We start from the raw sequence: 72,089 nt of genomic DNA, 5'->3' as shown, positions 1-72,089 counted from the left end.
TAGGAAAGTGACCTGAAGGAAGGTCAAACTATCGATTTCTTCTTCCAGAACCCAGGATAACAGATTACAGGAGTTTGACAGAAATTTGAAATGCCTGATATGACAATACAGAGCCTGTGTGGAAACATACAGGCTGCCTCTTGGACTATAATATAGTATGGGGGACCTAGGCATTCTAATATATCCAAACGTCCTCCTGCAAGGCTGCTGACCTTTGTGCCTGGGACCAGAGAAGCTTCAGCTAATGGTCAGTTTTGGAAACCAAGCTCTGATAATCCAAGCGATTTCTGTTCTGAAGTCCTCATCCATCTCAACCTTTCTAGTTGTATTGACATTTCTGATAAATGCTCCTTTCTTGAGACTGTGGTTTCTATGACATTGCACTATTCTGGCTCAATTTGTGCTGCCTCTGATGGTTGACCCCTGCCCCCCACGACTTGTTCACCCACTTTGAACAAGTTCTCTTCTCTTCTTTCTCTAAATTCTATGTTAACCCCACTTGGGGGTCATAAGTTGGGGTCCGTGGGTCTCTTACAGCCTTGCTGCTGTCATGGGCGTGGCCCAAGATTTTTGTGGACTCAGCAGAGCCTTGAGGGATCCCATCCGACATTCTGGTACTACCTGTGAGCTGTGGTGTGCCACCAGAGTGGACCACATAAAAGAAGAAAGAATTCCATCAAGTTCAAGGTCTTCTTTGTGGTTAAACAGAAAAGATATTTAAGTATCCTGAGAACTAAAAAACTGAAGTTCAGGAAATCAAATCTGATTTTTAAAAAAATGTAATCTTAAAATGTAGCAATGTGGGTGGAGACAGATTCCTGGGATTACTCCTTCTAGATTGTTGGAGCCCGTAAGATAATGACTATGAAAAAAAGCTCAGGACTGGAGTGACATGGATTTTTTTCCCTTGATGGGTAAACAAAATTAACCCTGGGGGAGGTTCAGAATTAAGAAGAGCTGCAGAGTAAATCAAACCTAGAATAGCAACATTTTTGTGATAAATTTAGAAATAATCTGTACCTATCTGTTCTTTTAATATCTTGAAGTGTTACATACAATTTAGCATATTAGTATTTTCAATAGGTTAACCCAGAGATTTTAATTTAAAATAGGTAATTGCATAATTGATTTAGACTTGTGAATTTAAATTGAATTTTTAAAAAAATAATTTTTTAAAATAATATTTATTTATTTATTTAGGTTGCACCTGGTCTCAGTTGCAGCACGTGGGCTCCTTAGTTGTGGCATTCGAACTCTTAGTTGTGGCAGGCATGTGGGATCTAGTTCCCTGAACAGGGATCAAACCCGGGCCCCTTGCATTGGGAGTGCAGAGTTTATCCACTGTGCCACCAGGGAATCCCTAAAATTGAAATTTTATTCAGTGAGTAAATGATATTGGAACACTTAAGAGTACTTAAAATCTATCATTTTAAGGTTTAATTTGTTACATTTATAAAAATGAAGTAAATATCTTGGAAGGTTTGTTATATTTGACAATTGCAATAACTTAAAGAAACCAAACATATTGAAAGTATAAATGAAGCTTAAACTGTAAATAAAGTGATTTTAAAATTAGTTGTTTAAACTTTGGTAGATTTATAAATAGTAAAAAGATATTTATAAACTGAATTTAAGATGAGCAAAAAGAAGAGTTTTCAAAATTTGAAACTTGAACAAATTTAAAATGAGATTTAAAAAACTAAAATCGGGCTTCCCTGGTGATGCAGTAGTTGAGAATCTGCCTGCCAATGCAGGGGACACAGGTTCGATCCTCGGTCCTGGAAGATATCACATGCCACGGAGCAACTAAGCCCGTGCACCACAACTATTGAGCCTGAACTCTAGAGCCTGCGAGCCACAACTACTGAGCCCGTGTGCCACAACTACTGAAGCCCACATGCCCTAGAGCCTGTGCTCCGCAACAAGAGAAGCCACCATAGTGAGAAGCCCGTGCACCACAACGAAGAGTAGCCCCCGCTCGCCGCAACTAGAGAAAGCCCACGTGCAGCAACGAAGACTCAATGCAGCCAAAAATAAATAAATAAAATAAAAATAAAGACTGAAATCTTTTCAGAATAATCCTTTCCATACACAAAAGCCAATCTCTAGTGCACACAAAAGATAAACAAACAAAAAACACTCATTTGACAACTGAGTTGAACTTGAATGCAAGTTTTTCCCGAGTATGTGGATCTGTGCATTTTTCTAGGGACTGGGTCCGATCTTTTCTCATATCCACAGGGTCTTTGACCCCATAAGTTTAAGACTCTCTCCCTGTGGAAGGAGTGACTTGTACATCTCTTTTCCCAGCCCCATGGGTCCTAAGGCTGACCTGGAGCATCACCTGGACACCCCACCAGCACCCCATATGCAACAGTCTGCAAAACCGTTTTATCAGAGACCCTCCCAAACCAGTCCCTCCCTCAGAGATCCCTCTCTGCCCTGCAACTCAGATGCTGTCACCTTTCATGGGTCCTCTTCTTTACCAAAAAATCCAACCATTTACCTAATTCTATTGATCTCTCTATTAGCTTTCCCTAGCCTATTGATTTCTGCAGCTGCGTGTTCTATTGATCAATTCCAATTGATTCTGTTGCGAATCAATAGAATTATGTAATTAGTTGGCTATTTATTTCCCCTTTGCCACAAAGATCCAAACTGCCCCCAAAACCCTAGCAATTCTTCCCTCTGAGTGTTCCCTGCGTTTTCCTTTCTCCCAGTCCTCACAGGAGCATCAGTATTGCATCAGACTGATGCTTCTCCCTGCCATCCTGAGTGACTTTCCCCCAAATAGCTCTCAGGTATATTGCTCTAGAGCTTTCTGTGGCTCCCTGCTACTCCAGTAGAGATTTAATCACCCAGGCATTTGGTGACTTTATGCAAACTCTGAAAGTCAAGCCAAGGGCAGACTCCTGTGTGCAGCTGTTCCCGCCTCCATCTTCCACATGTGGAGAATGCCCTTGGAGTGGCCTTAACTTTGCCTTAGGAAATCCCATTTTCCTTCAGGACTCAGCCTACTTGGGGACCCTCTTTCCTTTGAACGACTCAGATAATACTTAATCACATGTCCTCCTTCTGCTACTGTGTCCTCCAGCCCTTAAATACTCAAAGCTCCTGGAGGATGGAAACCATTCCCTCTGCAGACTTGAAACCTGTGAAGGGAGGCCCTGCTTCCACTCATTTATTAAACACCAACTGTGTGCCAGGCACTGTTCTACATGTTGGGGAGAATGAGGGAAAGAAAGTTCCTGCTATCAAGGAGTTTACATCTTGGGGGGAGCAGAGAGGAGGTGAAAGGCAATAAATAAACAAAAACACATACAATTGCTTTAGGAGTGACACATACATAAGGAGAATATAACAGAGTTATGGGATAAAGCGTGACAATTTTGGGGGGAGGCCACTATAGATCTGGGTGGTGGGAGAGTCCTTTCTGGGATGGTGACATTTGCACCAAGACCTGAATGATAAGAAGCAGGTCTCATGTGGAGATCTGGGGGCAGCATCCTGGGAAGAGGGGACAGTGAGGGCAGATGTGCGTGGGGTGACGGGACTTGTCATAATGAGGTGGTGGTCCCAGTTTGGTGACTGAGGAAGTGCTGTACCAGAGAGGCGACAGTGAGGCCACAGCCCATCATACAAGGCCTTGAGAGGATGTGCTGAGGGCTGCCTGTGGGTTCAAGTGCATTGGAGGGTGTCAAGCAGAAGGTGCTATCCCGGGTCAGTTGTCTAAAAGCTTACTCTGCCGCTGTATGGAGCACGACTGTGGGTCCAGAGCAAAGCAGGGAGGCCAGCTAGGAGAGTATGCAGTAGTGCAAACTGGACTTGAGTGGCCATACCAGATTAGGGTGACTGACTGCTCCAGTTGGCCGGGGACTAAGGGGTTTCCCGGAACATGGGACCTTTAGTGCTAAAATGGAAAAATCCCTGGCCTGGGTGGTTGGTCATCCTAGGCCACCATGTTTGGAGGCAAGACCCCCTGACTCGCTGATGGATGGGATGGAAGGAAAAGAAAGAAATCTACAGAGACTGCCAGGAATTAGCTTGAACAGCTGGGTAGATGGTGGTGCTGTTTACTGGGATAGGGTGGATGAGAGAGGAACAAGTTCAGGGATAAAATCAAGAGACTGACTTTCTGAGCACCCCAAAATGAGCTCCATAAATCTCTACCAAGTGGCAAAACCACTATAACTTGGGAGAGAACTACTGATATCCCATATCTACAGAGAACTAAAGTGGATACAAAAATAGGCATCCAGTCAATAGCAAAATCACTCTGGAATTGCTTAATTGCTGGCTAACTGTCACAGATGAGCCAACCTTCCGAGAAAGAGAGAATGCATCCATTTCCTGCAGATGCGATGTTAACGAAATCTAGAAGTGTACTGGGGGCTGCACATACCCTAGCTTCTGCAGTCTTGTGACAGACCTCACCCCCAACAATTTGTGATGGCTGCCAATATAATTCAAGATGAAGATGGGAGGTCATAGGGAGGGGTCACATCAAGTTACCACAGTAGTATCCTTCTCTGTCTCCCCTCTCCCCTCCAGGATCCTCCAGCCCAGCTCCAATTCAGCGCTCTTTCCTCTGTTAGAAAACAGCTTTCCCTTTTCTCTGACCTGCCTCGAGCAGTTCATGCTTTTCCCTCAGCAGGGGAGTAGTGACCCTCACTGACACTGATTCTTTCTTTCTTTCTTTCTTTCTTCTTTCTTTCTTTCTTTCTTTCTTTCTTTCTTTCTTTCTTTCTTTCTTTCTTTCTTTCTTTCTTTCTTTCTTTCTTTCTTTCTTTCTTCCTTCCTTCCTTCCTTCCTTCCTTCCTTCCTTCCTTCCTTCCTTCCTTCCTTCCTTTTTTTCTTTCTATTTTTTTTTGCGGTACGTGGGCCTCTCACTCTTGTGGCCTCTCCCGTTGCGGAACACAGGCTCTGGACGCGCAGGCTCAGCAGCCATGGCTCACGGGCCTAGCTGCTCCGCGGCACGTGGATTCTTCCCAGACCAGGGCACGAACCCGTGTCCCCTGCATCGGCAGGCGGACTCTCAACCACTGTGCCACCAGGGAAGCCCCCTTTCTTTATTTAAATTGTGTTATTTTGTTCATCTTGAATTTTTTACATTAATTTTGATTCTTTTTAAAATGCTGCATTAAAATATTATTTCTCTTGATTACCGAGTGTACGGCCCCCACCTTAAATTTTGTGCCTAAGGTGAGTATCTCACTCATTTCACCCCGGCTTGGACCTTCTGCTTTTTTGGGAGGTGGATCTTTCCATTTTAAAACCAGGATGGTCCTGGGAAAATCGGAAAGAGTTAGTCAGCCCTGGACTGCCAGAAATCAAATCCTGGTGTGGCTGCTCTGTAGTTAGAGACAAACTCTCTGAGTCTCCAGGTCCTCATCTACACAGCAGGAATGGAGCAGCAACTACCTCAGACAGTGGCAATTGTGAGCTCATCTGTAGTGAGCTTGTTCCAGAGCCTGGCACATAGCAAGTGCTTCAAAATATTAGTGGTGATGGTGATTTATTGAGTGTCTGCCACAGGCCAACCTCTGTGCCGGGGACAGGGCATCCAGTGGTGCTGGTGACAGACACAGCCTTGCCCTGCAGGGGCCCGGGTTCTAGTGGGGAAGTCAGACCATGAACAGGTAATATCAAGAATTATTTGTGGGGGCTTCCCTGGTGGCGCAGTGGTTGAGAGTCCGCCTGCCGATGCAGGGGACATGGGTTCGTGCCCTGGTCTGGGAAGATCCCACATGCTGCGGAGTGGCTGGGTCCGTGAGCCATGGCCGCTGAGCCTGCGCGTCCGGAGCCTGTGCTCCGCAACGGGAGAGGCCACAACGGTGAGAGGCCCGCGTACCGCAAAAAAAAAAAAAAAAAAAAAAAAAAAGAATTATTTGTGGGGACTTGCCTGGTGGTGCAGTGGTTAAGAATCCGCCTGCCAATACGGGGAACTGGGTTCAATCCCTGGTCCGGGAAGATCCCACACGCTGCGGAGCAACTAAGCCTGTGCGCCACGACTACTGAGCCTGCGCTCTACAGCCTGAGAGCCACAACTACTGAGCCTGCATGCCACAACTACTGAAGCTCACACGCCTAGAGCCCGTGCTCAGCAACAAGAGAAGCCACGGCAATAAGACCGCACACCGCAACGAAGAGTAGCCCCTGCTCGCTGTGACTAGAGAAAGCCCACACACAGCAACAAAGACTCAACGCAGCCAAACTTAAATAAATAAATAAAATGGTTGACTTAAAAAAAAGAATAAAGTTTAAACTCAAGTTAAAAAAAAAAAAAGAATTATTTGTGTAACACACATGTCTGAGAATGTCCCGTAGACATATGTGACGTCCGGTCACCCTCTCAACCTCCCAGTCCACTTGTAAAGGAGGTTCTTTCATTGCTCCCAGATCTTTTAGACGGGGTCAGTCAGTGCAAGACCAGGACTTGGATGAGATCCCACAAGGAGCGAGAGACAGATTAGGGATTCCACACCTGCCCTAGGAGCTGATCTTTGTCCCACTGCCCCTTGGCAGCTCTGGGAGGTGCCCAGAGCAGCTAGGATTCAGGAGGAATGAACCCCAGCTCATACTGTCTTACAGAAAATTCCTGACACCAAGAACAACTAGTGTTCATCAGGCAGGTTCTCCCCTAGAGGATGCAAATTACCCATTACTGCTGGCTGCTTTTCCGCGATGGAGCTGGCTGCCTGGGGAAAAGGGAAACATTGTACTGCTTACCCTCTTGCACTTCTGAACTTTGAGCCATCTGAATATCATTACTACCTATTCCAAAATAAATGCTAATATTAAAGTTCAAAAAGCAAAGAGAGACTTACGAATTATCTTCAGGAGAATCCCGGAGTGGATTAGCCCCTAAACAAGTTCGGTTTCAGTAGAATCTCTAGTGGGTCCCTCAGAATAGTCTTCCCTGGCTGGCAAGGGGAACCATCCTCTCTCGGGTTAATTCACCCTTTGGGCCGCATTCCAGATTCCCCGGATATATGAGTTTCTGTTAATCTCAGACAGACAGACCTGGAGCGACACGGGGCCTAGAAGGTTTTCCTCGGGGCCCCAAATGATCCAGACTCAAGAACAAGCTTCACAGGACAGCTCCCGAAGAATGCAGACGAGCTGTAACTGGCCTGACCACTCTCTCGGTTCATTGGAGGGGAAAAAGGAACACCGCAGCCAATAGCTCACATTTGGGATTAACTATAGAATCCAAGGTGACACCAGACCCACAGCCCTTCTGAGGGAAGATCACATCCTTCCTTTTGGTTGGGTGAGAAACTCAGAATAAAGGATTTTTCTAAACTAAAACACAGGAGATGGTGTTATGAGCTGAGGAGTGTCCCAGGCAAAGAATCCAGAGACCTAAGGGAAGGTCTGGGCTCTGTTACCAACCCATGGCACAGGGTAAGGCTTCATATTCCTGAACCTCTGAGTCTGTGGTAGGGGAGTTGGGCTGATGTCCCTCAGTCCCCTCCTGGGTTCTCACACCTCATTCTTGGCTTGTCCTCTGACTGTCTCCTCCCTCCCTGGATTCACCGTCTCGGACCCCAAGAGCTGGAGTCCTAGCTACCTGGCTGTGTTCCGGGGCACGGCTCCCCAACGCGGGGAACGGGGCCTTCATTCCTTTTGTACGTCTTCCCACAGAACACACAGTCCCAAATTCTGCACATGCTCCGGCCCCCTCCCCCCACCCTCCTCCAACATCTCCGGGGCTGCCTCAACCAATGAGGCAATCACTTCTGCCTCTGGCCTCACAGGACAAGTGTCTTGCCATCTCTGTCCTGCTGAGCTGCGAGGGTGTCTGAAGACTGTCGGTACTGCGGATGACCCCAGGCTAGGCCAGCCCCCCAAGGTGGGCCTGGAGACGTCAAAGTATTGCACTACTATTGAAGGCAGTTTAATACAGGCAGGAACTTACAAATTCCACAGACTGGGACCCATATCCTAGGGAAAGTCCCCAAGCCTGTCCTGCAAAGTGCTCCCCTCCCCAAATCCACATTGGGAGTGTTCAGACTGTCTCCGCCCCTCTGGCCTCAACTGATTGGAGCAAAGTAGACAACTGACTTGAGCTGGACCAATCAGTTCCTTGCCTGGAAAATTGAAATTGTGCTAAGAGATTCAGTCCAGCTGTGGCTGGACCAGTCAAGAAATCCTGAGGCTGTGGACAGCCATTTTCTACCTAGGATGCAGAGAAAGTCAGTTTACAGGGAAAGCGAGAAATGAATGAAGCAGAAATATAAAGAGGGCTCAAAATGGGAGTTGGAGACAGTCCCGTGGGCAATCCTGTCTCTGGTCAGTTCATGCTCAAGAGCTGGCAAAGAGCAGGTTTTTGTGTTTTCAGTATCCAGCGCCCATCGCTTTCCAAATTACGCCCCTGTTTCCTTTGGAGGAGTGGTCTCTCTCCACTGTGTCACTTTGCAGGGACAGGTCATTCCAGGCACTGCCTCACTGTGTTGGTTGAGGAGCCAGATCCTTCTTCCCACCCCAGGGACCGCCATGTACGGTCGTATGTCCTGAGCTGAACAAACACAGTGGCAAGTGGCTGACAGGGACCGTTCACCCTAGTGGACTGGATGGTGGCTGCCTGTCCAGGCTATCCCTGCTGGGCCTCCTGCTTTTGTCTTTCCAGGCAGCCTTGGGCTTTGCCCCCAACTGCAGTCAGCCATAAGCTCTGTGTGCCCCCATCACTCTTCCTTTAAATTTCCTTTCATTTTTGCAAAACCAGAGGTGCATTCTCTTGTTTACAAGTAAGAAGTCCTGATTGATATTTGCAGTTAAAACATGTGCTTGGGTTCCGTGAGACATCGGGTATACACCCCACTTCAGTGAGCTGGCATGGATTTCCATTTCCTATGACCAAGAGTCCTTATAGGTTAGGGTAGCTCCTGGACAAGTTGTTTTACCTCTCTGAGCCTCTGTTTCCTCATCCTGAAAATGATGTTACTGATTCCTACTGTGCAGAGAAATTGGAAGAATAAAATAGCAACAATAATAAAGTACTAAAAGAATAACTTTTAGATAAGTGCTTAGGATGTTCCATTAACTGTCCAAAGAGACTACATATAGAACTCATTCACAACAACCCTAGGAAGTAAATGCTTTTAGCCTCATTTTAAAGGTTAGGAAACTGAGAATCAGAGAGGCTAAGTGATTTCCCTGAAGCCACACAGCTAACAAAAGCCAGCGTGCCTCATACATGTTTTGTTGTCTGGTAACTGGTAGCTATTGTGTGTGTTAGTCAAAGGATTTAACAAGTCTGAAAAGTCAGTTTATGATTTAGGTAGCATCCCACGTATGAGGGTGGGGCTGTGCAGGCCTCCATCAGAACAATAACTAACTGACTGTGGCCAAGGCTGTTGCAAAATGTGAAATAACTCAGTCTGTCCCCCTCTCCTTTACACAATCCTTCCAGTGACCTCACCACTCCCATGGCTTCAACTGTCCCCTCTATGTCCCCTGGCTCAGGCCTCTCCTGAGCGCCCAGCACAGCCACCAGCTGCCTGTTGGGCATTTCCGCTTCGATGGCCCAAAGGCCGCCCAAATTCATCACAGCTCATGGCTGACGAGAAACATTGCATCTTTACCCCGAGCCTGCTCTGCTTCCAGAGCTTCCTGCTTCACTGAATGTTGTCGCCAACCGTAAGCTTCCTAAACCATCTGCCCAGGGCTCGCCTCGCTTTCTCTCTCACCCCAAATCCATTCAATCCACCTCTAGACTCAATGCATTCTGCCTGGATAATCCTCAGCTCTCCACTCCCTAAAGCAGACGGCCATCACTCCTGACCCATCACACAACTGCTGCTCGCCAACCTCCTGCCCGCCTCTGATCCCATCTTACATTGCAGCCGAAGTGATGCTTTTAAAACACAAATCAAGCCTTTTGTTGCTCTGCCTAATTTTTAGTGGCTTCCCCTTGACCCCAAGATAAAGTCCAAACCTCTTCTTATGGTTTATGGGACTTCCTGATCGAGCCCTTGCCTACCCCTCCAGCTGTAAACCTTGAGATTTTTCACTCCAACACTTCCTGCTTCAGACATGCTAAACTTTCCCCTGGGTTTTTCACCATTCATTCACTTACTTATTAATTCAACAAAGATTTACTGGGCCCTTGCCATGAGCCAGGCACTGGGAGTTCAATAAGATAAACATGATATTTGCTCTTATGAGGCTTGCATTTGTCTGGTTGATTCATTTTCATTTTTGAGATCTCAGCTTAAATATTAGTTCCTCAAGGAAATGTTCCCTCTCCCCTAAACCAGGGTAAGTCCCTTGCTGTGTGTTCGTAGGATACCTTGTTCTCTGTATAACATACACCACACCTTATTATTGTTTAACTCCTCTCTTACCTGCCAGACTGTCAACCCCATGGGGATGGGCACTGGCTGTCTTGCTCACCTTTGTATCCCCAAGCCTGGTACATAATAGACACTCAAAAATAGTTGATGAATGAATGAATGCATGAATGAATAGCACTATTATATTCAGCAAATACTCATACTTCTGGTTTTCCTACAAGGCTGTAAGCTTAAAAAAAAAAAAAGCAGGAAAGACCATGTCATGTTTGTGTTTTTCTCCCAATAGCTTCTACATTAGTGCTCAATGAGTCTTGGTTGAATGGATAGACAAGTGTGTCTTCATGTAGGAAAATAACAGTTAATAAGTATGGTCAAAGTAGGAAGGCAACATCTTTAGGAAACTGAAGAGTGTAGGGACCTCTGGAATTCACAATCACATGATCTGATTGTTCTACGAAGGGGCATGGAGCCCCTTGCTTCTTAGTCCTTGCTGTACAGTGGATTGATGTGGGAAGGTTGACAAAAAATACTGATGCTTAGGCCCTTCCTGCAGAGACTCCAATTCAATCTGTCTGGGCTGAAGCTGGGCAATGGAAAAAATTTTTTTACGTTTTCCTGGTGATTCTAATGTGCAGCCAGGGGTGGACAGGTGTGGAGCCCCCTGGAATTTGAAAGGCTTTGGCCAGATCTAGGTCAGCAGATGAGTAGATATCTGTCGGGGATTCCTGGGTATTGGATGTGGATCAAGACTTATGACATAATCAGAGGTGAAACCAAGGGAATGAAGACAGAGAAAGAATTCAGGACCAATTAGTCATTGCTTCTAGATACACACGTATTGAATGAATGAATGAATGAGGGAATAAATGAAATGAGTGGGCAAGAGCAGGTCCTCTGTACCGCTGTGGACTCACTGGGAATAGCTTTCTTTATGGGCATCAAGCTAGTAACTACTCACAGGCAATCAGGAAAAAAAATCCTGAAAAGATTAAACAATATTAATCCGGTAGAATCTTCTGATACCATAGACTCCCAGGAGCTACAGGGTCATCCACCCAATCCCCATTCAACAAACATTTACTGAGCATCTACTATGTGCCAAGCACATTCTAGATGCTAGGAAGGATACATCTTGTTTGGGGCTGAATTGTTTCCTCCCAAAATTCACATACTGAGGTCCTAACCCCCAGCAGCTTACAAAGTGACTGTATTTGGAGATAGGATTTTTTAAGAGGTAATTGAGTAAAAATGAGGTCATTAGGGTTGATCTTAATCCAATATAACTGAAGTGCTTATATGAAGAGGAAATTTGGACACAGACAGACACAGAGGGGAGACCATGTAAAGACAGACACAGGTAGAAAATGGCCATCTATAAGCCAAGGAGAGAGGCCTCAGAAGAAACCAACCTGCTGACATCTTGATCTCAGACCTTCAGCCCCTAGAATTGTGAGAAAATAAAGGTCCATTATTTAAGCCACCCAATCTGTGGTGCTGTTTGGCAGCCCTAGAAAACTTAATAGCTGCAAATGAGGCCAAGTCCCTGTTTTCTAGTGCATATATCCACCAAGCCTTTATTTTCTAAGGGCTATGTGCGTACTTTCAATGTAACTTTCTACTGCTATTTTTCAAAGCTTTGTGGTCATAGGTTGCATTTAATAAAATCCACATTCATTGAAAGAGCTCCTTGATTCTAAGTGGCATTTTGTCATTGTATATATTTTGCACTAGATAAAGTCTCAGCTGGGTACTAGCATGTCTTTAACACCTGTCTAACACTTGCTAATCTCTCTTATATAAAAAAGGCCTCAGGTTCAGAACCATCGCCAAGGAGAAATATCTGGCTAGAATTGAATAACATCACTGTTTTATTTTTTCTGTTATATGTATTTGAAGAGTTACTTGTATTTAATAGCAAGTTACAATAACTTTCCATTTGTAGTAGTTATAGGGTGTTTTCATTTCAAATAAATTTTTTAAGGCAAAAGCTAAGTGATTAGACTTTAAGAATGAATATTCAACAAATAATAGTAATGTAGTTTGTATATAAGGTAAAAGTCATGATGATGGTATGTAATGACAAAAGATCGGAAAACACTGAATGAGGTGATTTCATAGAAATGGCTAGTTTTATTATTATCATTCATTCATTCTCTCTCTTTTCCATTCCACCAACACTGATTGAGCATATATTAGCTTCCAGGCATTGTGCTAAGTATTTTCTCATAAAATATCTTATTTAATTGCAGAAATATCCTAGAAGACAGGAACCACATCTGTCCTATTCATTACTGTATCTCCAGCACCTTGTACAGTGAAAAAGCACTGAAAACTTTTCCTTTGAGTGATGCATGTGTATTTTTGAGTCAAGATTCAACATATTAAAGGATGAATATTCAAACCCAAAGTGCCTGCCACTAAGAATTAGTTGGAATGAAGGACCAGTTATTGATTTTCTCTACTTCCCTGGTCTATATTCTCTTTTTAAAAAATATTGTTATGGGGAGGGCATTTGTTATTCAGTGAGACCATGGTGTTTTCTTGAGACATTAGGTGAGCTGTCCTATAACCTGAAATGGGCCCCTCGTCCCAACTATCTATCATTTATCATCCTTTTGTCCGTCCATCCATCCATCCATCCATCCATCCAAAGAAGAACCTCTGAAAAAAAACAAGAAATCTATATCCTTCTCTGAAGAGAACTTGATTAGCATTTGCAAAGCAATTCATAGAATTCCATCAAGTGCTGGGCCCTGTGAAGGAGTAAAACTGGCTACCCCTTCCCCCTTTTGCCACTTCCAGGGGGCAGTCCAGTTACCCCCTATAACCCTCAAGGCACTCTGGGGCCTCAGCCCCAGTAATTAAAAGTTTGGAATTTGTGACAGGATTTGGCGTTGGATTCCCAACGTCTGCTAATGACTAGCTGCAGCCTCCCTGTGCAAAACAGGAAATATAATAATATAAAAGAAGATTAAATAAACATGCTTCAGCTATTAGAAGAGTAGCTGGCACATAACCAGTATTCAACAAAGTTCAGCCATTACAATTGTTATTATGGGGAGTGACTGGCCTGCATTCAAGGACAAAAACTCCTGCTCCTCAAGGTCAAGTTCACTTTGTCTGGGATTTAGAATTTAGGCACATTCTAAATTGGGGAAGAGGTTTCAAAACAAGATTATGGCATTCTGGGGAAGAGATAACAGCAGACCTGCCTGTGGCCACTTTCTATTTGGGAGATAATGAAGGCAAGTCACACCTTCAAGGCCAGGGTGAGAAATTCACTATCAATGGAAGAGACTGTAGGTATTGATTAAACACTGTTGATCGGTTTCTGCTCTGTCCTACTAGGTCAATTGCTCAGCTGTGGATGTCACCCCAAGTTTTAGCATAGCATGTGTGGCCCCATCTAATTCAACCTGACCTCCCTTTCCAGCTTGCCTCCCACTGCTCCCTTTCTGGAAATTTCCACACCAGAGAGACTGGTTTACTTACTTACCCCTAAATGTTGCACAGGGTCTGTTCCCATTCTTTTGCTTGTGCTGTTCCCTGAGCCTTGATCACCCTCCCTCACACACACTCCTCTCTACTTAGATAAATTATAACCCCCCTTGGGCTCCAAATCCCATCATACCTCTTCTTTAAAGCTTAATGTGATCTCCTTAGTGTACAGGGATCCCTCCTTCCTCAGAATTCCTGGCTTGTTTGGAGTCTATATAATTAATTTGGAGACTCAAAAGAAAGGACATTATGATGCCTCTTCTATTATTGCCTGTGATAGTTAATTTTATGTGTCAGCTTAACTGGACTAAGGGATGCTCAGATAACTGGTGAAACATTATTTCTGGGTATGTACATGAGGATGTCTCTAGGAGATAATTAGCCTTTGAACAAGTAGACTGAGTACAGAGGATCACCTTCACCAATGTGAGTGGGCATCATCCAGTCCAATGAGGGCTTGAATAGAACAAAAAGGAGGAGGTACCGAGCCCACGTGCCACAACTACTGAAGCCCTGCGCCTAGAGCCCGTGCTCCGCAGCAGGAGAAGCCACTGCAATGAGAAGCCTGCGCACCGCAACGAAGAGTAACCCCCGCTCACCGCCACTAGGGAAAGCCTGAGCTCAGCAACGAAGAACCAACGCAGCCAAAAATAAAAAATAAAAAAACCGAATTTTTAATATGTATCTATTTTTTAAAAAAAGAACAAAAAGGTGGAGGAAGGGTGAATTTGCTCTCATGTTTGAACTGAGACATCCATCTTCTGCCCTCAGACATTGGCACTTCTGTTTCTCAGGCCTTTAAACTTGGACTGAATTACCCCAACAGCTTTCCTGCTGTTTTCCAGCTTACAGATGGCAGATCCTGGGTCCTCTCCACCTTTGTAGTCACAATTCCTATTATAAATCTCCTCTCATGTTGTTAGATGATAGATGGATGGATGGATAGATAGATAGATAGGTACATAGATAGATACATAGATAGAGGATAGGTAGCTGGCTAGTTTATTGGTTCTGTTTCTCTGGAGAACCCTGGCTAATACATTGCCTCAAACTAGTTTTGTATGATTTCCTCATGTAGACTGTAAGCTCTTTGGTGACATAGAATCCTTTTCTATGAGCTCTCCCTCAGGACTTCAGAAAGTCCATTGTTTTCTTGCAATAACCAACATCAGTTTCTGTTGTTTGCAGTCATGAACTAGAGGCAGAAAAAAAATTGAATTAAGTTCAGTAAATGCCACCAAGGATGTCTGAATACTCACATCTATAGCCAAGAGATTCTCTTCCTTCCTAGGCAGGACCTACTTACTTGTATTTTCTATTCATGTCTCCCAAGCTCAACTATTGTTTCATCAAAATTGCAAATGACCAGTAGAAGAACAGTTGTTGTAGGTGCTTCCGTGATAGAAAGAAGAGCTGATTGGCCAAAATGAAGAGAGAAAAGTCATTAAAGGCAGAGCCAAAACTTCAACAATCACAACAGTTTGTGTCGATGCAAAACAAACAAACAAAATCATGCATTCAATAGGTCTGGATGATAGTCCGGTATACTAACCAACATTGATGGTGATGCTCCAGGTCATTTAGAGTAGGTTTAGTTTTCTGGTATCTTCTATACATGGAAAGCATGAAACCAAATAATTCACCTCAGTAAAATTTCTAATCCAAATGTCTAAATTTTTTTAAAGTATGAGGCTCTGTAGAATGTTCACACCCAGTGCATACATACATTCATTCAAGAAATATTTATGAGCAGCTGCCATAGACCAGGAACTGTCTAGTGCAGAAGGACAGAGGGGTGAACAAGACAGATAGGATCCTTGTTCCACTTGAGTTTACATTCTAAGTGGGGAAGAGACCTTAGACTGGGAAATACTTAAATGAACAGGATAACTTTAGATAAAAAATAAGTGCTATAATATATATGGACATAGATCAGAATGATGTATCAAAATGATGGGGTAGACAATGCCTGGGGTGGGGACAGCCATGAAAGGCCTCACCAAGGAGGGACATTGGGAGTCATTCCCATCTCCCCTTCCTGCATTCGCATCCCACTCTCTTGGCTCTCAGAGATGCCCCTCGCCAGCTGGAAGACTGGGGAGCCACTGACTGGCTTCCCTGAGGTGGGGAGAAGAAAACAAAACAAACACATTCTTTTGTTGAAGAGGCATTTGAGGAAACTCAAGAGTCCTGCTTTCGCGAAGGAAGTTTTTGCAGTGCTTGGATGAACACATTCTGCAGTTAACCTGAAGGCTGTCCAAGTATGAAGGACCCAGAATCAGCGACAGGTCACCAGTTCTCAGTAGAGCAGGCTGTTTTATCCCCCTTTGTTTAGCAACCAAGGCTCTGCCTCCGACACACCCAGGAGTTGATAACGAAACAATGACTATCACTAATTCAGCAGAAGGTTTGAAGCTGGTTTAGCCCTGATTGGCTACCCTCAGTCATCCAGAAATTACCTTGGGCAGAGACTTTTCATGGCCTGACACTTGGACACAAACCTTGACACTTTGACAAGAAGCCTCTCAACAATTCCTCCAGAGCCAGCAACCATCTCACTCTGGCTCCAAAGTACAATCTGTGACTCTATTCATGTCCTCTGCCTGCCAACCCTCCCAGGAAAAGTTACTTCTTTCCCATCTGGGCATCTGGCATCTTCTTTTAAAGGCTGGTTAAAAAGCTTCCGCCTGCTTCCAGCAAGAATGTTGGAGCAGATTCCTGTCTCGCTTCACATGCCTCAGGAATGTGTGTAATCCCATTTAAGAAGATGCTTGATTAATTCTTTAGAACCCAAGTCAAGTTGGTCATTCTTCATTCCCTAGAGCATGGTCCCGTTCATGAGATGGAAACATTCCTAATCGAATATTGTCCTACAGAGAAGTCTGCTTTGGTTGGTTCAAAGCATACAGAAATGAGTTCCTGTAAGAAAGAACAGCCATTCCCACATACAAATTCTCTTAAGCCAACTCAGATCCTTCGGCCAAAGGGCACGCATGTGCCACTAGACACCTGGCCTCTGACAGAAGCCAATATGTGTAAAGCAGAGAGAAGGGAGGAGCTGTATCATCAGGCCTCATTGCGCAATGCACCCTCCCCAGCGGCCCAGGCTTGCAGGTGGAAGCACTTATATGAAAAGTGTGTTGTGCATCACGTAACAGGTCAGTAGAAAAATCTCTCTCTTGATCTCCCCCTGCCAAGTGCCACAGCAGCACCCATCCACGGAAGCCATGAAAGAGAGCTCAGAAGCTACGAGATGAGCTGTCTCACCCTTGCAGTGCCCATGCCATCCCCGAAGCCATGCCAAAGAAAGCACATGGTTTAGAGGTAGCAACCCAAGGTGTCAGAGTCCTCATCACAACATGGAAGGAAAGCAAAGGACTTGCTTTAAGACCAACTCTGGGTTAATTTGAAAATTGGTGTGTATTTCAAGAGACAAGAATTCACTCACCAAGTTCTATCAAAGGACTATTTTTCCCCTGAGAGTACCCGGTGTGATTTGGCATATATGAATACCTGAATAGTTTCCCTCCATGACTGCTGAGCTGGAACTAAGGGGTCTATAAAGTGTGAAATGAGAAAGGGACTCAGTGTAGCTTAATGCTAATGACTGCTCAGGTGACTGGGCTGAGCTTCCACATCCTTACAGCTCCCCAAATTAGAATCTGACTAGCAATTCTTTTAAGACTGCATTATAGAGTCTGCCCCAAATGCTTTCTAAATAAGGGGAATATTATGGGCTGCCACCAATCTTTTCCTCCTGCTAATTATTTCAAGGATGCATGTTGTGCACACACGGTAACTCTTAAGCAACTAACCCATTAAGGGTACTTTTACTTTAAATTTTTTTTTTTTTTTTTTTTTTTTTTTGCGGTACGCGGGCCTCTCACTGTTGTGGCCTCTCCCATTTCGGAGCACAGGCTCCGGATGCGCAGACTCAGCGGCCATGGCTCACGGGCCCGGCCGCTCCGCGGCACGTGGGATCTTCCCGGACCAGGGCACGAACCCATGTCCCCTGCATCGGCAGGCGGACTCTCAACCACTGCGCCACCAGGGAAGCCCCTAAATTTTATTTCAAGACTTGGCTGAACTTGACAATGATCCTCCTTCCCCCTCCCCACCCCCATCCCTTTTAACTAAGTACCTGAGTTCATCTATTACAGTCTGTTAAAGGTACAAATAAATAAATTACTAAATAGTCTGACGATAAAAGCCAGGGAGGGGATTTCCGAAGGTGGCAGACGGAGTGGGTGCTGCTGCCTGAGACCGAGGCCTGAAGAGAGCTGAGACGCACCCCAGGAGCGCAGTTAGGAGCTGAAACTCATCTGGGTTTTGTGCAGAAGGCCGGAGCAAGGGCGTAGAGAAGTGGGGCGCAGTATTGAACACTAAGTAATGGCTACGCAGCTGCAGCTTGAAGCAAATGCAGATACTTCAGTGGAAGAAGAGAGCTTTGGTCCACAACCTATTTCTCAATTAGAGCAATGCGGCATACATGCCAATGATGTGAAGAAATTGGAAGAAGCTGGATTCCATACTGTGGAGGCTGTTGCCTATGCACCAAAGAAGGAGCTAATAAATACTAAGGGGATTAGTGAAGCCAAAGCTGATTAAATTCTGACTGAGGCAGCTAAATTAGTTCCAGTGGGTATCACCACTGCAACTGGGTTCCACCAAAGGTGGTCTGAGATCATACAGATTACTACCGGCTCCAAAGAGCTTGACAAACTACTTCAAGGAGGAATTGAGACTGGATCCATCACAGAGATGTTCAGAGAATTCCGAACTGGGAAGACCCAGATCTGTCATACGTTGGCTGTAACATGCCAGCTTCCCACTGACCGAGGTGGAGGTGAAGGAAAGGCCGTGTACATTGACACTGAGGGTACCTTTAGGCCAGAATGGCTGCTAGTAGTGGCTGAGAGATATGGCCTCTCTGGCAGTGATGTCCTGGATAATGTAGCATATGCTCGAGGGTTCAACACAGACCACCAGACCCAGCTCCTTTATCAAGCATCAGCCATGATGGCAGAGTCCAGGTATGCACTGCTAACTGTAGACAGTGCCACCGCCCTCTACAGGACAGACTATTCGGGTCGAGGTGAGCTTTCCGCCAGGCAGATGCACTTGGGCAGGTTTCTGTGGATGCTTCTGTGACTTGCTGATGAGTTTGGTGTAGCAGTGGTAATCACCAACCAGGTGGTAGCCCAAGTGGATGGAGCAGCCATGTGTGCTGCAGATCCTAAAAAACCTATTGGAGGAAATATCATTGCTCATGCCTCAACAACAAGACTGTACCTGAGAAAAGGAAGAGGGGAAACCAGGATCTGCAAAATCTGTGACTCTCCTTGTCTTCCTGAAGCTGAAGCTATGTTTGCCATCAATGCGGATGGAGTAGGGGATGCCAAGGACTGAATCGTTGGGTTTTTTCCTGTGATAAACCTTAAGTGCTGCAGCCTAATGGAGGGGACTGCTCCCTGAGGTTTTTCACAGGCCTCTTCCTGTTGTGACTGCCAGGAAAAGGCTTCCAGGAAAACAGCTATTATATTGGCTTTTCTTATGGTGTAAACATGAGACAGGTCAGTAGTCACAAGCTGATCTGAAATGTTTATTCCTTCTAGAGTATATTAATCTCTATGTGAATTCTTTGGTTTGGGGGTGTAGGTATGAAGTACCTTTGACATCATAGTGCCTTGGGGTTGACTCAGGACTAACTGCTATTGGCCAATCTTCTGTCTCTAAGAGAACTAAAACTGGAGAGACCTGACTTCTCTCACTGTCTGAATAATGTTGGGGAAAAATATGCCTGAGCTATGTGGCAAAGGGAGTGGGTCTCCTCACAGGTTTTTTTTTTTTTTTTCTCTGTCAGGAAAACTCTTAAATCAGAAGCAGGTAAAGTTTGTGTGTCTGAATTAGCTTATATAAGAATGTTTTTTTAGATAAGGGGTATTGAGTAGGCCTGCTGGGCTACCAGCCCTTCACCATCTACTCTTTTTTAATGCTAAGAGCAATTCAAGATAGTTCTGGAACCTTAAACATTTCAGAAGCTCTTCAAGTAAGTAGATTCAATGTGGGACTGCTAATAAAGTAGTTATTTGTAGTGAATGTGCTGCTTGTAGGAGTTATTCTGGTACAAGCTGAATGTTTCAGGATAGGGCCTTCATAATATAGTTTTGGCTCTGGGTAGGGTGATCAGTTTCTATTGCTTTAAAATTGAAAATTTAAAAGGGAAGTCCCACATTCAGATGATTCATTTTATACTCCTTTAACCTAATAGAAGATCTCACAAGATGGCTACACCATGGCTTTCCTATGGCCTTTGTTCTTATTCTTTAAATTTTGTATTATATAGGGCTGGCTCTTGCCCAGATTATTCTACTTCAGGGGTTTGAGATACTCCTTCCTCTTCAAACTTCTACTCAGGATGGGTTCTAACCAACTCTTCCATTTTCAAAGGGCCTCTCGGCTAGTATTAGGAGGAGAGGCAGTGCAAATCTCTGCTGTTGCCTGTGTTGATCCTACTATATGTAGGGAGATAGGAAGACACAATTTAATGCAACTTTGTTTTAAAAACAGTTCTGTTCCCTGACTTTACAGAACAGAGTACCTCCTAGGCCTTCTTTCATTTCTACATTACAGAACAAACTTGGGATGAAATAATAAAGCCACAGTAACAGAAAAAAAAAAGCCAGGGAAATTATTTCTATTTTTAAAAAGCATATTTGTATTAGGATGATTGCCCTTGATTACAGAACTAGAAACAGTTATAAACCTGAAATTTCCTTTTCCCAAGTTGTGTTGCTTTCATTGCTTCTGAGGTATGGAATAACCAATCTATTCACTTCATTCCGCTCCCTAGTTTTTCGATTCTGTGTATTTCTACGAAAAGATGTTGATGATTCTTCTGTGTTTTTGTTAATGAGGTGATTTGGGGCTGGGGTCCTGATGGGGAGGAAGAAGAGGTGTGATGTGAAGTTCGGAAAGGCATTTAGTGATATATTGCTCTCCCGATAGCTTTACTGATTTGCAAAATTACTAATAATAGGCATAATCTTTCCCTCCAAACTGGCTTTCTTACTGTGTCTGTGTATCTGCCCAAAGTCAGGAGTCAATTAATCTTTTTAGGATTTTCTTTCAACTTTAATACCCACCCACTGCCAATCACCAAAGCCAGCTGATTCCATTCCACCCCCTCCTGTCCAGGAGGAGAGCCAGGTATTCCGCTGTCGTTCAGGACCCATTGCCGTCTCCCAGGGCAGCGAGCTGTCCCATGACTGGGCTCCCTAGTACCAGCCTGGCCTTCCACAAACCCAGCCTCCGCGCTGTGCCAGTGTGACTTTCTAAAAAGCCATCAGGACCCCAGCTCCCCAGATCTGCAAAGTCCCTCCTCGCAAGGACCCATCAGTGGTCCCTTCTTGCCTCCCCCAGGCCAACTAGGGGCCCTTCTCCAAAATGCCCCTCACCCTCCTCCCTTGTAAGGGATCACACTGGATCTTAATTGCTTGCTTGTAAAACTATCTCCCTCACTAGACTGTGAATGATCTGAAGTTTGCAACCGTGACTTCCCCAGGGTGCCACACACTGAGAAAATGCTCCACAGATGCTCATAGGAAGAAGGAAGGCCAGAGGGGCGATAGGAAACTCTTTGAGGTTTTTTTTTTTTGTTTTTTTTGTTTTTTGGCTGCGTTGAGTCTTCGTTGCTGCGCGTGGACTTTTCTCTAGTTGCTGTTGTCTTCGTTGTGGTGCTCAGGCTTCTCATTGCGGTGGCTTCTCTTGTAGTGGAGCACGGGCTCTAGGCATGTGGGCTTCAGTAGTTGTGGCACATGGGCTTAGTTGCTCCACAGCATGTGGGATCTTCCAGGACCAGGGCTCGCACCCATGTCCCCTGCATTGGCAGGTGTATTCTTAACCACTGCGCCACTAGGGAAGCCCACTCTGCGTTTTCTGTGTTGTGATTCCCCGACAAGAAATTGTTGTCACCCTGCTCCGCTAACTTCTTAGGATGAAAAAAGGTCATCCCAGAGGAGGGGCCATTGTCAGGCATCCAAGATCTGCTCCTCTTTGGGGAGAATCTCCTAGCTGCAAGGCCAGCTGCGTGCGCATGTGACCTGTGCAGTTGCCCAGGATGCCACACCCAGAGGGTCCCCGCACTTGCTTTGATGCTCTATTGTCACTATGTTGAAATTTTTAACACATTTTTAATAAGGGCCCAATGTTTTCCTTTTGCACTGGGTCTTACAAATTAGGTAGCTGGTCCTGCCTGGTGAGTATGCAAGTCAGGGGGCCTGGGGGCTCAGATCCTCCTACTTTCTATCCCCTGGCAACAGACAAAGACCAAGTCCCTGTCCTCTGATGTATAGATTCACCAAGCATTCATTATCTGAAGGCTGAGTGAATACTTTCTGCATATCTCTCTACCACTATTTTTCAAAGCTATTTAGTCATTGATGAATTTAATAAAATACATGTTTATTTGAAAGAGTTCCCTAATTCAAAGCGGCATTTTAGCATTTTACATAGTTTGTACAAGAGAAAGTCTCAGTTGGTTTCTAGCATATCTTTACTACTTTTCTAACACTCACCGTGCTCCTTTGTCTAGGATAGAAAGGGGGCTGCAGGCTCAGAGTCTTCCCCAAGCAGAAACAGCTGGTTAGGAATGAACACCCTGGTATTTCCCACCCCCTGGGAGCCAGGAGCCCAGGCTCACCTCAGCTCCCACCCAGGAGATGAAGGGGTGACAAGATGCTCTTTTGGGGCAGCCATGGCAGTGGATTTCAGCAAGAGAAGAAAGGGTACTGCCCATCCCTCTCAGGTTCCTCCTAGGCTCCTGCTTGTTTCCCCAGCCTGCACCTTTGGGCACCCACTAATTGTGGGGACGCCCCACTGACGTCCAGTAGATTCTCTTTTTATCGAGGAAGTGGGGAGAGTTCCTCCTAAGGAAATAGAAAGAGCCAACCACTTCTGCTGGAGCTTCTCCTTTTCACCCACCCACACTCCCAACATCGGAGGAGGTGGGGACATTCGGTGACAGATAACACACCGACTTCACACTCAGCCTCGCAGTGCCCTGGCCCCAGTCCCACAGGTGGGACATTTTTTGCCATTTGACGGAATTCGGTATTGTTGTTAGTTCCCAAGCTCACCTCTCTTCCTCTACCTGCTCTTCTAAGTAATAACAGCTAAGGATTATTTCAGTCTGATGTGGTGCTCAGTCTGCCCTGAGTCCTGCATGTGTTCTGAGAGGAGCATCCTGGAGCCATCATGAGCTCAGAGTCTGACTCCAGACTGTTAGATTAGAATTTCAGTTTCCATATCTGAGAGATGCAAACAACAAAAAGTACCCATCTCCAGGCTGGTGTGAAGTTAAATGAATTAAAGTGTATGTTACACTTAGCCCAGCGCCTGGTAAGCACTGTCTGTGTTTGCTATTATTGTTAATCCTGCATCATTTAACCTCCACAGCAGCCCACTGAGGGAGGTTTTATTATCATCATCATCACCCCCATTTGGCAGATAGGAAAACTGAAGGGCAGAGAGATTAAGCAACTTGCCTATGGTCGCCCTTTAGTAAGTAGTGAGGCCATCAAAAATGGCCTGAGATGGTCTCAGTCTGGAGCCAAGCTCTTTCATCACTAAGTACCACCACCTTCCCCTGGGGAACATCTAGCTGACTGTGGTCCACTGTGACCCCAGATGTTTTTTCCAGGTCTAACGCATTCTTTGCAATCCTGTGCCTGGGTCTTATATGTCTAAACCTGCCATCTTATTACAGTGCCTATGGAATTGCCTCTTGTTTTTCACTGAGTCCTCTGACTGCCAATCCCCAATCTATTATGGAGGCTGGGATAGGAGTTCAGAGTGGGGGTAAAGGGGGGAATTAAGGGCTGGGCCCATGTGGTGTAGGGGCAGTAAGAGCTTATGGGATGGAACAATATGGCTCCTGGGAGAAATATGGTGGATCAGCATTTCCTACCTTCTCCTCATGTGTCTTCCTCCACTGCAGAGGCTGAAAGTTGAGAACTATAATTCCCAGATGCACGTGGGGTTCCAGCAACCCGAAGGAAGTGAAACCGAGTGGGACCTGGGCAGGGAGGCCTCCTTTAGTCCTCCATTTCTTAGAGGCAAGACTCCAGCCTCCACGACCTTCCCTGAGTTCCAAAGGGCGGATTTGAACAGTTGCTAATCAAGGGAGGAGCAGCCAGTAAACCACCTGAGGCGAGATTAAGAGAGGACCACCTGAGATGAGATTAGGGCGTGCAGGCCCTGCTCACAGCCTAATCTTGTCAGAAACCCCACCTTTGAACCACTGTTACAAAACCCTTCATCAAATCCTCTCGGGTTGGGACACAGTTTTTCGAGGCAGAAGCCTGGTGTGTTCTGCTTTGCCTGACAAAGCAATAAAGCTATCCTTTTCTACTTCACCCAAGACTCTGTCTTGGGGATTTGATTCTGCACCGGTGTAATAGAGAAGCTGAGCTTTAGGTAACAGAAGCAGTGATGGGAAAGCCACACTTCTGCTGCTTCCACTGTTTCTGCTGACAAGTGCCATTGCTGCAGAGTCTGGAATGTCCAGTGTTCTTTCCAATCCAACTGGTAGTGTCCCGATTATAAAAGACAGTACTGCCCTTGGTGCCCGCTCCGTACTGCAGGATGGCTCTCAAAGCTATTCCTAAAAGCTCAGCGTGGTCCCTCCAGCCTCCTGAGTAATTCTGTTAACACTATTAAATCTCCTTCAGCCTAAACTCACTGGGGAGCTAGAGTGAATTATGTCTCCACCATTGAATCCTGACCAATACAGCATCAGAGAGGTGGAAACTTGACCATGACTGAGGGGTAACATGTCTCACTATCAAATATTGTATATTTTTAATAAAAAAAGTATAGAGAAAAATTTGACAAATATCTCTGTATCCACCACCTAGATTAAGAAAAAAAATTACAAATAAAAATGATGATATCCTGTTTCCCTTTTACCATTTGAAGCCCCTTCTCCTACCCCAAGGACCTACCATCATGAAATGCCTATACATGTGTTTATAGTTTTCCTTCTTATGTAGTCCTGCACCGAATATAGCACGATTTTGCATGTGTCCTTCCACAGCACTTTTTGTTGTTCAACATTAAGTTTTTGAGATTTGCCAGTACTGATATTTGGTTGCCTCTTTTTTTTTTTTTTTTTTTTTTGTGATACGCGGGTCTCTCACTGCTGTGGCCTCTCCCGTTGCGGAGCACAGGCTCCGGACACGCAGGCTCAGCGGCCATGGCTCATGGGCTCAGCCGCTCCGTGGCATGTGGGATCTTCCCAGACTGGAGCACGAACCTGTGTCCCCTGCATTGGCAGGCGGACTCTCAACCACTGCGCCACCAGGGAAGCCCCTCATTTTATTTTTTTAATGGCTGGATGGTATTCCATACATGAATGTATTTCATGCATGATTTTATCACAGTTTAGTCTGCTATTGATAAGGGACATAGTTTAACTTTCTAAGGCATTTCAAATGTCTTCAGAACAGAAAGGCTAGAGAAAAGTGCATAATGCTCTAGTGATAATAAGGACTAGTGCTCACGATGACCAAGACATTTGCATTTACATCTTTAAAAAGTGCCTTGGCTGAGCAAATCTCTGGAGCATGATCATCATGGGGTTCCACTCTGCTGTCCCCAAGACATACCACAGAGGCTGTCCATGATAACCAAGGCCTCATGACAGACAGAACCAGACTTGCTACCAGGAAGTGAAAATCAAGATGAAGTGGGTAACTGGCTAATGAAGTCCCCGAAGCCATGTCCCCCAGGTTCTGGGAAGATGTTGATGAGTTCACTGACCAATCATGGAGAAATTCCAACACTTTTGCCAGGAAATCAAGATGAAAGGATTCAGGAGCATTTATCCCCAGCGCTTAAAATTAGTTAATTACTCTGTCACCCAAAGTTACTGAATCATAAAAAGTGGAGATACATTTGCTATGATTCAGTTCCGGTCAACAGAACTTCCCCTGCATAGCATTGTGGGGAGAGGGGAAAAGAGCAGGGCTTTGCAGTGGAGCACACCCCTTCCTTTCACTTTCTATGTATGACCTTGGACAAACAGCTTTCTGTCTCTGAGCTTTGGTCACCTTGTCTCTAAATGGGATATTAAAATAATACTAAGTCGACGTGGTTGACTTGGTAGCCCATTCCCACTTCTTTGGGTAACAGCACCCAGATTTCCTTCTGGGGAACAACCCCTTCCCCACTCATAGTCCATACATTCTGGGTGGTACCTCCACCCTTTGCTTCAGAGGTGGATGTGGGTCTCAGGCCTGGGTAACAAGATCACCCATGACCCTGGTCCTCGCCATTTGTTCAGAGGCAGGCACATGATGCAGTCAGTGTCAATGAGATGCAATGATGCTTTTGCTGGCACTGCTGGGGCTCTTTCCTGCTAAACTTGAACTTGGGAGCCTGGAGTTGCAGGGAGTCTTCAAACTTTCTACAAGAATGAAGGCCATACAGCAGACTGCATTGTTTAGAGGTAGAAAAAAACCCAAGTCCTAGTGGCATTATTTGAGTGCCTAGATCAAGTTATACTGAAGGCCAAGGTCAACTCTTGGGATTTTTAGTTTCTTATGAATCTGTTTATTTGTTTTACTTAAACCAGTTTGAGTTGGACTTTCTGTCACTTACAGGATAGTAAGCCTTGACCAACACTGTCTCATTAGGCAACTGTGAGGATTAATTGAGATGACATGAATGATGCCTACTACGGACCAGATTCCCTTTCCCTGCCTTGTTCTTGTTCTGATCCAAATTTATCTTCATTTAACTCCTTTTTTTTTTTTTTCGGAGGGTGGGGGGCCGCACTGCATGGCTTGTGGGATCTTAGTTCCCTGGCCAGGGATTGGACCTGGGCCCTCGGCAGTGAGGGCGTGGAGTCCTTACCACTGGACCACCAGGGAATTCCCTTAATTTAACGCCTTTAAAAATTTTATGTAATTCTAAAATCATTCTGGGCTTCTAGAAATGTCTCAAAACTATGATATATTAGAAACTTGAAAGAAATTAAAATGCTTACCTTAACCATATGGTCCAGCAATCCCACTCCTGGGCATATGTCCAGAAAAGATGAAAACTCTAATTTGAAAAGATATATGCACCCCAATGTTCATAGAAGCACTCTTTACAATAGCCAAGACATGGAAACAACCCAAGTGCCCATCAACAGATGACTGGCTTAAGAAGATGTAGTATGTACATATATATATTACTCAGCCACAAAAAAGGATGAAATATTGCCATTTGCAGCAACATGGGTAGACCTAGAGATTACCATACTAAGTGAAGTAAGTCAGGCAGAGAAAGACAAATATTGTATAATATCACTTATATGTGGAATCAAAAAATAATACAGATGAATCTATATACAAAACAGAAACAGACTCACAGACATAGAAAACAAACTTATGGATACCAAAGGAGAAAGGCGGGGTCAAAATTAGGAGTATGGGATTAACAGATACAAACTACTATAATTAAAATAGGTAAACAACAAGGATTTACTGTATAGCACAGGGAAAAACATTCAATATCATATAATAACCCATAATGGAAAATAATCTGAAATATATATATATATATATCTGAATCACTTTGCTGTACATGTGAAACTAACACGATATTGTAAATCAACTATATCTCAATAAAAAATTAAATAAAAGTTTAAAAGATGCTTAGCTTAGAAAAGATTGCTTGGCAAAATAATAGATTTCTCAAAATACTTAAGAAGCTGTCATAGGGAAAAGAATTAGACTTCAAATTGAAGAGCAGTATTGGGCGACTGGGCAGAAGTCAGGGGAGGATTCATGGCTTCGATGTGAGGACGAACTGTCTAGTTAGAAGCTCTGAATCGCACCTCTGAGGTAGAGGTTTCCCATCACAGGAGCCGATCATGTTGAGAATGGATAGCCACTGATTCTTGTAGAGGGGACTCCTACTGCTACTCCTACTTCAAGGGCACAATTACATGGTGATGACCACTAAGCCCTCTCACTTACAGGATGCTAGAATTCTAAAGTGCCAAATACAACTACTACTATTTATGCCCTCAATATAAGAGTATCTCTGGGACTTCCCTGGTAGTCCAGTGGTAAAGAATTCGCCTTCCAGTGCAGGGGATGTGGGTTCGATCCCTGGTCGGGGAACTAAGATCCCACATGCCAGAGGGCAACTAAGCCAGAGCGCCACAACTACTGAGCCCGTGCACCCTGGAGCCCTAGGGTGAAGCCTGCAACACACAGCTAGAGAGAAGCCTGCATGGCGCAATGAAGATCCTGCGTGCCACAACTAAGACCCAATGCAGCCAAATAAATAAATAAATAAAATTTAAAAATGCTTGTTAAAAATATATATATGTATGTAAGAGTATCTCTGATTTTTCTATTGAAAAGGGGTTTTGAGCAATTCGAGGATATAAACTTTTAGGAAGGTGGAGGAATATTCAAATGTGTATTCATACCTTCAATTTATTATATCAGCTACATAAAGCTACATGTTTGTATATTATATAAAATTATCATATGTGAATTTTGAAAAGTTGCTTTTTCCATTCTCACATTTAGTGAAATAACATTCAAGCCCTTCACATGCACTTTGGCATTAGTTTCTCTTTTATTAGAGTCACTTTTGAACTATGTAATGTTGGATTTGTTCAACAATGTTTAACTTTTAGAGCTGTGCTTTTATGACTATAAAAAACAACTCTAAGATAGACATTCTTGCAGGAAAAATACCTTTTTTATTGCGAGTTTAAAGCTTTCTAGCCCCTAACCTCTCTGGTTTCATTGTAAGTGATTTTTTTAAAGTGAGTTTTCTTAGAAACTCACCTATTACAATTTAGCAGAATAAACCATGCTTAGTAACTAATAGAATGTTCTTTGAATAAAGGAAGATACAAAATCACATATACAGAATGATCCAAAATATGATGAAAACTTAGATACGTAGGTGCAAACAAAAATATGAGAAGGAATATACCAGAAGATTAGCAATAGCCGTCTCTGAATTGTCATTATTATGTATGCCATTGTTTTATTTTTCATACTTTTCTCTATTTCCAAGTTTTTGCAATCAGCAGGGGTACATTTACAATGAGAAAAAAGAACTAGTTAAGAGTCTGTCATACAGAGTGAAGTAAGTCAGAAAGAGAAAGACAAATACCGTATGCTAACATATATATATGGAATTTAAGAAAAAAAAACGGTCATGAAGAACCTAGGGGTAAGACAGGAATAAAGACACAGACCTACTAGAGAATGGACTTGAGGATATGGGGAGGGGGAAGGGTAAGCTGGGACAAAGTGAGAGAGTGGCATGGAAATATATACACTACCTAATGTAAAATAGATAGCTAGTGGGAAGCAGCCGCATAGCACAGGGAGATCAGCTCGGTGCTTTGTGACCACCTAGAGGGGTGGGATAGGGAGGGTGGGAGGGAGGGAGACTGAAGAGGGAAGAGATATGGGAACATAGGTATATGTATAACTGATTCACTTTGTTATAAAGCAGAAACTGACACACCATTGTAAAGCCATTATACTCCAATAAAGATGTAAAAAAAATTTTTTTCAATGTAGCATCAGAGAAGAATACACACGATTATTTGAAAAGGCAAAAAAAAAAAAAAAAAAAAGAACTAGTTATAAAAATAAATGCCTCAGTTGTAGTTATAAAGTAAAAACCACTATTCCAGCTTCTGTGAGGTTTACAAGATGCAGTGGGACCAGGGGTCACAAACTCAAACACTTCCATGTCACATAAATGATGGGAGTGAGCTAATTATAATATAATAGGGAGTGGTGAGAACTGTGCCAAACTGGAGAATGTTTGCCTAATGAAAGTAGGGCAGCCAATTATTGTTAGGTAGGAATGTGAACCCAGTGGTATCAAATGCTCTGATACTGGATATATATGTAAAATTCCCCCCACCTTTTTTTTTTTTAATAGTGAAGGTCAAATACAATCTTTGTTCCAGTTTGTCCTTGTCTGTGACCTCTAAGTTACACAGGGTTTCCGATCTCTATGAATTGGTATTCAAACTGGCCTTTACTGCCAACTAGAGGTTTTTTTTTTTTTTTTGCGGGACGCGGGGCCTCTCACTACTGTGGCCTCTCCCGCTGCGGAGCATAGGCTCCGGACGCACAGGCCCAGCGGCCATGGCTCACGGGCCCAGCCACTCCGCGGCATGTGGGATCCTCCCGGACCGGGGCACGAACCCACGTCCCCCGCATCAGCAGGCGGACCCTCAACCACTGCGCCACCAGGGAAGCCCCCAACTAGAGATTTTAATTGCCCTGTTCCTCTTGAGTCTTTCCAGCTCTCTGGTATCCTATTTCACCATTAGCACCTAGGTCAGTATTTCCCAACGTGTGTTCCATGGAATACAAGTCCTTTGGGATGTTCTGTGAAAAGAAAAGGGAAGGTTCCATAATTAAATGTGTCTGAGAAACACTGCTTTATATTTCCCACCCAGGGGTTCACAGTGTACACTATCATTTTAAAGTCCCTGAGAAGTTCTGCAGTTTACTCAGCAAATAAACTTTGCTTAGTCTAGCATTTCCCAAACTCGGTTGGCCATGGAATCCTTTGAGGCATAACTTCTATTAACATGTTATTGTTACAGATGTAGTGGACCATGGAACACAATTGCAGTAACACAGACCTAGGTTATTTGGAGCTCTTGGTGGAGAAAATAACCTAAGCTAAATGAAGGTCAGATTTTTTTTTCCTGGTTGGGGAAATGCTTGAAGTTTTGCAAAAGAATAAAAAGAGAGAAGGTGTAAGATGCTGAGTGTATTATGACTTGTCCATGTACCACATACTGAATATTATGGTTTCTCCATGTACCACATACTGAAGTTTTGCAAAAGAATAAAAAGAGAGAGGGTATAAGATGCTGAGTGTATTATGACTTGTCCATGTACCACATACTGTAAGATGCTGAGTGTATTATGACTTGTCCATGTACCACATACTGAATACAGGTGCGGTCCTCAAAGCCAGACTTCCTGGTTTTGAAAGCCAGGTTCTGCTACTTCTTAGTGATGTGACCTTGGGCAAGTTACTTGATTCCACTGTGCTTCAGCTTCTTTGACATAAAATGTAGATAATTATTGTGTTCATCTCAAGGAGTTGTACAGAATGAATTGTACAACTACACTGTGAAATGTAGAAACATTCCTGACGTTATGTAGGTGCTCAATAAATTTTTATTGTTATTCTCACTTCCCTGTTCACATTTGCTAGTGCATAGATAATAATAATGGCAATTATTAATATATCATATGTTTGAATAGCTAACATATATTGGGAGCCTAGTATGTGCTAGACACTATGCTAAGTAGATTAACTCTTACACGCCTTACAAAAACTGTATGAGGTACATATTATTATTATTCCCACTCTATACCTATATGTCGGGAACCGAGGTTTGGAGAGTTGGCCCTCGATTAAAGAGCTAGCAATGGGAGAACCAGGATAAACCCCTGCTGGTCAGACTTGAAATCCCACCCTTATAAATGCTGTGTTCTGCTTCCTCGAAGGCCCAAGTCTTCACGTTTTAGAACAAGAAGAGACCTTGAAGATGAGTTACAGAAAATTCACTGGTGCCTCTGTTTTACTGAAACTAAGGTCCAGGAGGTCGTGTGACCCACCTGAGGTGAAATAGATGAGTGCAGAATTGGGATTAAAGGAAAGAAAAGAAGGAAAGAAAGAAGGACAGATGAGGGAGATCCAGAGGAGAGGTGGGAGGATGAGGCCAAAACTTCTTATGTTGGTCATGAAGGGGATGAGAATATGCCACCCCAAAATATACCATTTTGTCATAAGGATTATTCTGAGCTGAAGGCAACTGAGAATCAGCAGATGCAAGAAAATCTCTGTATCCTCCTCCTTTCTGTCTAAAAAGGCAGGGCATAAATTTCCCTTTGTGAAGATGTCTCCACTCCCTTCTTCTGTACTAGGAAGAGGAGATGACTCATTGCTAGAGATAGTAGAACTTGAATCTGCATTAACAAACCTTACTGGAAGAACACTTATCTTCCATTAGTTTCACCCATAAGTATCCCTTCACACAAGTTACCACCTCTAGAAGCCTCAACCATTTTCCTTCGTCTTATCACTTCTGCACAATTATTTTTTTCTTTGTTAAACTGGTATACAAACTCTCAGGGCTAACTGTCTTCCTTTTCTGTGAGACCCTTGTGCACATATAAAAATTAAGATATTAACAACCAATAACATTTTTATGCCCTTTCTCCTGTTAATCTGTCTTGTGTCAGTTTAATTTGCAGGACTCTAGGTACTGAACCTAAAAGGGTAGAAGACAGTTTTTTCCTCCCTTACAGCCACATGCAGTTAGAAGAGCCTGTTAGTCACCTATAAAGATGGTCAAGATATCAGTTGAGGGACTTCCCTGGCGGTCCAGTGGTTAAGACTCCATGCTTCCACTGCAGGGGGCACGGGTTCCATCCCTGGTCAGGGAACTAAAATCCCGCATGCTGTGTGGCGTGGCCAAAAAAAAGGTCATTTGAGTCTTCAGGCCTGGAGCTCAAGTGCCAGGTTGGGTTTACACCATCAAGTACACTTCCAGATGCATCTCCTATCCCAGGAGCCATACTAGACACTGCCCTTCCCATTGCCCCTCATATCCTATGGAATCTCCAACTCCTGGAGGCCCTCCCTCCATGAAGCTTCTATAGCATATGCACTTCTCTCCACCCCTTTTTACCTCCACCCTAAGCAAGTCCACCATCATCTCTCCCATGGATGCCTATACCAGCCTTCAGCTTGGACTCTATTCCAGGCTTGCCCCTTTCAATCCAACCACCATACTATTGCCAGGGCAAATTTGGTCATATCCTTCTCCTGCTTAAATATCCTTCCATTACTTTCTTTCTGCTCCAAACTCCAGGCTTACTAATGCCCTCTTTGGCCTCTGCTCGGCTCCCCAATCTCATCTCCTCCAGCTACACCCCACAATGTGCCATGTTCTCTCCCTTCTCCCTGCTTTGGTATATGCTATTTCCTCTGCCTGGAGTACTTTCTGTTCCTTCCACCTTCTTCATCCCACTAATTCACATCTGTGTTTCAGGTTTTCCTCTAGAGACCCTTTCCTGCCCCCACCTCTGGGCAAATTCCCTCCAAGGGTCCTCGTCAAAGCATCATCTCATTGAATTGTAATTGTCTCCACCTATCTGTCTCCCCCAGCAGAATGGGAGCAACTTGAGTGCAGGATGCATCTTTGTCCAATGCCTGGCACATCATAGATGGACAAGACATACTTTTTTTTTTTTAATTTTTAAATTTATTTTTGGCTGCATTGGGTCTTCGTTGCTGCTCATGGGCTTTCTCCAGTTGTGGTGAGTGGGGGCTACTTTTCGTTGCGGTGCGCGGGCTTCTCATTGCGGTGGCTTTTCTTGTTGCGGAGCATGGGCTCTAGGCGCATGGGCTTCAGTAGTTGTGGCACATGGGCTCAGTAGTTGTGGCTCGTGGGCTCTGGAGTGCAGGCTCAGTAGCTGTGGCCCACGGGCTTAGTTGCTCTGCGGCATGTGGGATCTTCCCTGACCAGGACTCTAACCCGTGTCCCCTGCCTTGGCAGGTGGATTCTCAACCACTGCTCCACCAGGGAAGCCCCAAGACATAGTTTTTGAATGAGTTAATGAATAAGCAGGCAACTGATACTAATTTATACCCTTGCAGTTTAGGTTCCCATCACCCTGACCTCACTTGGCATTTTTATTAGACAGCATTTGGTGTAGGCTGTGAGTACCAGCTGCATATGTAAGTTAGGATCACCTACAACCAACTTTCTTAGAACGTGCCATCTATGACATTTCTACCAAAGTTTATATATAGCTGTTTGGTTTGTGTTACTTGGTTCCAGGGGGGAAAAATATCTTTCCATGTCCAAATTCTGAGCTCCCAGCTTCTAGCTGGGCTGCGTCACTGGCGTACGTGGCCTGGTGCCAGGGAGAGGAGAAGCCAGTTTACTCATTCAAGTGGGGCACATTCATGGAAAGCCGACTCCGCAGCCAAAAAAGACAAGGAGGGTGTTGTGTCTGTCCATCTGGGGCAGTTTTAATAAAGGAACCTGAAAACCAATCCTTCTCAGTAGCCTCATCTGACAAAACTGGATGCCCCAATCCAGGCCCAGACAGCTTCACCTCAGATACCCTCCTTTTAGAAGGCCTGGTTGCTGGGAAAGAGAATCTGGATGGCCAGATAAAATACAGAGCATGCAGTTAAGTGTGAATTTCAGGTAACAATGAATAAATCTGTAGTATAAGTATTTCCCACATACTGCCTGGGACATACTTATGCTAAAAAAGTGACTCATTGTTTACCTGAAATTCACATTACTTGGGCATCCTGTATTTCCATTTGCTAACTCTGGCAACTTAAATGAGGTTGGGGGTTGGGATTCAGAATGGGCATGTTTTCTCAGCAGGCCCCCTCTGCCACTAGGCTGCCCAGGGATAATGTGTGGATTCCAGGCCTGGGAGGAGGGGTTTGAACAGTCAGAAGCTGTCTCCTTTGAGGGTACAGGACTGGGTCATGTTGTGTGGGAAACAGAAAGAGGTTCCCAATCTCAGCTGCATGTGAGACTCACAGGGGTGGCTTTAAAAACATCTCAAAGCACAGGCCACACCCAGATCAGTTAAATCAGAATCGCCGGGGCTGGGATACAGGCTTGGGTATTTTTTAAGGTCCCCGCCCCCCCGCCAGAAGATGCCACTGTGTAGCTAAGGTTGAGAAACACTGACCTACAACCTCTCCTCCCCTTGCATGAGTCACATGCTAATCATCTGCCTTTGCAGAGTGTGATAATCTGCCATTCAACTAGCAAAGGAGCAAGGAGGCCAGGGGCCCTAATCAATGGAGCCTGGTATCTGTCACCAAAAGAAATGGAATTGCAACTCCCAACTTGACCACATACTAGCTGTAAGGCCTTGAGCAAGAGGTGCTTTTACGGCTCCGAATATCAGCCTCCAGTTTGTAAAATGGAACCGCTAAAGCAGAGCTAATGGTGACTCATCTGCCTGCTTTGCAAAAGGGCAGCATGAAGATAAGAGTTGGGCAAAATGTAAGAATTCACTGAAAGTGCCTGATGAGTTCCAAGTCTCTAGAAAATTCAGTTGTCATCATGCTGACAACCTTCTGGGCTCAGGAACAGATCTCAGGGTTAACATTCAAAAGAACTAAACGAGAATCAGAAACTGCATTTTAACAAGATCCCCAGGTAATACGCAGGTAGATTAAAGTTTGAGAAACACTTAGGATACAAATCTGGATTCAGTGAACCTTGAGGGGCCCGAGTCCGAGAACCTGATATCAAGCAAGTTTCCAACTGGTGCCAGGCTGTGGCGCGTGGACCACACCTTGAGCAACGAGGGTTTAGAACAGCGATTCTGAGCTCTGGCTGTTCTCTGGGATCACGTCTGGGGCACATCTGACCCCACTTCAGGCCTATTGAATCAGAATCTGGGGTAGGCCCTGAGCATAAGCATTTTTGAAGATCTCCCGAGGTATGGTCAGATGCACCTGTTTTCCAGACCCCTGGAAAATGTGGCTCAAAACTGTGAAGGCAAACAGCTGCTTTCTTGTCCGTGCTCCCAGCATACATTTGCTGTGTTGCTTTATGATAGCTCTACAACCACCTTTTGTTCCAATGCCAAGTCCTAAAATAGATCACACCCGGGTCACCCCAGGCCTGAGCCAGCACTTGGACAATGGCCCCTGAGCCTTTTCTAGCATGCCCTTCTTAATCCGTCTCATGCACCCCTTTAAGATCCATCATCCTGAAGCATTATACTTCACTGGCTGAGAAACTTCCAGTGTCTTCCAAGCGCTGGTGTACTGGAAAATGCTTAAATATGGCCCCCTGCCCCTACCCCGGGGAAAAACAATCCTGTGATTTGTAACGTTTGTCCACCACTGTGCTGCTCACATAGGAAACACCCACTCACAGTCGCTCTTGTGATTATTACTATTACAAGTAATAGTCCGAGGCTTCTGCATCCCTACAGCCCTTCCCCGGGTGTTTCACGGTCCAGTTACTGATCTGCACACTCTGTCCCCCTTGGCCAGCCAGCCGGCTTCCTCGATTGGGAAACGGGCTCTGCGTTTCTATAGCCTAATCCCCAGGCTCCTCCTCTGCCTCCTCTTTCCAGGACTACAGAGTGGCAGGAACAGTGGCGAATCTTCCTCTGGGACTTCTAATTAGTGTGCAGAAAGAGTCCTTTGTGATCCACAGATGAAAGGCCACTCTCCCTGAGAGGTCATTACGATGATGAGAGCTTCCCCATCTGTAAAATGGGCGTCAATGAGACTACTTGTATACAGAGTTCCTGAGATGAAAAGGCTTGTGATGGGACAGGATGCTGACCAGTCTGGCTCAGGGGCCAGTTCTGAGTTTGCTGGAGGTGGGGGGGCAGGGGCAGGTGTGGACTAAGGAGGCTGGGGCTTCTCCCTCCCCTCACTCAGCTGGAATCCAGTGCGATACAGGAAATGGGGCGACATGAGGGGGAAAGCAGAGATTAGGCTCTTGTGTAAGTCTGTGTGTGACAGTATGTGTGAATGTGCATGTGAGAGTGTGTATTTGTATGGGGGCAAGAGTACTGTGTGTGTGTGAATGTGTGTACAATTGTGTGTGTGTGTGTGTGTGTGTATTCATTGCCAGGGTGGACAGATAAGGTCCCAGCCTTGAGGTCAGGAAGAAATCACAGGTTTCTAGCACAAATTCCAAGAACTCCTTAAGCCGAAGCTCAAGTAGTTATCCCTCGGGTGATGTTGCTGTTCTGTTTTTCGGCCAGTGCCCTGTGGAGCCCCTCTGGGATCCAGATTCCACTGCTGGGGGAAGGGGACCAGAGTGTGGCTGTCAGCATCCCCTTTCAACCAAAACTGCTCCTCGGGTACCTATTTTTACATCAGATTTCCTTACAGATTTCACTTGAAAGGAAGCGTCAATGGCTTAAAATACTTCAAAAACACTTTTTTTTTTTTTTTTTCAGTACGCAGGCCCCTCACTGCTGCGGCCTCTCCCGTTGTGGAGCACAGGCTCTGGACACGCAGGCTCAGCAGCCATGGCTCACGGGCCCAGTTGCCCCACGGCATGCAGGACCCCCTGGACCGGGGCACAAACCTGCGTCCCCTGCATCGAGAGGTGGACTCTCAACCACTGCACCACCAGGGAAGCCCCCAAAACACATTTTAGGGGCAGGAGAGAAAAGTAAATGAAAAGGGATCTCCCCAGTGTCAGAATAGCATACAGTTAAGGAACACAAATGTTAGGAACAGATGGCCTAGGTCGCAGCTGTGTGATCTTGGGCAAACTGCTCATGTCTCTGTGCTACTTCCTGAACAGTAAAACACAGATGATAATAGTAGCTGCCTCACAGGGTTGCTGTGAAGATTAAATGTGTTTGTACGTGTAAAGCACCGGGGGTGGCAGCTGGTACAAGGTGAGGGCTCTGATCTATCTGCTATTATTACTGGAGGCCACCATTTCTCCTTGTCAAACTTGCCAGGTGCAGTGCCTGATACTTCCACATACATTTCTCCATGGCATCTTCTCAACCACCCACTAAACTAAAAATATCATTGACCCATTTTATAGATCAAGACATTAAGGCTTAGGAAGGTAAGTGGAAGAATCAGAGCTGGAGCCTCCATCCAGGCCCTCCAAGCCTAGGGCTTCCCCCTGCTGCCCCCTAGACAGGAAGGAGGAGGTGTTTCTCAGGTAGATATGGTCCCCCAGCTCGGCCCTTCTCCACACTGTGTCATTGTCCACCGTTACTCTACCATCCAGGCAAGTGGCCAACTTCAGGGATGAGCTCGTCTACCCCCCAAACAGTGGGAGCAAGAAGGCCCAGCAGTGACCAGTGGAAACTGATGACCTGCTCAGTGTCAAGAGGCCCGGGTAGCCAGGAACAGGTTTAAAGTTTTTCTAAGCTGTGCCCAGTGATGTCAGTGTCTCTCCAAATGCTTTCTGGGAATCTCTGTTTCAGAACCCCCAGGGGCCTTCATTAAAATGCAGATGTCTTGGCCGCCAAAGTACTGAATCCCAATCTTGAGAGAAGAGGCCTGGAATCTGAGTTTAACAAGCACCCCAGGGCTTCCCTGGTGGCACAGTGGTTGAGAGTCCGCCTGCCGATGCAGGGGACACGGGTTCGTGCCCCGGTCTGGGAGGGTCCCACATGCCGCGGAGCGGCTAGGCCCGTGAGCCATGGCCGCTGAGCCTGCGCGTCCGGAGCCTGTGCTCCGCAACGGGAGAGGCCACAGCAGTGAGAGGCCCGCGTACCGCAAAAAACAAACAAAAAAAAAGAAGCACCCCAGGGGATTCTGATGCTTCAAAGGGGAGATCCCTGTGCTCCAGCCCTGCGCAGGATGGGGGCAAGATGGGTTAGCTCCTCTGACCTTCTCTCCGTATCTCCTGCCCCAGACCCAGGCTCACCCCCTCTCTTAGAACCCTGGCCCCAGAGCCGTGAGGCCTTTCATGCCCAGGCACCAGGCCCACCTCCCTCTGCAAAACTCTGCTGGTGTGATCTCACGTCCCACGAGTCTTCCGTGAGTTGTGTTGCTGGGTTTGCGTTCTGCCTCAAAATCTTCTTCTCCCACGTGTGATTGTCCCTCTTTTTTCCCCTCCCGTTTTTCAGGTTGAACCCCCTCTACCCCATGACAGCACGATGGCCTTCTCTTCATCTGTAAAATGGAGGCGTCGACCTCGTAGTTCTCTCCTGGCCCTTCTAGATGCACGGCCACCGCACCCCACGCGCCACACCTACACATTTTCATGAAGTGATTATGGATTGGGTCGGGGGACAGAGGGGTGAAAAATGGAGAGAGATGTGAACCTGAGGAGATTCTCAAAGTCTGGGCGAGAACAGCGGGATTTCTGGGGCCCAAATTGTGGCTCTCTTCCTCACAGGAGGGTACCATGACCCTGCCCGAATAAGGAACGTGAATGTGGGCCAGAGGAGAAGGCAATTCCACAGAAAGTGTAAAGAATATAAGATCTGACAGGACTTTGTTGGGAGGTGTTTTGTAAAAAGAGAAAATGCAAGGATGCTCTTCCTTCGGTAACTTGTTGTACAAGTCCTGGATCTACGAGGAAAATAGAATGTGACCCAACTGAATGCAGGTACGAAGCAGGGGGCTTCTTGAAGACTGAGCAGGAAGCAGTATTGAGCAAGGGCCGGGGCTCTGGCTTTGGATCCATCTGGGCGCTCAGTGCAGGCCCATTAAGAGCTGCGTGGACTCGGACAAGGTACTTCACCTTTCTGAGCTTCAAGTCGCCATTTGTAAAATGGTGACCATCACAGCAACACCTCATGGGTTTGCGGTGAAAACCAAATGAGATCAAGTATGCACCAGGCTTAGCCCAGTTGAGTGGCATTGACTACGTGTCCAATGTCGTATCCAAAAGACCACGATTCCTAGTCTTTTTGAACATCTCCAAACTGACAGTTCAGGGAGGGTCAGGACTGAGCCATTGACCAAAACACAATTGCAGGTTCTGGTCCCCAGGTGTGAAGAGGAAAAAGAAGACGTGTGATTGTGAACCATGATGATACATTAAACCCCTTATAATAATACAGAGTAAATCAATATCTATAGGCTGGGCTTAGGCATTTTCCCAAAAAGCAGCAGTTTTCTCTGTTCCAATATTCAAGCCCATTCTCGTGGGGGACCTCTAAAGCTTAGAGACTATTTTTCTCTCTACCTACTAATCTCCTGGAGGAAAATTCAAATTCACCAGCAATAATTTGAACCACCTCAGTAGCCATGACAATGCCTTGGGCGAAGCGGTAGGTGATCACTGTTCATTTAATCCTCAACAACCCTCTGAAGTGCGTGCCATGATTCCCCATCTCCGTCTTAGGACACTGGTGTTGGGAGAGCATCTCTCCAAAGTCACACAGCAGGTACGAGGCACAGCCAGGGCAGGACTCCCTGCGTGGGCTTGTGAGCCTTCCGTCACACGGCCTCCCAATATTAGTCAAACGGTCATAGGGAGAAAGGCTGCCGGGGACAGAGAGAGAGAAGGAGAGAAGAATCTAGAAAATTCTGAGGATTGGATAATAAACAACGAGCCCTGAATCATCCACCCTGTCTCTGAAATTAGGAGCAACCAAACGGGGATGAGAGAGCAGACCAGAAACTTTCAAGTCAGGGTCAGGGTTGGGGTATAATCTCTCCCTGACATCCTGCTTTTTGCATGTGACCCTTGTGATTAAAGTCAAACTCTCAGAGCAAAGTCTGACTGTGACAGCCTGTTTGTCCCTGGCCACTGGTATGTGGAAAGAGGGTAGGGAGGGCAATGTGCCTTCCCGGGCAGTGCCCCAGGGGGATTCTTTGTGCTGTGAGGGCGCTCTTGAGGTGGGAAGGTGTTATGGGCAGAAGATATTGGCAGTGAACCTGATCCAAGATGGCGACAGAAGACTCAAGTGGCCCAGAAGGCAGGGAAAGGAGTTGTCCCGGATGAAGGTGGCAAGGATGAAAAGAAGCCCAGCCAAGCTTTCTGCAGAGGACCGAGGAATCAGGAATGGAGATGGGAACCAACCTCTTCTGACTGCCCACAGCCTGGCTACTAGACTCCCTCTCCCACCTCCCGGGAGCCCAGAGGCCTCCTCCTCCCAGGACACATTGAGGAAGGGGACTTTGACACTATCATGTAGGAACTGGCAGAAACATGCTGAAATATAAGATCCTGCAGTTCTGGAAACCAGAGTTTAGAAGATGGGAAGAAGGAAGGAAGGGAGGAGGGAGTTAGGGAGGGAGGGAGAGAGGAAGTTAGTTTCAAGTTTAAAAATAAGTTATATTGCTTTCTACCCCCACCCCCCCACACACACAAAAGTGTTCAAATCTACCCCAGCTTTCTCTAACTAGAAACCCTTCTGCTCCAGTTAAGCATATGTTTAGACCTCATGGAGTACATTGGAGAGGGGCAAAAGGGCAAAAGACCTTAAAATTCCAGGCATTTGGTCATCCACACAAGATCACTGGATCTCAAACCAACATACTGATGGTGTAAGCTAATGGAGAGGGGAAACGCTTAACGACGGTATAAACCAAGGGAAATTTTATTTTAAGGACAACTTATAGAACATACACATACATACCTCAAACCCCTAGGGTGGTCAGAACCAAAAATATAAGTATGGTAAGAAAGACATAGACTCACAGTGAGTCATCAGTAGATCCAGGAATTCTTTACGTCCTAGGAAAAATTGTCTTTTCGCAAACAATCCTCAGAGCTGCTCTCAGAGACAGAACAACACACAGTTGCTGAATGAGCACTGAATTGGCAGTCAGATAGCACCAGGTACAAATTCCAGCTCTGCCTTACTGTTACCCTAATTGCCCTGTGTGAGTGCCTTAATCTCTCCAAGGCTCAGTGCCCTGAGCTGTAAAATAGGGTTCATCGAGTTGTAAGAGATAAGGACATTGAAATATTTATTGAGCACCTATTATGTGTCAAGCCCTATTCTAGGTAATGGGGATACAGAATGAACAAAACAAAGGTCTGCCTTCGTGGAGCTTATAACCAAGAGGGGCAAGATGAACACGAAACACACAAACCAAGAAAGGCAGAGTAGATCAGATGGTGATGAGGGGGGATGGGCAGGAGTGAGAGGGAGGCTGTTTGATTTAAGGCAGTCAGGAAAGGCTCATGATATAAGAGACATGAGCAGTGAATCATGCAAATATCTGGGGGAAGAGGGTTCCTGGCAGAAGGAACAACAGAGCAGAGATCTTGGGGCAGGAGCCTGCTTGTGTTCACATAACCAGGAGACCGACATAGCTGGAGCAGATGGACCCAGGTGGGGTGAAGAAGGAGGTAAAGTCAGAAGGTGTTTGAGGCGAGGAGGCAGGAAAGACAATCTGGAGTTTACTGTGGGTGAGCTGGGAAGCCAACAAAAGGATGTGATTGGCTTATATTTAGAAAGGATCACGTTGCTGCAAGAAGAAGAGACAGTAGGGGGTAAGAGCAAAAAGGGAGAGACAGTTAGAGGCTACTGAAGTAATCCAGGCAAGACATGATGGTTGTTTCAGGCACTTGGGTTGAACACCTAGAAGCACGGAGTCGCAACTTACTGAAATGAGGAAAACCAAGAGGGGTAGGTTTGCAGAAAAGAAATCAGTTCTGTCTGGGGCATATTGAAGTTTGAGAAGTCTACTGGACAACCAAGTGGGAATGCTGGGTCAACAGTTGCCTATATGTGCCTGGAGTTCAGGGCAGTTTTTAATGCCATGGGTTTGGATATGCTCAACCAGGGACTAAGAACAAATGGAGGAGAGAAGAGTTCAAGGACTCCAGGGCTTAGAGGTCAAGGAGATGAAGAGAAGAAGCAAAGAAGACTAGGAGTGGCTGGTGTGGTAGAAGGAGAATCAGGGTCCCCAAGGAGTCTATGCCAGCAGTTGGTAAGTTTTCTCCATAAAGGGCCTCATAGTAAATGGTTTCGGCTTTGTGGGCCACCTGGTCTCTGTTGCCACCTCTCAACTCTGCCACTACAGCGTGAAAGCAGCCATAGACGATATGTAAATGAATGACCATGGCTGTGCTCCCATAAAGCTTTATTTGCAAAACAGACAAAGGGCTGGATTTGGCCTACAGACCAAACCTGTAGTTTGGCCTACAGGAGTTTGCCAAACCCTGGTCAACACAGTGTGGACTGAAGACAGGATGCTCTGGAAGCCAAGTGGAGAAAGCATTGCAAGGGCTTGGAGGGATAAATGGTATCAAATGCCGCTGACAAGTTGAGCCAGATGAAGAAGAAGAATCGGCCATTGGCTGGAGGAACACATCAGTCATCAATGGCCTCAACAAGAGCCTTTTCACTGGAGTGATGAGGGAGCCTGATTGGAATGGGTTCAAAAGAAGCTGGTAAGAGAGCGTGGGCATAAACACCTCTTTCGAAGAGTTTTAGCTCCTGGCAAAAAGGAGGTGTTCAATAAATGGTTATCGCTTTTCCATAAATGGACCTAAGATCCAGCAGTTATTATTTATATAGAACTGCAGAGTTTACAAGGCACGTGCACAGCGTTGGGACCATACAGTGATGGCAACGGAGCATTTTCTCATAAGTTTCAAGTAACTTAAGTTAGCTATTTGGATTCATGAGAAAAACAGAACCTTGGGGTCTAGAGTTGAGTTGAAGCCACTAAAATATGGCTGGAATTTGATGGAGTGATGCCCAGGCACCATTCCCAGAGGCCATTGTATTACACATCCCAAACACAGGTGCCTGCTACTTATTTCTACCCTGCCCTGTGATGAAAAAGACTTGAGACAGGTATCTGCCTCGTGGTTAGAACAAATCTGCGCTTGGTCAAAATATTACATTCTGAACTCAGACAGCTGACTGCACAGTCTATACTGCCACATGAGTTTTTCATTAAATGGGGTGAGTTATCGACATGGGGTCCATCCAGTGAAAAAGGCTAAATTTATGTCATACTTTGTTTCCCAGGGAGCCCAAACTATTTCATATAAATTACCTCATTGATCTCCAAAGCCCTTGCGTAAGATTTAGAATTATTATCTCTTTTTCATCTTGACACCCAGTCTGTAGGAGGGCAATAAATATTATGTTCTGATGTTTATGATGTGGGACTGAGGACTCTGTCAGTGAAATTCGTGTTGTGGCTTTAGCCTCTGAGAGGACCCCTGGAGTGGGGAGATGAGTAGAAGTTTGGTCTAACAGACTGTTCCAGGCATGTTTCCCGGGTCCACACACCCGCAGCTCGTGCTTGCATGGGGGACCACATTTTGTGCCTTATGAGCCTGCTTCCTTCTGCATTCCCCCTCACCAACCACAACGCATTGGACCGGGAATGGGTCCCATCCCCAGAGCAGTCAGTCTGTTAGCTGAACTAAGCCTATGTCTATGCCTGGCATGACATGATGATCTGGGCCAATGCCAGCCTCTCCTGGGAGAGCATTTCCCCACCAGACACAAGGAGACAGAGAGGAATAGACACAGAGGGAGAGCCCCACCACATTTGATGGTGCAATCCCAAAGTGAAGATCCATGAATTTCTGGATACCAGAGGTGTCTGGCACCATCTTGGATACAGATACCTGACAGGTCCATTCTCAGGGACCCTGGACCCCACTGTAGCCCCACTTCTTACCTTTCTAGGAGGTTCTATTTACATCATCACTACACAGATAGGTCTGAGCCCAGCTCTTTTTCTTTTCTGGGGAGCATTCCAGGGGATCCCTGTTTCTTGTAGCCAAACATGCTCAACTCAAACCCTGATAAAACTGACCCACATTGGCCAAGGCTTGGGAAACCCAAATAAGAAACTATCCCAATAGTCCATTGCTTTTGAACTTCTGTCTGCTTACAAACAAACACCAGGTGGAGGGGTCAGAAGCAGGGCACCCAGGGGTCCTCTGCCTTTGTCTTTCTTCTCCCCAAAGTTCTGCACTGTTCTAGACCATCTCTATTGCCTCAGACCCAGAGACTCACCCTGCCCTAGGTCATCTTTGGTTCATGTATTCAACAAACATTCACTGGGTACCTACTATAAGCTCACCACCCTAGGCACTAGGGCTAGAGGAGTGAAAGAGACAGACCTAATCCTTGCCCTACAGGGCTACAATCTGGAAGGAGACACAGACCATCACTCAAGCAAGTATATTACAATGCCATGTGGTCTAACAGAAGAAATTGTGGGTAGTGGGAAACACAGAGCAGGTGAGGCAAATGCCCATCTTGGAGAAATCGTGGAGGACTTCCTGGAGGAAGCAATACCTAAGCTGACACTTGAAGAGGGAGTTGGCATTACTCAAAGTGGTGGCAGAAGGGTGTTCAAAGCAGAGGAAGTTATACCTGCAAAGGCCAGGCCACACCAGGGCCCCTTAAGCAATCAGATTAAGATGAGACATAATCCAGCATTCCCCACAAGGATGCCCTAGTGGGAGACTGGACTAGTCACACTGCCAAGTTGCTTCTCACCCACAGAGTCCTTGAATCTAGGTGAAGCCCACAATCTGGGTCCACCTCAGAGATGACCTAAATTTCCATCCTGGACCCAGAGAATCTTTCAGTCAGAAACCAGAGCAAACACCAAGGCAGCCCCACCCACAGGGCCCCAGTTGACCAGCACCCACAACAGGGTGTGAACTGAGGCTACAGCCCATGGGCTTGGGGTCATCTTCTGCCAGTGCAGGAGGGCACACCAGAGGCACAGCTTGCTTGAGGGGCTGTAGACACCCAGAGTCCCCCAGAAGAGGGATAATGACACATTTTTCCAAGGATCTTCCTTCCACCAAGGTATGCCTAGGGATTGATTCCACACATCTCACCAGCCCAGAATGGGGAGACACAAGATCTGGACTTCATGTGTCCAGGATGTATGTGGTAGAGAGAATTCAGCTTTCTACTCTGCTCAGGTCTAGGGAAAACCAGCACATACTTCCCCCTTATTTCCTGCTACGGTGGTAAGAGTGAAGTGAGCTGAATCTGTATTATAAAAGTCTTAAGTTCCTGCTGTAGGTTAGTGAGGGGAAGATAGCTCTCAGGAGCCAGTTTAGACTATAGGCCATGGAATTCAACTCATGCCCAGAAAACAAGTATTCGCTGTGTGCCAGATAGGTACTATGGCCATCATCCCCCTTTACAGGTGAGAAAACTGAGGCCCAGAGAGATGAAGTAACTTGCTCAAGTTCGCCCAGCTAGGAAGTGGGGAAGCTGAGATATGGATTCTGCTAATCTGCTATTAGAGGTCAAGGGTTAGAAGTCAGGAGCTATATCTATTTCACTTCCTCTGTGGAGCCCTTATCTCAGCACAGCTGGGGCCCTATACACACACCTTGTAAGCGGGTTTTAATGATGATCTGAAAACTAGATAGCCTTTCACTTCTGCAGCCAGAGCTCTACCTTTGTGCCGCTGAGGCTCTGGAACAAACTTTAACAGCTTAAATTGCAAATGTTTGCTGAACAAAACAGTGAGTAAATAAGAATTGGTTTGGGCTTCATTTTCCTTCACTGTCCACCTCTTCCCTTGGCTGCTCTCTCAAAGCATCGTTTCCCCCAGGACACTTCTTACCTCTGCAGAAAGTCTTCATTTCCACTGTCTTTCCACTTCCACCACCTGACACTTCTTCCTTTCCCTCTCCTCGCCACAATCGCCAGCCCCATTTGGACTCTGGGTTAAAATCATGGCTCAGCCACTCACTAGTTCTGTGACTGTGCAAAAGGTCTTAACCTCTCTGAGTCTCTGCTTTCTGATCTGTTAAATAGGAGCTCATAGCCCTAACCTCTTATAGCAGTGGATCAAAAAGAATAATGTAGAAAATCACTTGACAGTACCTGGCCCATAGTAGGTGCTCCAAGGGTTTTTGTCCTCAAGCATAAACCTTTGGACCTTCCCTCTATTACTCCCTCTACTCAAGGATAATTTCTTTTTTTTAACTTATTTATTTATTTATTTATGGCTGCGTTGGGTCTTCGTTGCTGCGCGCAGGGCTTTCTCTAGTTGCTTCGTTGCAGTGTGTGGCTTTCTCATTGCGGTGGCTTCTCTTGTGGCGGAGCACGGGCTCTAGGCACACAGGTTTCAGTAGTTGTGTCTCACGGGCTCTAGAGCACAGGCTCAGCAGTTGTGGTGCATGGGCTTAGTGGCTCTGCAGCATATGGGATCTTCCTGGACCAGAGATCGAACCCGTGTCCCCTGCCCTGGCAGGCGGATTCTTAACCACTGTGCCATCAGGGAAATCCAAGGATAATTTCTTTTCTCAAAATATCTGGAAGGGCTTCCCTGGTGGCGCAGTGGTTGAGAGTCCGCCTGCCGATGCAGGGGACACGAGTTCGTGCCCCAGTCCGGGAAGGTCCCACATGCCACGGAGCGGCTGGGCCCGTGAGCCATGGCCGCTGAGCCTGCGCCTCCGGAGCCTGTGCTCCTCAACGGGAGAGGCCACAACAGTGAGAGGCCCGCGTACCGGAAAAAAAAAAAAATCTGGAAGGCAGGCACATGATTCTTTGATCTTGGCTTCGAACCAATTCTAAGCTACCACACAGTTGCAAAGCCATGAAACCATTAGCCATAACTGCTATCAAACAGTTAATTATGAGGAGTGTAAACAAGTGCTCAGGGTTCCAATTTACAGGCTAATAAGAGGGTATAGAAGTTTGCAGTTCTTTGAAGGCTTGAACCAAATGGTTTCCTGGAAACCCGATTGATAGGAAAACACAGCTGGAGGCTACATTCCTCTGGAGGCCACATCCCTCTGGAGGCCATGCCACCAGGAAGTGGCCAACAGAATTGGGCCCTGAAAAAGCTGAGACTGAATTCTGCTGATTGACATCTGAGGCTACTGGTTTCTCCCCAGGGATAGAAAGCTCTCTGGAGAGTTGGAGGGATAAGGACTTGAACGCAGGTAGCTAGAAATCTGGAGAGATTAAGAGCCCCATGCAGGATCAGGAAATCGACCTCAGGAGTTCTGGTTTTCAACATTTGGTCCAAGCTGCATGACCCCAAAGAAGTCAGAGTCTGAGTTGTTGGAACTGCCTTACTGGTCAGATAGCAAGACCTTCAGTTCTTCCTTCATTTCTCTGCCAACCAAGATTTTTTTCAGATCAGCAGTAGGAATATTGGAAGGGCTCTCTCCCCTCTGTTTCTAAGACCCTTCAGGATATCTTAGCAAATGTTTTGATTCAGATGATTTGCCAAGAAGGACTCTTTCCTTGGGATTTTCTCAACACTAAATATTTGAGTCGAATCTGAAGAGAAATTGAGATGTTCAGGAAGTTAGGAGAGAACTTAAGATGTTTTGGTTCCGCTCAGTTTCACTTGAGGGTCAACTCTTTGAGTTATAAAGCAAATACATCTGTATTTTGTAATATATTATTCTTATGTAATCTCTCTAGACTTCCAAACTTTAAGAAAAAAGGTTGGAGATAAGTTAAAGGGTTTCTATTTACGGTAACTTAACAATACAAAGTTTGACTAGAAAGAAATAAGGGTGACTTTTGAACACTCCAAAGTTTTCATAATATTCCATAGAATGAGTGTCGGCTTCAGAGTGGATACCTTCAGAGACTATGTTCCAATTTGAAAAGTGTTGTTATAACTCAAGACACATTCTGCAATTCCTCTTTGACAACGGCCTTCAAAGCCAATTTACAAGACACATAAAAATCTACTTGGGACCCCAAGTAGCATTACATGATTTGTCTCCTCTATTAGTCTGGAGATTTGACTACAAATGGTTTGTGTCTATTTCTAAAAATTAAATCCACCTTCAAAAGATTAAGATTTGCCATCCCCAAGGATGTACTGTAATTAAAAATGCACTGCGGGCTCTGAAAAATAATTCTCAAGAAAGGGTTTCTAAAATGGGAACCAGAGAAGTATTGCTTGAAGGTGAAGCTTTCTAAGGCAGTGACTTTTAAGACCACTTACCTCATTTGTATGCACTGAATCACAAAGCCTAGAAGAGGCCATGAAGACAAGCTTGGGACTAGGGTGAGGAATATCCAGTGAGCACTTCCTTGGAGTTTGTGTCCCAGGTGCCTCACTCTCCTCACCCTAGTCCCCGGCCCTGGATCAAGATTTTCTAGCATAGGGCTTCCCTGGTGGCGCAGTGGTTGAGGGTCCGCCTGCCGATGCAGGGGACATGGGTTCGTGCCCCGGTCCGGGAGGATCCTGCATGCCGCGGAGCGGCTGGGCCCGTGAGCCATGGCCCCTGGGCCTGCACGTCTGGAGCCTGTGCTCCACAACGGGAGAGGCCACAACAGTGAGAGGCCCGCGTACCGCAAAAAAAAAAAAAAAAAAAAAAGATTTTCTAGCATAAGTTTAGGCTGCCTTCCTCTGCCCCCTGGCTTTGTTAAAAGCGTCAATCATGTTACTTTATACTCACATCTTGGGAATAGGGTTCCGAACAATGGTAACAGAAACTGAAGGAGAAAAGCACTGGGCAGGCTTATGTTGGATTTAGTGCCTCCACAGCCTGGTGAATGCTCTATAACGATGAAATAACTGGACTCGAGATGCAATACTAAGAAATATATTTTAGGGAGTTCCCTGGTGGTCTAGTGATTAGGATTCAGAGCTTTCACTGCTGTGGCCTGGGTTCAATCCCTGGTCAGGGAACTGAGATCCCACAAGTGAGCGGTGTGGCCAAATTAAAAAAAAAAAAGGAAAAGAAATATATTTTAAGGAAGAAATATATTATCCCTGTTATCATTGCCGGCGTTAACCACCAGTCCCACCATTCTGCCTTGCACATGGTGCTGAGAATTACAAATGCAATGCTATTAAACCACCACAAATGGGTGCTCTGTGAATATTTTTTAAGCTTAAACTGTTACTAGTATTGATTTGTCTGAACACTGACCCATTATTAGACACTGTAAAGTACTCTGCTTCATAGATTAGCATTAAAATCCAATCCCTGCCAAGTCACAAAGAGAAGAAACGAGAAACTGTGTTCTGCCAGAGACGAGTGGAAGTCAGTGAAGGGAGAACTTGGGGCAAATCTTAGAGTTGAACTGATCAAGAGCAAGGAAGTATTCAAGTGGAGGCGGGTGGGATGACCTCTTTAGGGGGATGGCAGAGGGTCTCTGCAATGAGCCCTCTGGTCCCTCACAGTGATTGAGTTTCTGGAATTCTCTGACATCAGCGTATAGGACGAAGATGTTCATAATACAGAGGTCCATACATTCCTTAAATAAATCGTTATCTTCTGCCTTTTTTCCTGTTTTGATGAAGCAAATTTTCTTGGGCATTTTTTAAAAAAAATCAAAACTCTAAGCCCTCTTGCTGCAAAGAGTCTTCCTGATTTGCCAAGGGAGGCATCGACTTCATATCCATTTCCCACCTGAATCGGGACAGTCCTTGCCTTTGCAGCAGGATTTCTGAACAGCAGTGGGCATTGATGAGGCAAGGAACTAGCATCTTGGTAAATTTTCACACGTATCCTGTGAAGCAAAAATTCAGATCCGTGTTTTATCAATGAGGAAACTGGGGTCCCCAGGGGTCTGGTCACCTGCTCAGGGCCTCAAAGCTGGCAAAAGACAAAGTGGGCGTTGCTATCCAGGTCAGCTGATCCCAAAGCATGTGTTCTTTCCATTATACCAGGGTATACATTGTGTCCGTGTGGGTATAAATATTGTACTGATAAAAAAATAATAATAATTAAAAATATACATTGTACTGAGTCATCAGTCCACATATTGTTATTTTACTTTCCATGGATGCTTCACCAGTCTTCACAATACAGTTCAACAAAAACAACTGAAACTTGTCAAGTGGTAGCATGTGCCAGACATGATTGTGGGAGCTTACCCTTAATAAACTCATTACCTTAGAGAGCAGGTACTATTATTATCTCGTTTTTTAGATAAAGAAACTGAGGTATAGGGAGTTTAAGTGACTCGCACAAGTCACACAGTTAGTAAATTGTAAAACCAGGGTGTAAACCTAGAATTTCTGTCATCAGTAAACAATATCCCACCCACACCTATAACCACTGAGCCATACTGTCTCTTATCTACCAGAGGATGAAGAGTCACTTCGTATTTCTTTAAATCATCCACAGTGGTTAGCACAGTTCTGTATTCACAATAGGAAATTAATAAATATTGTATTAACTGGTAAATATGAGAGGGGTCATGGGAGGAAAGGAAATGACTAATTTCTAAGTGGGCAGTTAACTAAAATGGCCTGGTGGATGGTCAGAGTCGAGAGATGTCTCAGGGCCATTCACAACCAGTGGAGGGTCAGCATCCTTTGAGAAAAAGCTGTAGCTACTCAAACGCAGTTCTGCCTTCTCATTCCAGAAACCTAAGCATAGGGGCTGGAAAGAGGAAAATCCCTTAGTAACCCCATCATCTGAAAAACTGACCCTGCCTGTTTGTTCTGATGCCTTTGAAGAATTAAATCAGTATCTTTGGATTTTCAAGCATTCATTCAATAAATATTTGAAGAGATGGAGAAATAACTCCATGCCAGGCATTGTTCACTACCCTAATGGAGCTTAAATTCTGGTAGGTAGGCTTAAAGGAGTAATGAGCAATATATAATATGTTAAGTGGTGCTAAATGCTATGAAGGAAAATAAAACCAGAGTGAAAGTGATGGACAGGTAGTAGAGTGGGGTGGTGGGGTGTGGTTGCTTTTTTGGTTTTTGGTGGGGTATGTTTTAAATGTAGTCAGATGGGACTTCCCTGGTGGTCCAGTGGTTAAGAATCCGCCTTCCAATGCAGGGGACACAGGTTTCATCCCTGCTCGGGGAACTAAGATCTCACATGCCACGGGGCAACTAAGTCCGTGGCTGCAACTACTGAGTACGTGAGCCACAACTACAGAGCCCATGTGCTCTGGAGCCTGTGAGCCACAACTAGAGAGCCTGTGGGCCACAACTAGAGAGACAAGTCTGCACGCCGCAACAAAAGATCCCGCATGCCAAGGAAGATCCCACGTTCTGCAACTAATACCCAACGTGGCCAAAAATAAAATAAATAAATAAATATTTTAAATAAAAATAAATGGAGTAGTCAGAGAAGGCTTCTCTAACAAGAGCTTTGAGCAGAACCTGAATAAAGTGAGAGGGCAAACAACGCTAATATTTGGGAGAAGGGTGTTCAGGAAGCTGTGCAAAGGCCCTGGGTTGGTTCAAGCAAGAGTAAGGAGGCCTGTGAACTGCAGCATGAGCACTAATTATTTTGCTAAGACCAAATCAGTCATAAGAAAGTTGAAAGTTCCTGTGTGGCTCTCCAAACTTTGTCAGGGTAGACCCAATCAATTTTTCTGCCTTATGAGGGAGAAAAATGTACATGATTAAGAACAGCTTATATCTGTATAATATTTTATAGTCTTAAAGTGCTTCTACATACACAATCTCACAGGTCCTCACAACCTGGCAAAGTAAACATTGTGCTCCTTCCCTACATTAAAGAAACTGAAGTGAATCAAGGTGAAGTGGCTTGCCCAAGGTCACACAGGTATATGGCAGGTCCAAATCCAGGACCCTCGCCTGCATCATCTTCCCTCTTCAAAGCTAGGCTTCACCTTCTCTCTACTCACTGTAACCGACATCTGGCCTAGAACCTGCCAGAGCCCTCTAGATCCACAATAAACCCCTACAGATGCTGTTGCTGAAGGCTGTCACAAAGAGTGCCAACGGGGACTTCCCAGAAGAGATGAAGTGGCCCAGACTAAGCAGGGTGTTGAGTCTATTCTTGGCATCCTTCGAATGGAAATTCTAAGACCTAAAGAGGAAAGTGACCTGCTTGAGTTCCCAGAATGAACAGGGATTTCAACAGCTGATGCCCAGTTCCCCTGTTATCTTCCTTGAAAAAGAATACATACATATGTATATAGCTATCTATCTATATAGAGAAGTATATCTATACAGAGAATAATGAATATATATATTTCATTTACTTGAAAAGGCATGAAGCAAAGCAATTAAGAATTTAGAAACTTGATTCCAGAGTCAGGCAACCAACCCTTGATCTGAAACCAATCTACTTTCTCTCTGTGTGGCTCAAATAGAAACATACTCTTTTAAGACTCAGTTTCAGTTTTTAAGAATTTTTTTAGAGCAGTTTTAGCTTTACAACAAAATTTAGAAAAAGGAACAGAAATTTCCCCTGTACTTCTGCCACCTACACATGCATAGCCTCTCTCATTATCAGCATCACTCACCAGAATGATACTTTTTTTTCAAAGTCTATTTTCTTTTTCTTATTTTTTATTTTCTTTTATTTTTTTGAGAACTTCCTGCAGGATGGGCTTAAGCCCTCCCCCTTTTCTTTTCTTTTTTTGGCTGCATTGGGTCTTCGTTGCTGCACACAGGCTTTCTGTAGTTGTGGTGAGCGGGGCTACTCTTCCTTGTAATGCACGGGCTTCTCGTTGTGGTAACTTCTCTTGTTGCAGAGCACAGGATCTAGGCACACGGGCTTCAGTATTTGCAGTGCGCGGGCTCAGTAGTTGCAGCGCTCAGTCTCTAAGCACACGGACTTCAGTAGTTGTGGCTCGTGGGCTTAGTTGCTCTGTGGCACGTGGGATCCTCCCAGACCAGGGATTGAACCCATGTCCCTGGCATCAGCAGGCGGATTCTTAACCACTGCGCCACCAGGGAAGTCCTGGTAAATTTTTTTGCCATAGTTTTGCCTTTTTCATAATGTCATATGGTTGGAATCATACAGTATGTAATCTTTTTAGACTGGTTCCTTTCACTTAGTAATATGCACTTAAGTTTTCTCCATGTCTTTTCATGGCTTGATAGCTCATTTCTTTTTAGCACTGAGTAATATTCCATTGCCTGGATATACCATAGATTATTTACCCATTCACTTACTGAAGGACATCTTGGTTGCTTCCAAATTTTGGCAATTATGAATAAGGCTGCTATAAACATCCATGTGCAAGTTTTTGTGTGGACATTAAGTTTTCAATTCATTCGAATAAACACCAAGGAGTACAACTGCTGGATTGTATAGTAAGAGTATGCTTAGTTTTGTAAGAAACTGCCAAACTGTCATCCAAAGTGTCTGTACCAATTTGCATTCCCACCAGCAATAAATGAGAGTTCCCGTTGCTTCACGTCCTTGACAGCATTTGGTGTTGTCAGATGTTCTGGATTTGGGCTATATCCTAATAGGTTAAGGCTCATTTTTCACATCTGTAAAACAGAACTAACAACAGTGCCTAAATTTTTTAATCTATTCATCCATCAGTGGACAGTAGGGTTGCTTCCACCTTTTGCCACTATGAACATGGGTCTACAAATAAATGAATTCTTTGGGATATATACCCAGAAGTGGAATTACTGGATCATACAGTGATTCTAATTTTATTTCTTTGAGGAACTGTCATACTGTTTTCCATAGCAGCTGCACCATTTTACATTCCCACTAGCAGTGTACAAGGGGTCCAATTTTTCCACATCCTCACCAATACTTATTATTTCCTGTTTTTTGATAGCAGCCATCCTCATGGATGTGCGGGAGTTTTAAGATATTCTTTTATTTTAAAAACTGTTTAAGACTTATTTATTTATTTATTTATTATTTTTTTTTTTTTTGCGGTACGTGGGCCTCTCACTGTTGTGGCCTCTCCCATTGTGGAGCACAGGCTCCGGACGTGCAGGCCCAGCGGCCATGGCTCACGGGCCCAGCCGCTCCGCGGCACGTGGGATCCTCCCAGACCAGGGCATGAACTCGCGTCCCCTGCATCGGCAGGCGGACTCCCAACCACTGCGCCACCAGGGAAGCCCCAAGACTTTATTTTTTTAGAGCAGTTTTAGGTTCACAGAAACATTGAAAGAAAGGTACAGAGAGGCTGCAGGAAACTGTTGAAGAATAAAGGAGACTAAAGAGTTAAGACAACAAATGCAATGCCTGATCTTTCATTGGATCCTGGAGTTAAAATGTTTTTTAAAAACTTAAACAGATAAAAGATATCATTGGGACAACTGGAGAAATGTGACCATGGACTATATATTAATTTAAACTCACTCCATGAAACAATTATATTGTGGTCATGAGGGAGAATGCCTCTGTTGGTGGGAGATGCTTGCTAAAGTATTTAGGATGATGTTGTCATGATGTCTGCAAGTAAGACAAATGGTTGAGCAAAAATAAACAAGCAAACAGATAAATCAGGGTGTATACATATACAGAAAGAGAGCATAAATGTGTGGAAAATGTTAACAGTTGGTAAAGCTAGGTGAAGGGTATAGGGATGCCCATTGTTCTAATCTTGCAATTTATTTGAAGATCCAAACATTTTTTTTTTAATAGAAGGAAGGAGACTCTCTGCCTATAAGTCCTTGCAGTGATCTCTCTCACTGTGTGACTTTATTACCACCTAACATCCTTCTTGGAATAAGGAGTGTGGAGTGTAGATAATTTTTATATAGCAGCTCCTTTCCAGACATTTTTAGTAGAGACAGTGGAAAGTGTGATTTAAAAAGAAAAAAAAAAAGAAAAGAAAAACAAAAACCACGGCTGCCTTGTCATTTAAAAACACCTATTCTAAAGACTAAGCTATAGAGGCAAAAATCTGAACAGTGGTTGCCAGGGCCAAGGGGCAAGGGAGGATACTGCCTACAAAGGGGCATGAGGGAACTTTGGGGGATGATGAAAATATTCTATATCTTAATTGTGGTGATTGTGGCACAACTGTATACATTTGTCAAAATCCTAGAACTATACACCTAAAAAAATGTGAATATTACTCTGTAGAAATGATTCCTCAATAAGCATGATTTAAAAAAAAAAAAAGAAAAAGAAAAGGAAACACTTTTTGTTTTTTCGCATCATGTCCATATTTCTTTCTACTGGCCTGAAGGGGGTCCTTCCTGTCCCTAGGTTTGTCTACTTGCCCATAACAGGGAAGAAAGGTGAGATGAGTACAAATGGAGACAGGCAGACAGAGTGAAGCAAAAAAAAGTAGGGAACAAATTGGAGGCGCCAAATCTAAGAGGAAAGCTTGTTTTCCGCAGGGTGTTCATTGTAGGAAAGCTTTCCAGAGCCCGTGCTGCATCTGCTTCCCTTCTCAGAGTCACTGCAGGGACGTTGGTCTCCCTGTGCCAGCGGAGCCAGCACCTGCCCTGACAGCCAGACAGGAAGGCATCCTTGAAGGCCTCACTTGCTACAAACTTCTGTTCCACCAACCTACCTTTGGGCTGCCCTCCCCCTTCACCTGGGTTCCGGGTCCCACTATTGGTCATGGGTTTTTTTGTTTGTGTTTGTTTGTTTGTTTAATTGAAGTACAGTTGATTTACAATGTTGTGTTAATTTCAACTGAAGGTCATGTTTTTGGACACAAAAAAGAGGATCCATTGTCAAGAAGCCATGGCTGGTGGGAGTGGGAGTATTTATGCTTTTAGGGGAAGAGAGTTTCCTGCCTTTTTCCTTATAGATATTCAGTAAACATTTACCAAGTATCTACCAGGTACCAAGCAGTACACTCAGCATTGCAGATTAATGGGCAGAATCCCCATCATAACAGATGAAGATTCAGCAGAATCAAAGCATTTTAGAGTCAGAGCATTTTGGGGGCTTGCCATTCCGTATCTTCATTTCATAAGTAGGGTAACTGAGTGTAATGGACTGAATGTTGTGGGTTTTTAAAAATAAATTTATTTATTTATTTTTGGCTGCATTGGGTCTTTGTTGCTACGTGTGGGCTTTCTCTCGTTGCGGCGAGTGGGGGCTACTCTTCGTTGCGGTGCGCTGGCTTCTCATTGTCGTGGTTTCTCTTGTGGAGCACAGACTCTAGGTGCGTGGGCTTCAGTAGTTGTGGCACACAAGCTCAGTAGTTGTGGTTCACGGGCTCTAGAGCACAGGCTCAGTACTTGTGGCGCACGGGCTTAGTTGCTCTGCGGCATGTGGGATCTTCCCGGACCAGGGCTCGAACCCGTGTCCCCTGCATTGGCAGGAGGATTCTTAACCACTGTGCCACCACGGCAGTCCTGGACTGAATGTTTGTGTCCCCCCAGATTCATGTGTTGAAACTCTAATCCCAAACATATGCCTTGAATGGGTTTTCTAGTCCCTTCATAAGAAGAGACACAAGAGAGACGCCCTTTCTTTGTGGGTGGGGACACAGTGAGAAGACAGACAGATATAAACCAGTGACAAGCTCCTCACCAGAACCCAACCATGCTGGCACCCTGATCTCAGACTCCCAGCCTCCAGACCTGTGAGAAATAAAAGTTTGTTGTTCAAGTCACCCAGTCTAGAGGATTCTGTTAGAATGGTCAAAACAGACGAAGACCCTGAGGTCCAGAGCGATGCAGGGACTCACTCAAGGTCGTGCAGTGGCTTAGCTGGTGAATTAAGAGCAGAATCCAAATTCTCAAAATACCCTTCATAAACTTATGATGAGAGGCAGAACCACTTCAAGGCAAGAGCTAGAGCTTTCGAGCTGGACGCGTTCAGATCTGAGCTCAGCCGCTCAGTTTGCTGAGTGGTGGCAGGCTTCAGCTCCACATCTGTAAAATGCGCATGACAGTCCCCTCATTGCAGGGTCTCTGGTAGGAACTAGAATAGTTTATATTAAATCCCTGGTGTAGAGTAGGCTGCTCTTATTAGCCATCGTGGGAGACACGGGGAATATGGACCAGCCAAGGGGCAACAGCCCTCTTTAAGTATCAGATCTCTGATCAATTCACCATTGTCACAACTCTGCTTGGGGCCAGTCAATGATAAAATGAACTCAATGTGTTGAGACGACTCTGTATTAGAAACATGTTCTAAATGAAGTTTACAACTGATACTCTTCTCTGAAAGGCAGAGGAGAGAGGGCAGGGGTTCTGATAGCAAAAGCATTTTCTGAATATTTGAAAAATGTACTCAGCGTTAATGGTACTTTATATCTGGAAATCTAAATTAATGGAAAGCTCAAAGTCCAACTGTGTGATGCAGGCAGGGAGGCACTTTCGGGTCCCTAGAGTCACTCAAACTGGGCTCCACCATCAGGTTGCAATCCTTTAAGGATCTGCTTGTTATAAGGAGAAAATGGGACTGTCTTATTTACCAAATCAACATGTTTGTGTGTACATGACTGCCTCTGGGTGGCCCAAACCAGAGTCTACCCGAAAAGATGAAAAACCTCATTTTCAGCCTCCTTCAGACAGTCTGGCATTGCATGCTTAAGGGGCAGGATGGATTTCAAAGGCCCATCACACCTCCTTCTGGGTTAGGCACGTGGAATATGCCAGCAAACGACTCTTTGTTGATGCCTTTGCTCAAAGCTAGGGCAGTTGGTTCTGAACTGCAGGAACAGTGATGCAAAATAGGTCATCCTTCCTCGAGACTGTGTCCCAAATGGACGAAGACTTACTCTTGGCTGAATACAGCATCCTCCCCGGCCGTCCCTGGCCAGGCTCTATGGACCAGCTTAGTAGGTGTGGTCCTGGCATCGCTGAGCAGACATCTGGCCCCTCCATACCTCACTCCTCTATGAACACCTCAGCCCTCCCTCACTGGCCAGGGAAGTTGGTACCACACACACACACACACCCCACTTTGCATTCAGATAACAGGCACCTCTTCTAGTGGGTTGGGAATTGATCCCTAAGTAATGTTTCCAAAAACGTGGAAGGTGAACAGCATCATAGGTCAAGAGGCTGGGCTCCAGACCCAGTGTCTGGGTTTGAGTCCTGGCTTAGCCACCCACCAGCTTGTGTCCTTATGCAGAAGCTAATGTCCCTATGTCTGCCTCCACCTCTCCATCTGTAAAATGGAAATAATGATAATAATAATAGCAAACACTTGCATATATCTTCTCCCCAGCAGACACAGTTCTGAGAACTTCCCATATATCACCCAGCTAATCCTCACACGGCAACAGAAGTCAGCACTGCTATTAACCTCCTCTTCCCCCTCCCCCCTGCCTCGCCATGAGGATTAAATAAATTTACACCCAGGAAGGAAGCAACTGGAACAGTTCCTGGCCCACAACACCCAATACATCTTAGCTACTATCATGAAAGGACTTTAAAGTTCACAAGGATTGCATTTTTAAGTTCATAGTGTGCATTTGTAAAATTCAATGCATGTTAGAAAGAAACGATATACTTTTGCTATTATTGCCTAAATTAAGGACAAGAATGGTATTTAAGTAAAAATACAGAGTCAGTTTAAAAAAAGATTAAGTAAACAATAGCATAGACTTTAAAATGATTGCAGCAAAAACTATTGATACTAAGGTGGAACATAAATGCCTAAACACTGGAAAATACTGCTCTAGATCCAAATCAGCCAAACAGTGCCTGTTTTTAGTAGGTGCCTTCCCTGTTCTTTCTTCCAAATGCCCACCTCTGCCTTGTTCTGCAGTCAAGAAAGAAGTCCCATTCCCTTCCTGAAACTAGCCTGCCCTTTTCAGCTTGTGCTGTTTCCAGGGTCAAGTACATGCCCTCAGGAAGAGGCAAAGGGTGTGTTTCCCACTCTCTAATCTAGAGGTGAGCTGGAGAGAGCTCCCCCTAAACCATACCTGTCAGGCAGGTGATGATAACTGCATGGGTGAGAAGACACCACCTGTCCCACTAACGATAGGACCCCAGGCAGCAGAAGCCCTAATGGCTCCTCTGGCCTTTTAAGTCCACTCCCCACATAACCGTTAACAAGTCCCTTGTCCAGGAAATTGGAAGGCACTTGAGCTGCTGGCTAGAGCTCTTAGAGACAGAGGGAAGGGCTTGGCTGGGTGGCGATACCTACCTTGGCAATATTTACAGATAGGTAACTCTTCAGCTTTTCGGTAAGATCTTGAATCAGGAGGGAGCTGTTGAGGCTGTGGTAGGTCTATAGAAGTCTTGGTCACAGGTATGTTTTCCCCTGGAGGAAAGCACGTGGCTGTCCCAGTCAGCTCAGACTTCCTCCTGGGCTGACTGGGAAAACCAGGATGGGCAGCTGGGTTTCCTAAGACCCGCCATGTCTTGTAGCTGCCAGGCTGCTCTCTTTCAAACTCGCATTCGACATCACCTTCACAGATTTAATTTCACTCCTAGAGGAAAACATGCATAGAAAAACAGAAATAACTTCTTTTTAAAGGGTTCCAAACCTTGTGCCACCAAAAACTAGAATTCCCAGTGTCTCTGGTCTGCAGTCTCCTCATGCTTTGTTATTGTTGTCCCTTCTTCCAGGGACGCTACTGTGCTTCCCCTGAGGAATTACTCTGCCTTCATTAGTCCCTGTACCTAGAAATTCAGACCCATGTCTTGGCTGCTTATGAGGTACCAAAGAGTCTGCTAAGAGCTTTTCAAACATCATCTCATGCAAATCTCACAATGACCTTGTGAGTTTGCAGTTATTTTTTTCTGTGTTACAAGAAGCCACTTAATAAGTCTGGAGTTAAAGTCAGGGCTGCTTCAATGGTTCCATCTGTCATCAGTCTTCCTAATTTTCCATCTTTCCTCATTGCCAGCCTTCTCCAATGAAAGCGAGGTTCAAAGGGCTTAAGCAACTTGCCACAAATCGTGAAGCTAGTTAAAAGAGGGATGGTATTTGAACCCAGTACTGCCTACCTCCGAAACTCTTTTCTTCCATGCCAGATGGAATCTCCCTGGGGATGGAATAAGGGGAGAGGGATGACAGACAGGGATATGCCAGCTCAACCCCAGGGGCACTGGCAGTATCCTTTATCACACCCCCAGCTCGAGTCCCAAACACAGGGAGGACTTGGAATGGTAACTAGGAGACAGGTGGAAGAGGGAGGAAAAGGGTCTGGGGCCCTCACCTCCTGGGCATTGGCTCACACCTCTGCCTGATGCAGATTCTGGTCTTTTCAACTCCTACAAACCTCCCCACCCAGGACTTCAACCTCTAGACCCTCCTCACACAGGGTTGCCAGATTTAGGGAAAAAGCAAGACAAAACAAAACTCCCAGTTAAAGTTGAATTTCAGATACACAAGGAAGAATTTTTTCAGTTTAAGGACTGACATCCATTCAATAGAATAACAGGCGGGTTAACAAAGATGATTCATTAAAATAATATTATCACAGTTCTCTGATCTCTCAAGAAGCAAACTATGTAAGCATAAAACATTATGACTAGTATACTATTATTATTTTATATTTATAGTTGAGAGCACCCTAATTTTTTTTTTTTTTTTTTTTGCGGTATGTGGGTCTCTCACTGTTGTGGCCTCTCCCGTCACAGAGCACAGGCTCCGGACGCACAGGCTCAGTGGCCGTGGCTCATGGGCCCAGCCGCTCCGCGGCATGTGGGATCTTCCCGGACCGGGGCACGAACCCGTGTCCCCTGCATCGGCAGGTGGACTCTCAACCACTGCGCCACCAGGGAAGCCCCTGAGAGCACCCTAATCTTAATACACTAAAATGAAATAGGTGTTAACCAAAGACATTAGTATTAGACATAGAGGGTGAGATTTTAAAGACCAGAACACAGGTAAGGTATTTCACAGTACAGCACTAGGAAGCAAAGTCAGCTTATAGTATATATTAATTCCTTTTCTTATATGATTTACTGGAGCTGGAAGGATAAAAGTAAGTGCTTGAAACTATCTTATAAATCTTTTATAAATATCAAAAACTGAACAAAAAGATGTTAAAAGTCATGTGATCAACCTCACTAATATCAAGGAAATTAGAACAAAAATATGATTTTTTATTTATTAAATGATTATATAAATTAAATAATTGAATAAACCATGCTGACATTGGCTAGTGTTGTGATGGAGGTGGGTACAACGTGGCAGGGTACTCACATTCAACACTAGAAAGAGTAAAATGTATATGTATAACTGATTCACTTTGTTATAAAGCAGAAACTAACACACCATTGTAAAGCAACTATACTCCAATAAAGATGTAAGAAAAAAAAAAAGGAGTAAAAATCTCCACCTTTCTTAAGAGGAATTGTGCAAAATACATCAAAAGTCTTAGATATGGGCATAAGCTCTGACTCAAAGGTACTTCTAGGAATTTGTGCTAAGAAAATTACTTGGGACAGGAGCAAAGATTTCATTACAAAGATGTTCACTGTAGCATTGTTAATGTATATATAATATTATCATATATACCATTATGGTTATTATACATGTTATTATTAGTAATATATATGCACATATGTTCATGTATATATACATCATATAGACTCCATATATATATACAAAATTCACACACACCAAATAAATTTTGGCACATGTATTCAACAGCAGGCAGTTTAAGTTATGTTGTAGAAGACTATTGCAAGATTTAACAGTGTTTATGAGCACCTTCCTTCTTCCTTACGTGGATCTGAGGCTGGAGGTAAAATAGCCATCTTGCAACCATGAGGTGATAAGCATGAGGGGACAAAGCCACCTGCTAAGGATGGCAAGGCAGAGATATGAAGGACCAGAAATACTGACGATGCTGTGGAGCCATTTTACACCAGGTCTGAGTTTTAACCCCAGACTTCTTGTGAAGTGACTGGCCTTTTCTCATTCAGAACTTTTAGAATGCTCCCTTTCAACAAAAAATATTGCATACCTAGAATATTAATAAATTTAGAAATGTATCAAATCTGTGTTAAGAAAAATTTTATTATTTATTTATTTATTTTTAAGTTTTTTGGCTGCGTTGGGTCTTCGTTGCTGGGCACGGGCTTTCTCTAGTTGTGGCGAGCAGGGGCTACTCTTCCTTGTGGTGAGCGGGGCTTCTCATTGCAGTGGCTTCTCTCGTTGTGGAGCACGGGCTCTAGGCGCACACGCTTCAGTAGTTGTGGCACGTGGGCTCAGTAGTTGTGGCACACGGACTAAAGTTGCTCCGCGGCCTGTGGGATCTTCCCAGACCAAGGATCGAACCCGTGTCCCCTGCAGTGGCAGGCAGATTCTTAACTACTGCGCCACCAGGGAGGTCCCAAGAAAAAATTTAAATCTTATTGAAGGACACAAAGACTCGAGCTTGTATTTTCTCCCAGTCTTCACAACAATGCTTCGAGATGGGCATTATTTCATCTTTTTACACCCAGGAAGATTAAATAAGTGGTTCAAGTCCCCAAAGTGGCAGAGCTCAAGTTCAAACCTGGGTCTGCCAGAGTCTCGTGTTTATGTTCTGTATGGTAATTCATGCTGGCCAAAAGGAACTGACGTAAATTAATAAAATAACACGGTGTGACTTCAAGTGTTCCTTTACCCAAAATTACTCCCTCATGCACATTCAGGATGACAGACTCACAAATTACAGGAAGTTTCTCTTTTGGGTGTAAACACAGTATGAATTTTATATTTGTAGCAAGAACCATCTAACACTGAAAATAAATTTAGAGATTCTTGGAGTAAATGTTGATAAGATTCTAAAATTGTGAGTGACAAAGAAGAGCCTCAGGGCATTTGCACTTGCCATTCCGTCTACTTGGAAAGCTTTTCCTCTAGATGTTGACATTGCTAGTTTCCTCACTTCTTGACTTCTTTGCTTAAATATTACCTTCACAAAGAGTTCTTCCCTGATCACCTCATTTAAAACTGTCACTTCTCCTGGTTTTATATTTCTCCATAGTACTTACCACCCTCTACTATACTATATAATTTACATGTTTATTTTACTTATTGTCTCCTCCCCACCCACGTCCCCCCAAAAAATGTTAGCAGGATTTTGTCTGTTTAGCCATCAGCACCAAGAACAGTGCCTTGTATGCAGCTGGCACTTAGTGCTTGTTGAATGGATGTATGAACAAATGAAACCAGAAGCAAACAGTGTAGCACCACTCAGAGCTGGCTGGTGCTAGCAGAATAAGACCTCGTTCCAAGGTTATCTCAAGACGGGAGGGGAGAGAGAGAGAAGGAGTGAGGAATACAGAAGAACTGCTGGATGGGAATATAGTTTATTCTACTTGATTTTGCACTTTATATAAATGATACATTTTTTACATGTCCTTTTGTGACTTGCTTCTGTCACTCATATTCTGACTGCAGGATTTATCCATGTTGTAATGCACAGCTGTAAACTACCTTCACTTCTATTGCTGTATGGAATGCCGTTGCAAGAAGAATATAAAATGTATTCTACTGTTTTAGACATTTGGGTTGATTCCAGTTTGGGGCTGTTTCGATCCATCCTGGTATGACCATTCTCTTCAAGTTACAGGTATATCTGTATAAGAATTTCTCTAGAAGGGCAGATAGAATTTCTCTAGTTTGCTGGTAACAGATAATACCAAACTGTTACCCAAAGTGGTTGTACTAATTAACACTCCCATCAGCAACGTATGGGCATCAATGGTACTCCACATCCTTGCCAATGCTTGGTATTATCAGGTTGTTGCCAGAATTTTTGCCATTCTCATGAGAGTAAAATGGTATCTCCCTCTGGTTCTACTGTGAATGTCCTTGATTATAAATGAGGTTGAGAACCTCTTTATAAGTTACATTTTCATTTTTTCTTTTTTTTTCTTCATTTAATATTATCAAATCTTACTTGCACCCAGCCACCTCTGTTTTCTTCATTCACATGGATTAGCAATGGAACAGGCTTGCAAGTAATTCAAAAATAATTTTAATCAAACTTTGGAATTATCAGACTTTTGTCTGAGGAGGAGAGAGGAAGGTCAGTGAGTGTGCAGTGTGGATAGACCTCGAGTTGTCGAAATCACCAAGGAATTCTTCAGTTTGGGGTTTGACAATGTCTTTCGTTGTGTCTGTTATACAACATGCAGTGCCTTACAAGTGCTTATGTTTTTGGTCTGTAAAATTTTCTCATATGGGGTAACACAGTGTGGGAGTTAACACAGCCTGTTCAGCATATAAAGGTAACTCTCAAACGGAACAAATTCACCAGATACTGAAATTTTTTAAATCTGTGGCCAACCTTGAAAACAAGAAAAGAATATCCCCAGGTTCCAGAGCAGGGAGGAGGCACTAAAAAGAAACAGTCCATGTGGATATTGGAACCAGGTAAATATTACAGAGACTGGTGATAAAACAACTACCCAGAATCTCAGCCCATGAGAAGTGGGGAGCTAGAATGAGCTGCCTCCCAAGTAAAGCCAGAAGCCATGAAGTCTCTCTGTTCCTGAAACAAGCAACATAAGAAGTCTTTTTATTGGCCAGGGTTGCATAAAGGAAGCTGACCATCTTTCAGGGCCATAGAAAGTAAAAGAACCACCCTAAAGAAAGCAGAATATCAACCAGCATCACGCACACACATCTGATCTGAATCCATACCTACCAAAGAGACACAAGAACCCATTTTGAGCAACTACCATAAAACTGGTCTGGAATATGTAAAATCCCAACCAAGTACACGTGTTTCGTGGAAAACCACTCCCACTCAAGATGAGCTCACAAAAAAAATTACTAATCACATGAAGTAAATAACTGTTGGGAGAAAATCAGCAAACACAACAAATGCAACAAAATTCAGAACCAAGAACTACAGATATAAAGCTATCTCAAAGAGGCCTAAAACTCAAACATGCAATAATATAAATGAATAACATATATGAAAGTAAGAAAGAAAATAAAATGAAAAAACATGACACTAAGGGAGGGACTGTGAAAATTTTTAAAAGAATTCAATGGAACTTACGGAATAAAAAACAGTCACTAAAATTAAAAATTCAAAGGACACTCATCTGAAGAGAGAACTAAGGAACTGAATGATAGATTTGAGGACAGCATCTAGAATGTAGCTGCAGCAATAAAGAGGTGGAATGTATGAAAGAAACTGAGATGCATAATTTAGGGTGAAAAAAATTCAACATACATTTAATAGGAGTCCCAGAGAAGGGAGAGAGAAAACAGGAGATTCTACTGGGAGTCCAGGCCAAATCATTATGCAGGAGTGAGTAGATAAAGATATTTTAGACATGAAAGTCTAAGATGATTTACTGTAACATCCCCTTACTAAAAGCAATACCAAAGGCAATACCTTAGCAAGAAAGAAACTCAACCCAGAAGAAAGGGGTGAGATGCAAAACACAATGGTAAGCCAAGAAATTCATGAAAAATTTAATAAATCTAAATAATACTGACTATAAAATTATAAAAACAATGATGATAACCAACTGGGAGATTTTTGTTTTTGTTTTTTAAGGTGGAACTAAAATATTACCCAACAATAATAGAGAAGATGAGAGAGGGTTTTAGGAGTTAAAGCACTCTGAGTTCCATGTATTGTTTGAAAAAATGATAGGGATATTAGATCTAAATCTTTGATCATGCTTGCTAACAACCACCAAATGAATAGAAATCATATGTTTAATTTCTAAACAGGTGAATGGTAAAGAGATAGGTGGAGAACAACAACAAAAAAAAAACCATGGTGAATGGAAATGAAAAACATAAAATAAGCTAATAAAAACAAGACCAGGGCTTCCCTGGTGGCACAGTGGTTGGGAGTCTGCCTGCCGATGCAGGGGACGCAGGTTCATGCCCCAGTCCGGGAAGATCCCACATGCTGCGGAGCGGCTGGGCCCGTGAGCCATGGCCGCTGGGCCTGCGCGTCCGGAGCCTGTGCTCCGCAGCAGGAGAGGCCACAACGGTGAGAGGCCCGCATACCGCAAAAAAAAAAAAAAAAAAAAAAAAACAAGTCCACACATATCAATACTCATAACAAATATAAATGACAGTAGAGAAACTCTCCCACATAAGCCCAAGAAAAAATATACCAAAGGTTCCTCACAGTATTGTTTGTAACAAAGACAGTAGTTAGAAACAACCCAAATTTACCATCCTTAGGAGACTGGATAGATACATTGTGGTATATTTATAAATTAGAACTTTCCAGAAGAGTTAAAATGAATGAACTTGATTTATATATGAAACTGATTTTCATATATCACCAATGGATAGGGCTCAAAAATATACTGATAAGTGAAAAAAGCAAGTTTCAGTATGGTATATACAGTATAATGCCATTTGTTTAAATTGTTTAAACACTCAAATAATGCTACATAGTGCTGATAAATAGTTAAACTATAAAAACATGGATGGGAAGGATACACATGCTTCTGGGAATGAAGCGGTATGGGGCGCCTAAGAAAACTTCAATTGTATCTTTAATATTTTATTTCTTTAAAAATATCTGAAGCAAATACAGCAAAAGGTTAACTCTGTGTGTATTCCAGTTGGTGGTTTATAGCACCCTCTGTACTTTGCTGAATATTTAAAAATACTTCATGATAGAAAATGTATCTTTGACTCAAAATATTATAGAGCTGGGCTTTCCAATAACTAAATTAAATGTGCATTTACATTTAAATTTAATTTAATTAAAAATTCAGTTCCTCAGTCATACTGGCCACGTTTCAAGTGCCCAGTAAGCACAGATACTGTATTGGACAATGCCATTTTAGAACATTTCCGTCACTATAGAAAGTTCTCTTGGGAAGTTATAGAGCCCCAAGAGCACCCTGGTTCACATTACTTCTCATTATTTAATACTGTGAGTAGATATTGATGATAGTAATATGCAAAATGAAGCACTGAACATAGAGCACAGCTCTACACCCCTATGGGAATTTGGTTAAGTTTTATTGTTGTGTTGTGTTTCATCAAATTACTCAAAGTTCCAGGAAGGCTGATGTCCAGTTAATTGAGATGTTCCTGTAATATTTCAAGTGAAAACAATCACAGTAATTTAGAGCTGGTAATAATAGTAATGTTGTTCCAGCCACTATATATTTGATTCCCCAACTATTCCAATTCTACCCAGTGCCTTCCCAAGGTATAAATCTGGTAAAATTAACACAAAAAGAGACACTTTTCAGATTTTCTCATTTACCAAAGTAAGTGCTTTAGAGAGTTATCTGAGTGGCCAGTATTTCACTAGGAATTTCAACATTAACGACAGCAACAAAAACCCATTACAAAAGCATTGAGAAAGTTGGAAAAGCAAGCTTTGGCTTCAGGAAGGGAGAGACTTGAGACTTTGCCCTCAGACCTCAGAATTACTGCAGGTGAGTAAATGCTTTCCACTGGGGCTTTAACTGACTTTCTCATGGGCCCACATTTTCCTGCATCTCCCTTAGCTGTCTTATCAAGGGTGACCTGTGAAATACACTAAAGCAGAAATGAACTGGGTTCTATGTGTAGATGACTCCCCAAATGCAGAAGTTTTACCAGCCATTGTCAGGTTAACACATGGAAAATTCTTTGAGCTACAGAAAGCTTTGGAGATTGTAAAATTACTGATGACGTATGACTAAAGAACAAGTCAATTTCAATACTATGATTCCAGGACTTCCCTGGTGGCTCAGTGGTTAAGAATCCGCCTGCCAATGCAGGGGACACAGGTTCGAGCCCTGGTCTGGGAAGATCCCACATGCCATGGAGCAACTAAGCCCGTGAGCCACAGCTACTGAGCTTGAGCTCTAGAGCCCATGAGCCACAACTACTGAGCCCATGTGCTACAACTACTGAAGCCCAGGCGCCTTGAGCCTATGCTCTGCAACAAATACAAGCCACCACAATAAGAAGCCTACGCACTACAACGAAGAATAGCCCCGGCTCGACGCAGTTAGAGAAAGCCTGTGCGCAGCAATGAGGACCCAACGCAGCCAAAGATAAAAAATTAATTAATTAATTTAAAAAAATACTATGATTCCATGAATGGGTGAGATAGATACAATAGTTCATTTGACAGTTGTATTTTGAACACTTCCTGGCATCAGGCACTGCCAGGGGACACCAAAGTATAGAGACAGACATGGTCTCTGTCCTCATACTGCTGACAGGGAGGAGCTCTCATCCTGGTCTATGGCACCAGGTAACTCGTGAGTTAATTCTAGTCAACCAAAATGCTAACAGTGCTTTGAGGCCTGGCGAACTGTAGAGTCGGGTTCTCTCTGCAAAGAGAATTGAGGTCTTTATAAAAGGCGAAGCTCCCCAAATTCCAACTCTCAGTGAAAACAATTTCTCCTTGGCCCTGCCGCCCTTTTTAGCCATATGCGTGGTTTTCATTAAACACCATGATCTCCCTAATCCTGCTGAGATAAATATGCAGTTAACACCCTGGAGACTTTCTGAGAAGGACCCAAATTCTACCCAAGGGATCTAATTAACAGGAGAAATGAGATGTTCCACTGGGGTCCAAGGCTAAAGATAACTCTTACAGAGCAGGAGAGAAGGAAAGCAAGGTGGATGTGTACCCCTTCCCCGTGGGGAGGGGGCTACCCTTTACTGAGCATCTCCTTGGTTTCAGGGGCCATCCAGCCATCACTCATTTAATCCTCCCAACAACTCTGCAAAGCAGGCATTTCCACTCCTAACTTATCAGTGAAGAAAAGCGTCAGAGTGGTGCGGGGTCCCCTCCAAGGCCATCAGCTAATGAATTGAGGTCAGAACCTGGGTGTACCCGCTTCACCTTCGTGTTCTTTAACCCACCTGCTCTGACTGACAGGTAAAAACAACCTCTAAGTTTCCTTCCAGTGTCCCCAGGTCAATGAGTGCACCCTGTCATTCAGGGGGAAGAAGAAAGTCAAAGGAAAGTCAGGAAAGGCAGTTAAGCTGCTGATAATTAAGGGATTAGAACTGTAAACCACAATGAGCATTGTTTCATGAGTCTAGTTTTATTACTTTCAAGTTTTATTCACTTGATAAGGTATTGGGAGAGTTAAAACCAATCCAAAAGGCCTTTCATTCCCCTCAGTGCTCAGGAAGCAGTGACATCTTCATCATTGTGCTTTGTGGACAGATTAAGTATTCAATTATGAAACTAATCTGCTCTGATATCAGGAAGAATGTCAACTTTGATAAAGCTTTGCGCTCTGTGAAGATTGCTTTCTAAATGACCTGATCTGACTCAATGAATAATTTTAGAATTGATTTTCTGGCAGAGACACTAATGAATAAAAGACACTGTCTCCCAAGATAATCTTGGGAGGAGAGTTTTCCTTTTTCCAGAGACCTTTATTTCACCTTAGCTTTTTTTTTTTTTAAGTTTTGAATTTTATTCTATTTATTTTTTATACAGCAGGTTCTTATTAATCACCCATTTTATACACATCAGTGTATACATGTCAATCCCAATCTCCCAATCACCTTAGCTTTGATGGGGTTGATTCCACCATTTGTCCCCATTAGTGCTCGATGGACCAGAGATTTACAGCTTTTCAAGTAAATGCTGTTTATTTTGGTGTGAAGATATATGTCCTAATCCCTGTCCTGGGCAGCAAGGGAAGGGATGCTTCCCTTATGCTTGAACCTGGACCAGACACTAGGACTAGAGGCCAAAAGAATATGGTCTTTCCCTTGGCAGAACTTAAGATCTCGGGGCAGAGGCAGCAAACAAAGAGAAGCCAACACAGGGTAAGAAGGGTCCTGGGAGCCCAGAGCAGGGACTCTTACTTCACTCTGGGGTGTCAGGGGCGCTTCTCAGAGAAGTAAGGGAGACATAGGGTGTGCAAAGTCCAGGAAGAGAGAGACAGCATGGCACCTTCAGAAAACTTCCTAGATCTGAGCCAGCCCAGAGCATAGGATGGTGAAGAGGTCAGCAGAGGCCAAATCGTGGAGGGGCCTTTAAGCATGGGAGGAAGCTTGGTCTTTCTCCTGAGGGCTTTGGTTCAGCCCTCCTGGGATGGGGACTTTTTTTTGTTAAAAATCACCATGAGGTTTTTCTGACCTCACGTTTCCATGAGCATCCTCCACTAGGCCAATATCAGACACAATGCCTCATTTTCTAAAGAAATAATTTGTAACACTGCCTTTGTTATCTTGATACAGAATGCACAGGTAATATAACCTACCTAAGAAAAAAATACTTTAAAAAATCACTCTAACTGTAATGGAGAAAAAGAGGGTAATTTTAATATAAATAAGTAAATGTATTTTAATAAATAAAATTTAATAGGATGCATTTTAACATGTAAATATTTGGGCACAAATTACCAGAAGCCAAAAGGGAGCCATCAGATGTTTATACCGATATGTGAAAACACCGAGAACACAACAGCCATAGATACTGGCTGATACAGTGGTGACAATGACAATTTTGTATCTGATGAAAATACTATGAGTCGTTATCATAACAACCCTCAGATAAGTTCTCAATCCACCACAGTGTAATCAGCACTGGATTCCCATAGTATTTGCTTCCTTAGAACATTTAGTGTAAAGTGTATATCAAACTCTGCAAAAAGAACTTCCGTTATGTAAAAACAGGCATGTTCCAGATGTGGCTAATTAGAACCATCATTCACCTGTAAGAATGTCTGGTGGGACATTGGAGGTTCATTGCAGAATTAAGGTGAGTTCTTTACTGTACAGAATTGTTCCATGTATGGCCACGCCTAACATCACTGACCCCCAATGCTTTAGTACCCCACAAATTACGAAGCACCCAGGGAATGGAACCACCTTTTTGGTGGAGGGTAATACGCCTAGTCTCTGTCCCCACTCTTTCCTGACTCTTCCTCTTGGGAAGAGAAGTGACTTTTTCTTTGGTGCCTTTGGGAGAATATCACCCCTTCTAGCTTCTCCTGTGGATTAGCCATGCTGGAGGAATTCGGGACCCTCTCCAGCCAGGCAGAAATGCTTGCAAATATCCAGCGTAGCCCAGAACTGGTGGGCAAGTTAGCTCTGGGAAGAAAGCAAGCCCATTTGGCTGTAGATTTAAAGCCAGTAATGAAACTGAGCTTTTGTTCCCTGTCTCCTGCGTCTCATTTCTCAATTGCTTGAAAGAAGCATTGGGTGTACTTTATTGCCCTCCACACACACCACATTTGGAAGAAGGAGAGTGATTTTTACTCTTGGGAAGGATGAGACCATCCAGAGAGAGTGAGTAGAGGGTGATGTGAAGAGGTCAAGTCAGAGGCCTGGAAAACCTAGCATTCAAGGCTGTGGTTTGCACAGTGTACCTCCCGGAGCCCCAGGGTCTGGAGAGGTGCCCTCGGGTTTTCTGGGAGAGGATACAGGGGAAGGGAGTACCAATAGCCTCAAAGAACCACCTCTATTTTTTTTTTTTTTTTTTTTTTCTTTTTGCGGTATGCGGGCCTCTCACTGTTGTGGCCTCTCCCGCTGCGGAGCACAGACTCCGGACGCGCAGGCCCAGCGGCCATGGCTCACGGGCCCAGCCGCTCCGCGGCATATGGGATCCTCCCAGACCGGCGCACGAACCCGTATCCCCTGCATCGGCAGGCGGACTCTCAACCACTGCGCCACCAGGGAGGCCCAGAACCACCTCTATTTTAACCGCAGCAGTTGTGATTTTTTTTTTTTACTTATTTATTTATTTATTTATTATTTATTTATTTATTTTTGGCTGAGTTGAGTCTTTGTTGCTGCGTGCGGGCTTTCTCTAGTTGTGGCGAGTGGGGGCTACTCTTTGTTGCAGTGTGTGGGTTTCTCATTGCAGTGGCTTCTCTTGTTGTGGAGCACAGGCTCTAGGCATGCGGGCTTCAGTAGTTGTGGCTCAGGGGCTCAGTAGCTGTGGCTCGTAGGCTCTAGAGCGCAGGCTCAGTAGTCGTGGCGCACAGGTTTAGTTGCTCCGCAACATGTGGGATCTTCCTAGACCAGGGCTCGAACCCGTGTCCCTGCATTGGCAGGTGGATTCTTAACCACTGCACCACCAGGGAAGCCCAGCAGTTGTGATTTTCTGTTTTTTATATGACGCTTGGTTTTACATAAAAGTTCATTTGTAAAAACAAAAAGTTTCCACTGCAAAAGAAAAAAAGCTTGAAAACCAGTGATATAAAGTATAGGACTTCCCTGGTGGCGCAGTGGTTAAGAATCCGCCTGCCAATGCAGGGGACACGGGTTTGAGCCCTGGTCTGGGAAGATCCCACATTCTGCGGAGCAACTAAGCCCTTGTGCCACTAATACTGAGCCTGTGCTCTAGAGCCCGTGAGCCACAACTACTG

At 44.4% G+C, this 72,089-nt stretch overlaps 1 pseudogene across 1 annotated transcript; it reads left to right on the top strand.

Annotated features, from left to right (window-relative positions):
* Positions 1-18,095: 18,095 nt before the first annotated feature.
* LOC309797150 (DNA repair protein RAD51 homolog 1-like) lies at positions 18,096-19,205 on the top strand (annotated as a pseudogene). Its single transcript has one exon. The product of its transcript is annotated as a DNA repair protein RAD51 homolog 1-like (transcript).
* Positions 19,206-72,089: the final 52,884 nt, after the last annotated feature.

The sequence above is a fragment of the Mesoplodon mirus genome (assembly GCF_964341445.2).
Source record: "Mesoplodon mirus genome assembly, chromosome: 2".
Lineage (NCBI taxonomy): Eukaryota > Metazoa > Chordata > Mammalia > Artiodactyla > Ziphiidae > Mesoplodon > Mesoplodon mirus.
Note: the sequence above shows the minus strand (reverse complement) of the source record. Positions and strands in the feature narration are given on the sequence as shown.